Here is a 58360-nt window from a genome sequence, read left to right as displayed (position 1 = left end):
GATTCTAAAAGGAGAGGTTAATCAGATGGGTACTAAAGCATAGATGTTTACATACTGTTAACACTGCTTATCAATATTAGAGGTTTCTGTGTATCAATCAAATCAGATAGTGAGAAGTATGTTCTAAAGTTCTTGCTAACAGCCAAATTATCACTCTCAGGTTGATATAGCCCTACCAAGTCCTCAGACCCATTTAAATCATTCTATTCAAAGTTAACCAGCCATTGGCCTGATTAGGATAAATAAACCTCCTTGATGCCTATTTTGTAAGACAGTGAAGTTTGCAGATAATCAAGAATGGACTGTACAGTTCTGTTTGTGATTATTCTGTCCATGGAGGTGAACACAGGAGAGCAAGGACAGGCAATGTTTCTGTGCTGCAAGTAGAGAGATAAGAAAGCAAAGTTAACCTTATACTTACTGCTTAGGCATGGCCACTGCCTGGAAAAATGTGTTCCCTTCCTATGTTTGTCTGCATTAAGAAAGAGAAAGTCCCTGAGCCAATCTAATGGAATCCCCAGAGTTTGATAAGGCAACATGAGGCATGAATGACCCAATGGTCAAAGATCCCTGGGGAGGAAACTTTGGGGAGATGGATTAGTAGGTTTAGGCTCTAACTTATGATGAAAGGGGTGAAATGCCAAGGACTGAGTCCCAAGCAGGGACTGATATAGTGTATACTCTGATTGTTCTGTGATGCTATGAGACATGATCATGTTCCTCAGCTTCCTCTGAATGAACTGCATTTGGGTCTTAGCAGCAGGCAACCTTCACAGGCCATCAGAAGTCCTAACTGTTGAGACATCACCTGTTGTAGAAACAAGGAGGGCAACTCGAGGGAGGGGTATATGTGGCCGACGTCACATTTCCCTTTCTCACTGCACTTCTGATAAAAAGTCTTTTGCCTCATGACTTGACGTTATGTAGTGGAAACTTGCTTTTGTCTGCCCAAGCATCTTTCTAGATCTTCTAGGAAATGATTTCTCCCACAAATCTTGGAGAGACCATCCATAGCCTTTCCTGACCCTTCCTCCCTGTCATAATTGATGACTAGTCTAGAAGTGGGTTCCAACCCAACCTAAGCCAAGCATGGTATCTGCTTCTGTGGATTGGTGGGAGTGGTCACGTGACCTCAGCTGAACCCATCCATTCTTCTCTAGAGTTTCTTGAACTAGAATTGAAGAGAAGTTCAGTCTTTTTCTGGTGGTATAGATGGGAGAGATGTATAGGAGCTCCAAGTGGCAATGTTTCCTGCTATGGAATAAAATTGATTTACATGGAGCAGCAGATATTAATGCTAGAGGGATATCTCTGTTTTTTTAGTTTCTGCATCCCTGTTCTTTTTGCAGACCACAAAGCTTCCATTAAATTCCCTTTCTGTTCAATTTCTCTTATCCAAACCCAATGTGTCCTAATTAAATCAAATTGTTAATTTGACCATCCCCTGTGGGCAGGTTAGGAAGACAAGATTGCTGCTTCCTCCATTTTCAAAACTTTTGTTAACTCAGTCCTAGGTCATGTTCTGGATCTCTACACTTTCTCAGAGTGAGCGCATCTATTCCTATTCCAGTCTATTCTGTGCATTCTATGTAAGAAGACTGCATTTATTTTTGCAGCACGAGCCTTTCTTTTGAATTCCACATTAAGTGTATCTTCTACCTACTTGATAACTTACCTTGACTTTCCAACACGCATTCCAAAGTGAGCATGTTTGCAATCGATTGGTCCTAGTTTTCCCTGTATCAATAATTTTCACATTCTATCAAGCAAGAAGGTCTTGGAGATCTCTATACCCTTAACAGGGAGGGATTTAGCTCTCCTGCGGGGAGGCAGATGGGCTAACTTTATAGATGTCCTAATTAAATTTAAAGCTTAATTGAAGGTGAGTTTTGAGCACTTTTCTCTGGGGAAAGATAGGGATTGGGCCTGCGGGTGATGAGTCATTTGTACTCTAGTGAAGGTTGGGTCTGGGTGAGATGGAGGAGGTTAGCCCCTCCTGTGGTTGACCTCCTGGGGCTGGAATAGAGTGCTTTTGTGGCAAGTTTTTGAGGTAAAGCAGTCTCTGAAGGTTACATTCCAATTACAAGTCATCTTGTACAAATTGGCCTGAGCCCCAAGTTATAGAGTTCATAGCCATAAGTGTCCTCTTAGCTCAGAGCTCACTTCCCAAGATGCAGACTGGTCACAGGAGAGACCAGAGCTTTATGACCTCAGAAACCAATTCTGCTGTCCCCCTTCTTCCTGGTGACCAGTTCTCCCACTAAGAAATGAAATCATCTAAAAATTCATAGGGTGTCGACAAACTTCTCTCCCAGGATAAGAGGCTCTTGGGTCTATGCTTATATAACTGAATGTTCGATCCTTTAAGGATTCTTGGCACAACCAGAAGGTTCTACTTTACTTTAAGGGGCCCCCCAACCTTATCTATATATGCAATATGAACGCCTCTCTTACTGAGAAAGTTAGGAGTGGAAAAAACACTATTTTATTCTTTGGAGGGATGCTCCTTTAATAGGGTAATCTGGAAAGTATATGATCTCATTATCTAAATATAACTTTGATTGGAATGGGTTAGATTAGGAGTAAAGCACCCCTGAACAGCCACTTGTGGCTAAAGTTCAAGTTTAGTAATTGAACTTTGTTTTACCACCTTCTACTTGGACAGTGACCTGAAGATATTCTTATCACAAACTTCTAGGTTGTCCAAGGCCTCAGATGTGTCATAGGCAAGATGTACAAAGAATGGAGGAAGCTATGGTATAATGGAAAACTTAGCAGGGTTTTGTTCCCAGTTCCCCAGGAAGCAACCTCTGAATCTTTAAAATTTCCTGTGATAGTATATTTTATCTCCTTGGTGGGCCCAGTATTCCGCCTGCTAGTTATAGAGTGGGACTGGGCAAACCTGCAGCCCTAGGGTGGTTGGTTGGGGGTTGGGGCTTTGAGCCTTGTCATATCAGCTCACCTCCCTGACCTCTGGGAGGGGAGGGGCCTGCTGATTGAATTTAAATGTGCATTGATTCAGTCAGTTATGCCTATGTAACGAGACCCCAGACCCCGTATAAACTTGGTAAACTTGGTACGCTCAGAGCCCAGAGAGCTCTCACAATTGATAAGACATGCCTTAGGGCTGGGAGGGTGACTTTTTCTGACTCCATATGGAGAGGACATGGGATCCTGCTCTTGGTACCAGACCTTGCTCTATGTGTCTCTTCTTTGGGGTTCTTATTTGTATTCTTTTAGTATAAAAAGTTATAATCATAGATGTAATACTTTCAGTGAGTTCTGAGAGTTGTTCTACCCAATTATTGAACCCAAGTACCGGAAACCTCCATATTTGTAGCCAGTTGGTCAGAAGTGTGGGTAGCCCGGGCCCCCAAACTTGGAACTGGTGTCTGAAGGACCATCTTGTAGAAGACGGCCCAAAATCTGTGGGATCTGGCCTAATTCTGGGTTAAATCGGAATTGAATTGGATTAAGTTACTGATTATTTGTGGTTGGTATCAGAAAGCATTGTGGAAATTGGTAAAAGTTTTTGCAAAAACTGCACAGGCACATATTGCAAATTGAGAGGTTTTTTTTTTTTTTTTTTAATTGTTGTTGTTTGTACTATTTTCTTCAATATAGCTTGTAATTTGGGAGTAAATACCAGTGTGAGTCCGTGGGGATTTCACTCTGATTTAGGGCTCTCTCTCGAATCCTCAGTTCTAGGCATTCTACAATAAGTGGGTACGTCCCCAACTCCAATTTATTAGCAAACATGCTTGAAGATTCATAGAGTTGCTTAAAGTGTTAAGTCACTGGGTCCATAGATGCACATATTTCGACAATAGTGGCCTGTAAATGAACAAGACATCAGGAGAAACAAAGTAAAACAATAACCAAGCCAAAAACATCTTCCATTACTGTGTAAGAAGGCATTTTGGATTCTCTGGACTCTGAAATAAGTGCTGATTGTATAAGATATGCTCTGGGTTCATGTCACAATAAAAAAGTCATTGCTGCAAATTAATCTATCAACCACATTTGTTTCCAAAGGTAGTGGATGGATCTGAAATAGAATTTTATAGGAGAATTCAGGTTTCAAGGAAAGAAATTATAGAGATTTGTAGCACTAACTCCTTCAATATATATTCAATTCATTAACTCCATTCATTCATTTATTGAATTCAATTTATTCAATAAATATTATTAGTATGAGACACTTCAGATTTATAAGATCAATCAGGCATCTGATCAGACCTGGAGGGGCTCATAGACTAACGGAGAGAGAGATGCCCAAACTACTAAAAGATAGTTATAATATGTGCTCCAGAGACATAAGAGTACTGTGGGAGTTATACTGATGTCAAGGTATAGAAAAAAAAATCTCTGTATGGGGTAGTAATTTTCCTTTTTCTCTTTTTTTCTCAAATTGTACCTTTAGTTTCACCTCACCGTTTTGATATAGCCAGTAAGCAAGGGTGTGGATGACCCAGGGCATATTATGGGGCACTTTCTTAAAATCATCAGTGACTTCATTATTTGACACAGAAGACACCACTATTGTTATGCTTCATGTATAGATGGAAGTTTAGGAAATAAATGACTTATTTCTCCTTCTCCCCGTGAGTCGGTAGTCAATAAATCCTTCTCAAGGAAACTGCTCCTCCTCTTATCTTCTCACTAGGGACCCCCTCTAACCAAGCTAGACCTAAAAGCCACAACTTCTTACTTCCAACCTTTACTGTTTTTTTCAATCTCTCTTCCTCTTTTAGCTGCTAACCTACCCTTTTGGGAAAACTGAGACTCGAAGGGCTCATGGGCTCTGACCATATGATGGTTAGGGAACATGGCTCAGGATTGGTTGGGGCAGGTCTGGAGAGGGAAACTGGTGCTCTTGTTCCCCAAAGGGACCCTGTGCCTATGAAGAAAGCAAGGAAGAATCATAAGCAGTGACATGGTATGGTTAGGTTTATTTACTTATTTATTGCATGGGCAGGCACCAGGAACCAAAAGATTTATGGTTTTAAAAGAGCATTTTTGTAAATGCAATAGTGCAAAGGAAGAGTTTAAAGGATAAATAATGGTTTTAGGTGATGACAAAATGAATTCATAAAGCACAAATAAAAGGATGAGGGGAGTGACTGCAACAAGGGGTTGGTTGAGCCAGATTGGAGAAAGGGGAAAAGATGGTAAGGCAGAGGAATTTTCATCAGACAGCAAATATAGGGTAATACAAATGTTTAAGGTTTAGAGGGAATATCAGCTAGCGCACGTGAGAGAAAAACACTGGATTGATTTTGCTTCTTGATAAAATTAAGTCAGGAAAGAGACTTAGGCACATTAACATTTCCACAAACTCCAGTGTGGCTGTGGTAGGTTGAATTTTGAACCCAAACAAACACACTTTCTTTGTTGAGTCATCCCTGTGGGGGAACCCATTGTAAATAGCACCTTTTGAAAATGTTATTTTTCATTAAGCTGTGGCATTTCGAACCGGGGTGGACCTTAATCTGGGCAAGAGAAGACCAATCAGGAGAAGCTAGAAGTTGGCAGAAGCTGGAATTGCAGAGAAAGGAGAGGATATTTCCATGTGACAGGAAGTTGAGATGCAAAGCAAGGAACCTCAAGGATTGCTGGGAGCCTGCACCAGAATGCAACAGACTCCAGGAGAAAGGAAGCCTTACTGATCTCTTGATAGTGGACTTCTAGTCTCAAAACTGTGAACCAAAAGATGCTTATTGTTTAAGCCAACCTGCTGCATGGTATTTGTCATAGCAGCTTGGAAAACTAAGACAGTGGCCCATCTCTACATTCCAAGTGGAAATTTTGTATGGAGAGATATGACATGTGTTGTGCCTTCTAGGAAGCAGGCAGTGCTCTGGCCCAGAGCATAGTTTCCCGAACTATGATCTTTGGAATCTTAGAATTAGGAGAAAGAAATGAAAAAGATGGTCCATTGTGTTGGTTTGAAGCTGTATGTACCCCCACAAAACATGTTCTTAAACCTATTCCATTCTTGTGAGTGTGAGCCCATTGTAAGTAGGACCTTTTGATGAGGTTACTTTAGTTAAGGTGTAGCCCAGCTCAGTAAGATGGGTCTTAATTCTATTACTGGAGTCCTTTATAAGAGAATGAAATTCAGACAGAGAGTGAGCCATGGGAAGCAAGAAGCTGACCATCAAAAGAACCAGAAGAGAAGGGAGAGACCAGGAGATGCTGCCGTGTGCCTTGCCATCTGACAAGCTAAAGACCAAAAGCTGTCAGCTGCTGGTCCCAGAGTGCCAGAGTCTTGGGAGAGAAAGCACTGCCTTGAGGATGCCTGGATTTGGAATTTTTCCCTGTCTCAAAACATGAGTGAATAAATTTCCATATTTAAGAAAATACATTTCATGGTATTTTCTTGAGCAACGTAGGATTCTAAAACAACCAACAAAAAAGAGGGTGGTGGTTCTTTGGTCTAATAAATTCAAAAAATACTGTAATCACTCCCCGTATGAGCCTCTGAAAGCCTCTGAAAATTTCTGCATTATTTCTCAGCATTTCCCGAATGGACTGGATGATGGAATCCCTCTACCTATCACAGCTGCTAACATTTGCAGGGCCTGGTGTTCTACTTCAGTACACTGAAAGGGCTAGTCCAGTCAGCAACAGGACAAAGGCAGAAGTCGAGAGTATTTGGAAATTCTCATAGCAATCTGACATTGCTATCACATCCAAGCAGCAGTTTATTTTTCTAGTAATTCATTTTCAGTGCATCTAATAGAACCATTAGTCCATGACTGTGATGGTTAATTTTGTGTGTCAACTTGGCTGGGTTATGATATGCAGTTGTTTGGTCAAACACTGGCCTCCTTGTTCCTGTGAAGGTTTTTCATAGCTGGGGATTAGCACCTACATTAAGTTGACTTTGAGCAATAGGAGATTACCCTAGATAACCTGGTGGCTCTTATCCAGTCATTTTAAGAGCAAGGAACTCAGGGTTCCAGAAGAAAAGAATCCTGCCCCAGGACTCCAATATCATCATCTGCCCTCAGAATTTCCAGCATGCTGACTATCCCCTATGGATCCTTATTTGACAGCCCCATAATCTCGTGAGCCAACTTTTTAGACTAAATTTCTTCACATATACCCATGCATGTGTGCACACATACATGCCTTCTTTATTTTATTTTATTTTATTTTTTAATTTTTTAAATTTATTTTTTATTTGTGATACATAACCACATACAAACACAAACATTCTTATCTTTTATTTTTTACTATTCGTTGTTTTCTTTTTTTTCCTTTTTATTCACATACCTTCCTTTATGTTTCTCTGGAGAGTGCTGCCTGATAAAATGACTCACCGGAAAGAAAAACCTGGCCTTTTACCACAAATGGTTTAAGGAGCACTATTTAAAAGAGCAATGGCCTAGAGAGATTATTCTCCCAGATGTTTGGATTTCCTGAATTCGAAATACATATTTTTAAGGATTGGTGGGATCTATATATATAATGGCCAACTTTTTGTTTTACCATTAAATGACTTGCATCAGCTGTTCCCATCATTTCATTTTCAAACATGGTGTCTTAATATACAAACAGAGAAGGAAAGACTTTCTTTCAAATGAAGGACAGTCCTTTAAACTTAAGAAATATAGCTTTAGGAAAAACCTATTACATTGTTCCTTTTTCTTCTCATCTTGCCAAGGACCAAAGACTTTGTCACACAGTAGCATTGTCCATTGTCTTTTGAGCTTTGGAAGCCACCTACAGAAAAATAAGTTATTGGCCTTTGGCATAAGTCCAGGGAGAAAGGGGAAGAGAGGAGGGGCTCTCCATAAATTGTTGCTGTTGAGGTGACTGAGGAAAAAATCCCCAGCTGTGGTTCACAAACAGAATCATTTTAGTGCCTGGGTGTACGTTCAAGGATGATGCATGAGCTAAGAAGAAGAGAAGGTATGCCAAAGAATTTTGTAAACTATCCCACATGAAAGAAATATGTACGTAAGTAGGGAAGACTCACCAAATTTTAGCATTTATAGTGCTTTCCTAGGACTTCAAGGACTTTCCAGGCTTTATCTAGATATTACTGCAGAAAACAGATTTAGGGGGAAGGCTGGTCATAATGACAACTCCTAGATCTGAAGTTGGAACGGTTGTATTCCATTGCTGAGTCTACCTTTTGAGGGTAAATCACAGACTTGTCATTTGGTCTTTCAGTATCCCAATTTCCATGTTTATAAAATGAAGACAAGGATAATTTCCAAGGGTTCTTAGAAATTTAGAAAATTCTAAATCTGTAGGATGAAATAACTACTGCAAATTCACTGGAATGTATTCAGAGCTACTAATTCTTCACTCAGGCGCAATCATTATAGCCAAACCCTGTTATTCTAAATGCTCTCTCAGTCATTGTCTTTATTCTAATGATGATAATGTAGTTCCCATGGAAAACAGTGAGATAGGAAGGGTTACCATGGCAGTCCTTAGGAATATTTTCCTGGAAAATCCACTTCACGGCTCTAAGACTCATGTCTGAGATTCCTTGGGCCATGCATCCAGGAACCCTGCAGAATTAATGAGGAGAAAGGCAGAAGTAACAAGTTGAACCTTGTACAAATGTGGTTCCTCATGACCTGCAAATTTGCACGCTTGTCCCCTTTGCTCAGTTTGACTCCCTATGTGCTCTTTTATTCTTTACAAAAACAAGACCAGAACCACTCTCTGTTTCTCATCATTAATATTTTACTTAATGAGATATTAAAATTGAATACATTGGAGATTTGATATTTAATTTTAATGTGAATTAGAGTTTTAAAAATAAATATATTTAATATCTATTTAAAACACGGTAGCCACCTGAATTTCTTATAAGACAATACAGGAAAATTTTTACCAATGTCAAGGATTCTCAAAGGTTAGCATGCATCAGAATCACTTGGAGGGCTCAGGGGATACGTAGGTAGCTTCCATCTCCCAGCATGCCCCCACCCCTCAGGGTTTCTCATTCTGTAGGTCTGTTGGAACCTGAGCTGTGCATTTCTAGCAAGTTTCAAGGTGGTGCTGATGCTACTCCAGGGACCATATTTTGTGAACCATTGACCTATGGGAAACTATCGCTTGGCAGTGTTCTTGTGATACATGCCCCTGGTCCTCTCTTAATAAGTGATGGAGACGGTGGGTTACTACAGGAAGTTTCCACAATTCAGTGTATTTTGTAGAGGGTCATCCCATCATTTCCCTCACTGGAAACACTCCATCAAGACACAGAAAGAGGTGGGGAGATTTGGTCCCATGGAGTTTCCATTTAAGTATAAAGTTCCACTGCCACCTCACCATCTCTTTTTCCTCTCTTGGTATTTCCCCTGTGGTAACAGCTGTGAAGTCCCTCTCCTGTTCTTTAATAAATGACCTATTTATGGCATTTGGGCAATCTTCTCTGAAGACGGTCCTCTCTTACTGACTTGAAATTTTCATCTTTGTATTGAGAAAGAACATTAAATCTTTTTTGGTCTCATACATTGACAATTTCCCTTTTTGACATTTTGCCTTTTTTATTTCATTGTGGTAACATACACCACAACATGTTCCATTTTAACCACTTTCAGGTATGCAGTTCAATAGTATTAATTACATTCACAACGTTGTACTACCACAACTACCACCCTTTACCAAAACTTCTATCACCCCCAATAGAAACTGTATCCATTAAGCATCAATTTCCCATTCTCCAAAGCTCCACCTGACCCCTACCCCACCCCTGGTAACTTCTGGTCTACTTTCTGTCTCTATGAATTTGCATATTCTTGTTATTTCACATAAGTGGGAGTCATACAGTACTTGTACTTTTATATGTGGCATTGTTCATTCAACATGGTGTCTTTGAGGTTCATTTGTAGCATGTCTCAGAGGGTCATTCCTTTTTATGGCTGAGTAATTTTCCGTGGCATGTTTATATCAGACTTTCTTTATTCCTTCATCTGTTGATGGGCAGTTGGGTTGCTTCCCTCTTTTAGCTATTGTGAATAATGCTGCTTTGAACATTGGAGTACCTCACCTTGACTTTTATCTTGAACATTTCTTGTTCTATTTATTTATATATAATTTATGCTAATGGATATTTTCCCATTTTATTTCCTGATGCTAATTATAAGAAAATTACTGAATGTAAAAAATTTTAGTCTGTATTTGGCCAACTTCAGTAGCTTCTGGTTATTTCCAAATAACCATCTTTTTAGAAAGTTACATAAAGAAGAGAAAAATAAGTGATTATTGAGGGTCCAGGTAATTCACAGGCTGCCCAGCCCCCATGCACAATCCTAAGACAATAAGTCTGTCAGCCTTTGCCTCTGCTGAAAAGTAAGTTTTCAGTGGACTCTTCAAAGAAGCTGAAAATTCTGGTGTCTTGTGAGAGTTCATTAGTCTTAAAGACTAGAAGGAAGGCTAATCAGAGAACATTCCTATATTTAGTCCCAGCATTATACCACTATCTGTGAAATAGTTATGGGTATTTCTGAAAGATAGCTAGACTAGATTGCCCACAGGTTTAGGAAAATACAATTTGTGTTTTGTAGGTTCCTGTTACAGCTTATGGGCGACCTCACGAGAATGGAAGGCCCTCAATTGCACCAGCTGAGCTTCATAGACTACCAGAATGTTTCTGATTTCTAGACCATGGGTAACAAGAAAGAGGGGGCTTATAAGCATGGGATCCTGACCCCTTCCCCTGAGCAGGAACATCAGGGGCCCTTTAGCCATTTCCCTACCCAGTGAAGAACAGAAATTTGGGACACAACTTTAGGAAAGAAAAATTTCAGGAAAAAAAAAACTAGAAACATCTAATTTTATGACGCGAAGCTCTCAAAGGAAAGATGGCTCCAAAGGGATGGGAGGCTCTAAAAACAAGAATCAGACAACATGGTCATAAGTAACTCTGATGAAGAAAAATGAGAAGTATCTAATGAAACATATACCCAGAGGATACTTGATGATGTCTGTTCTAGAACAATTGATACAGAGGGACACACAAGTACAAATGAATTGCATGAAGTGATACGAGTGTTATGGAAGCATGTTTTAGTCCTGCATGAGCTAAGTTTTGCAAAAATTACAAAGAAAAACAGAAAGGGTTTCTTCAGGTATGTTAGGGACAAGGAGAGAAAAAAAGGAGTAGATTAACTTTAAAAAGCTTAATATTAGGGCACTTAAAAGTTTTGCTGAGGAGGGCAGGACAAGATGGTGGTGTAGAAAGGTGTGGGATTTAGTTCATCCTCTAGGGCAGCTACTAAATAGCCGGGAACAGTCAGGAAGAACTATTAGGTGGACTTCCTTGACCAAATGCACATCATGCGCCAGCTTGGAACAGAGGTGGAAGGGCCGAGGTCACAGGACAGAACTGTAAGTAAATGCTTCCACGCAGAGAAGGCTGTTGCATGCACACCTGCAGGCATGGCAGGCTGTCTTGGAGTCTCGTGGTTTTGATTTGCATTTCCCTGATAGCCAGTCAAGTTGAGCATCTTTTCAGGTGCCTTTTAAAAGCCATTTTTATTTCCTCTTCTGAGAAGTGTCTGTTTGTCTTTTGCCCATTTTTTAATTGGCTATTTGTCTTTTTGTCATTGAGTTGAAGAATCTCTTTATGTACTCTGGATACTAAATGCTTATCTGATATGTTGTTTCCAAATATTGTCTCCCATTGCATAGGCTGGCTTTTTACTTTCCTACTTGAATAGCCATTATCTAAAAAGCAGAAGATGACAAGTGCTGGAGAGGATGTGGAGAAAGGGGCACACTTATCCACTGTTGGTGGGAATGTAAAATGGTACATTTTTGGCAGTTTGGGGGTTCCTCAGGAAGCTAAGTAGAGAATTATCCAGCAATCCCACTACTAGGTATACATTCAGAGGAACTGATGACAAGAACAAAAATGGACATTTGCATACCAAAATTTATAGCAGCGTGATTTATGATTGCCAAGAGATGGAAACAGCCCAAATGTCCATCAATGGATAAGTGGCTAAACAAGCTGTGGTGTATACATACAATGGAATATTACGTAGCTATAAAACAGAATAAAGTCACAAAGCATGTAACAATGTAGATGAATCTTGAGGACATTGTGCTGAGTGAAATTAGCCAGAAACAAAAGAACAAATATAGTCTGTTCTCACTAATATGAACTAACATTAATGTGAACTTTGAGAGTTGAAGTTAAGAACACAGGTTATCAGGAAATAGAAATAGAGGTGGGGAAATTGGTGCTTAGGGAATACAGATTATGCAATAGGACTGATTGTAAAAATTCAGAAGTGTATAGCACAATACTACCTAATTGTAGTCCAATAATGTTAGTACACTGAATGAAGCTGGATGTAAGTATGGTTTAGGTAAAAGGGCTGGTGATGCTTCTGAAATCAAAAGGAAAGATAGAGGATAAAAATTGAAATGGTATAATTTAAGAATGCCTGGAGTGGGCAATGATGGTGATTAAATGTACAAATATAAAAACGTTTTTGCATGAAGGAGAAAAAATGTCAACATTGCAAGGTGTTGAAAATGGGTGGTATACAGGAAAAAGTACAATCAATGCAAACTAGGGTCTATAGTCAATAGTAACATTGTAATATGCTTCCACTGAATGTAACAAAGGGGATTATGCCAAAACTAAATGTCAGCAGGCAGGGGCCATGGGGGAAGGGTATGGATTCTTTGTGTAAGTAAAGGAAATATCTTCATATAGGTTATGATGGCAAGGGCGTGTCTATTTACTTAGGTTACATTGTAAGATGTGTGAGTAAAACTGTTTAAAAATGAACAGAGAAAAACAAGTACTAGAGAAAATGCAGAGAAAGAGATGTACCTATTCACTGTCAGTAGGGAAACCGAGAGGTGCAGCCCCTTGTAGGGCAGTGTGGTGGTTCCATAGGAGGCTAGGTATGGGTTTGCCAAATGATCCTGCAGCCTCGTTGCTCAGTATATACCTGATGAACTATGATGACACAAATAGACATTTGTACACTGGTGTTTATGATGGCAGTGTTTGCAATTGGCAATGAATGAAGGTGGCTTAAGGGTACAATGACTGAGGGATGGAAATGCAAACTGTGGTCCACAGAATGGACTACTGAGCAGCTGCAAGAAGAAATGAAGTTGTGAGGCATGTAACTAGGTGAAGGAACCTTAAGGAGAGTATGTTGAATGAAATGCCATATTCAAAAAGACAAATATTATCATGCCTTGCTCATGTGGTCTAACTATAATAAACAAACTCAGAAAATTGAAGTCAAGAGCCTGGGTTATCAGGTTGGGGTCTATTGTGGAGGGTTCTAGATCATAAACCTTACAGCAGTCACTTGCATTCAGGAGTTTTAACTGTTATTTCTAAATTCCAAGATACTGAGCTATTTGTGTATAATCTGGTCATTCCCTGAAACTTCAGGTATTTATATGATACCTGAGACTGCGTTAGAGCTCTGAAGCTATGAAACTTAGCTTTACCCCATATAACAACTGTTTAAAAAGTTGAAAAAGTGATCAGACTTCGACTAGAGATATAAAGGAAGATGATCTGGATAGGACTAAGGTAAATCTGAATACAAGGTAAAAGATGATATGGTCTATATTTTAAAACTACAACTTCTGTGTGAGACCAAAGGTAGAGATGTTTATTGGATGCAGAATTTATATTTTGGTTAGCATATTATCTAATTTATCTTGTATGGTCAGTTGAACACCATAATTACATGGAATCTTGAGTAGGGCATGAGACCTTGTTAGTTTGTACAGGTTAGTGTGAAGCCCTGACATATCCCAGAGTAATTTTGGCAGAAAATAAAAAAGTAGTTGCAAAATCCCCCTTGGGGGGGGTGGGGAGAAAGGTTGAAATATTAAACTTCCCCATTTGGGGAATTTCTGATATTCTTGCAAGCAATGGGGATAACCAATTCAATAAGCTAAGCCCTTAATCTTGGGGTTTGCCTCTATGAAACTTGTTCTTGTAAAAGGGAAGCTAAGCCCACTTATAATTATACCTAAGAGTCACCCCTAGAGAACCTCTTCTATTACTCAGGTGTGGCCTCTCTCTCTAAGCCAACTGGGCAGGTGAACTCATTCACTGTCCTCTCCCCTACGTGGGACATGAATCCTAGGAGTGTAACTCTCCCTGGCAACATGGGACAGGACTCCTAGGATGGGCTGGGACCTGGCTGGCATCCTGGGATTGAGAAAGCCTTTTTAATCAAAAAAAGGGGATGAGAGAAATGAGACTGAAGTCCAGTGGCTGATAGATTTCTGAGTAGAGTGGTTTTTCCTGGAGATTATTTTTATGCTTTATATAGATATCTCTTTTTAGTTTATGGTGTATTGGAGTGGCTAGAGGAAGGTACCTGAAACAAACTGTGTTTTAGTAGCCTTGATTCTTGAAGATGAATGTATAACTATGTAGCTTTTACAGTGTGACCATGTGATTGTGAAAACCCTCTGTCTGATGCTTCTTTTATCCAGAGTATGGACAGATGAATTAAAAAATTAAGGTAAAATAAATAATAGGGGGGTTAAAGGGTAAAAAATGGGTAGATTGAAATGCTAGTGGTCAATGCAAGGGAGAGGTAAGTGGCATGGGATGTATGAGTTGTTTTTTTTTTATTTCTTTTTTCTGGAGTGATGCAAATATTCTAACAATGATCATGGTGATTCACAGTGTTGTCCTAACCTCACCACCATTATAGAAATTTCCTATCACCCCAAACTGAACCCTATCCCCATTAAACAATAATTCCCCATTACCCCTCTCATCCTACTTGTGCCTGATACTCTTTATAAAAATGCATCTATTCTGGATACCTCATTAAATAGAATCTTACAATATGAATGAGAACTTCTGGATTCCCGATTCCATTCCATTGATTTATGCATCTACCTTTATCCCAATTTCATATTGTCTCAATTACTATAGCTTTCCAATATGTTTTGAATTCAGAAAGTGTGATTACTGTCCACTTACTATTTCCTGATAACCTATGCTCTTGAATTCCACTCTCAAAGTTTGCTCATTTCAGTTAGTCTATATTAGTGAGGCCATACAATATTTGTCCTTTTGTTTCTGGCTCATTGCACTCAACATAATGTCCTCAAGGTTCATTCACCTAATTGCATGCCTCATGACTTCATTTCTTCCTGCAGCTGCTCAATATTGAATCGTATATGTACATAACAGTTTGTGTTTCCATTCATCATTTCATGTACCCTTAGATCACTTCCATCCATTGCAAACTGTGAACAATGCCACTACAAACACCAAAGTGCAAATGTCTATTTGTGTCCCTGCTTTCAGTTCTTCCTAGTGCAGACAGTTCTATTCACACCGTACAATTCAAAGTATAAAATCAGTGGCTCCTGGTATAATCACATAGTTCTGCATTCAGCACCTTCCACAAAGAAAGAAGAAGGAAAAGGAGAAACTACAATAAAAACCCCATACTCTTGATTTCCTTTCGGATTTTCAAGGTTGTTATATGGAAATAGCATTGATTTTTTGTGTATTGATTCTGTACCCACCTGCCCACCCCACCCCATCCCACCCACCCTGTTTATTTTGCTGAATTCATTAGCTCAAGTAGCTTTCTTGTAGATTCTTTGGGATTTTCTCTATACATGCTCACGTCATTTGCAAATAGGGAACGTTTTACGTCTTCGGTTCCAATTTGAATGCTTTTTCTTGCCTAATTGCTCTGTATATACTTCCTGTACAGTGTTGAATAGCAGTGATGATAGCAGGCATCTGGCCTTATTCCTGCTCTTAGGTGCAAAACTTTTAGTCTTTACTATTGAGTACGATGCTAGCCATGGTTTTTTTCATTTATTCCCTATATCATGTTGAGAAAGTTCCTTTCTATTCATATTTTTCTTAGTGTTTTTATCAAGGAGGGGGGCTGAATTTTGTCAAATGCTTTTTCTGCATCAATTGAGGTGATCATGTGGTTTTTTTTTCTTTCATTCTACTAATGTGGTATATTACATTAATTGATTTTCTTTTGTTGACCTATGTATTAGTTTGTTAAATGCTGCCAGATCACAATGTACCAGAAATGGAATGGCTTTTAAAAAGGAAATTTATTAAATTGCAAGTTCACACTTCTAAGGCTATAAAAATGTCCAAAATAATGCACTCAGGGAAGGAGACCTTGGCTCAAGAAGGCCAAGATGGGTCTGGGACACCTCTGTCAGCTAGGAAGGCACGTGGCTGGCCTCCACTGGTCCCTTGCTCCTGGGCTTTCAGCCTCTGTTCCCTGTGGTTTCCTCTCTAAGCATCTGTGGGCCTTCACTTAGCTCCTCTCAAACACAACTCTGGATTCTGGCTTGTTTAGCATCTCCATGGGAAGGTATGTGATGACATCAGCTGAGCTTTGCCTGTGTCTAGGCATCTACTCTGTCAGCACTTCAAGCATCACCAAACATCCATGTCTCTGTCAGTTTTGAAGCAACTGTTCCCCAAGTGTCTACATTGGCTCCGAGCTTTCTCCAAAATGTTTCCTCTTTTAAAGGACTCCACTAAACTAATTAAGACCCAGTCTGAATGGGCAGAGTCACATCTCCATCTAACTAAAAGGCCACACCCAAAACAGGGCGCATTCCATCTCTGTGGAGATAATCTAATAAAAAGGGTTTCCACCCTACTATATTGAATCAGGATTAAAAGGCATGGCTTTTCTGGGGGTATCCAACACTTTCAAACCAGCACAAACTATCCTTGCATTCCTGAAATAAATCCCAGTTGATCTTGGTGCATAATCCTTTTGATATTCTGTTGGATTGAACTTGCTAGTGTTTGTTGAGATTTTTTTTTTTTTTGCATCAGTTTTCATGAAGGATATTGGTGTACAGTTTTCTTTTTCTGTATTATCTTTATCTGGCTTTGGTATTAGGGCAATGTTGATCTCATAGAATGAGTTGAGAAGTGTTCTACCATCTTCATTTTGGGGGGGAAGTTTGAGCAGTATAGGTGTTAATTCTACCTTGTTTGGTAAAAATTTTCCAGTGAAGCCATCTGGTCATCATCTTTTCTTTCGGGGGAGGTTTTTTAAATTTGCATATCAATTCCATTTGATGGAATTGATGTCCCAAATAGGCAAATATCAAGAGACAGAAAGTAGATTAATGATTGCCTAGGGCTTGACTGCTAAAAGGTACAGAGTTTCTTTTTGGGGTGATGAAAATGTTCTACAATTAGATAGTGGTGATGGTTTAAAAACTCTGTGAATGTACTCTTTAAATGGATGAATTGTAGGGCATGTAAATTATATCTTAATAAAATCATTAGAAAAAGAAAAAGCACAGCTAAAGCCTAGAGCTTTCCAATATCTATTTGGTTCCTTGTTTGAGGGGGATAAGTAACTGTTCAAAGGTTTGGGGTGGTCAAGACAGCCTTGTAGTGAATATGTATCATGTTTTCTGATCACCCACAATCTGAACCATCTTCCCATGCTTGGGAAACTCCCCATCATAAATCTAGATGGATGAGAGTCCACCTTGGGGGAGTTTTTTGATTATTGATTCAATATGCTTGTTATTGGTCTGTTGAGATGTCTTTCTTTTTTGAGCCAGTGTGTTTCTAGGAATTTGTCTATTTCATCTAGGTTATCTAGTCATATGGTTGTTAATACTATCCTCTTTAATCCTTTTGATTTCTGTGAGGTCAGTTGTAATGTCATCGCCTTCACTTCTGATTCTAGTAATTTGTACCCTCTTTTTTTCTTTGTCATTCTGGCTAAAGATTTGTCAATTTCATTAATCTTTTCAAAGAGCCAACTTTTGGTTTCGCAGATTCTATTATTTTATATTCTCTATTTCATTTATTTTTACTATATTATTCTTCCTTCTGCTTACTTTGGATTTTGTGGTCTCTTTTTCTCTATCTTCCAGGTGTGAGGTTAGGTCCTTGTTTTGAGATCCTTTTTTTTTAAATGCAAGCATATAGAGCTATAAATTTCCTTCTCAGCACTGCCTTTGCTGCTTCCTTTAAGTTTTGTGTGTTGTATTTTCATTTTCATTCACTTCAGGATATGTCCTAACTTCCCTAGTGATTTCTTTTTTGACCCAGTGTATGTTTAAGCATTCATTGTTCTATGTCTGGATATTTGTGAATTTTACAGTTCTTTTCTTATTGATCTCTAGCTCCATTCCATTGTGGTTATAAACAATATCTTGTGTGATTTTAATCTTTTTAAATGTATTGGGATTTATTTTCTGACAACATATAGAATGATTCATGTGTACTTGAGAAGACTATGTACTCTGCTGTAGTTGGATGAAGTTGTATATAGTTGTTCTATGTATGTCTATTAGGTCACATTGGTTTATAGTATTGTTCAGTCCTTACTTCCTTATTTTCTCCTGTCTAGATGCTCTGCCCATTGTTTAAAGTGGAGTATTTAAGTCCTCTACTATTAATATAGAACACGTATTTCTCTCTTCCAATGTGTTGGTTTACTTCATATGTTTTGGTGCTCTGTCTTGAAGTGCATGAATGTACAATAATTAAATCTTCTTGCTAAATAGACCCTTTAATCAATAATTTCTTTGTCCCTTTGACTAGTATTTTTTACTTAAGGTCCATTTTATATACTATTACTAGACCCACCCCCATTCTCTCTCTTTTTTAAAATAAAGTTTATTAGAGAAGTTGAAGATTTACAGAAAAATCATGTAGAAAATAGAGTTCCCATTTACCCCCTCCATTATTAACAACAGAAATTAGTGTACTAAGTTTGTTACAATTGATGCAAAGATATTATTATAATTGTACTACTAACTATAGTCCATAGTTTACTTGAGGTTCATGGTGCTGTACAGACCTATGCTTTTAAAATTTTTATTCTAATAACAAATATACAACGTAAAATTTAGCCTTTAACCAAGTTCAAATAAATATTTGGGCTGATAATTGTATTCACAAACCGCCACTATCTTTTTGAATACTCTTTGCTTGGAATATTTTTCCATTCTTTCACTTTCAGTCTGCTTGTACCTCTTAATTTAAGGTGATGCTCTTGTAAACAGAAAATGCGCACTCTTTTAAAAATCCATTCTGCTGATCTCTTCCTTTTGACTGGAGAGTTTTACCCATTTACATTTAAATTAACTACTGATAATATGGAACTTTCTTTCGCTATTTTACTCTTTGTTTTTTTGGTTGCATACCTTTTTTCAACAATTTTTTTATTGACAAACCTTCACATACATGCATTCTATACATTGTGTACAATCAATGGGTCACAATATCATCACATAGTTATGTATTTATCACCATGACCATTTTTCAGAACATTTGCATCACTCCAGAAAAAGAAATAAAAATAAAAAACTGGGCAGGCCACGGTGGCTCAGCAGGCAAGGACGCTTGCCTGCCATGCCAGAGGACCCGGGTTCGATTCCCGGTGCCTGCCCATGTAAAAACAGTAAAAAAATAAAAATAAAAAACTCATACACACCAAATCCCTTACCCCTCCCTCTCATTGACCACTGTTATTTCCATCTACCCAATTTATTTTACCCGTTATCCTCCTATTATTTATTTATTTTTATCCATATTTTTTTTTATTCATCTATCCATACAGTGGATAAAAGCAGCATCAGACACAAGGTTTTCACAATCACACACTCACATTCTAAAAGCTGTATAGTGATACAATTGTCTTCAAGAACCAAGGCTATTGGAACACAGCTCAGCAGCATCAGGTACTTCCCTGCAGCCACTCCAATACACCATAAACTAAAAAGGGATATTTCTATAATGCATAAGAACAATGTCCAGGATAACCTCTCAACTCTGTTTGAAATGTCTCAGCCACTGACATTTTGTTTTGTTTCATTTCTCTCTTCCCCTCTTTGGTTAAGAAGCCTTTCTCAATCTCTTGATTCTGGGTCCCTGATCACCCCGGGAAGTTCTGTCCTACATTGCCAGGGAGATTTACACCCCTAGGGGTCATGTCCTAAGTCAGGGGGGAGGGCAGTGAGTTTACCTGCAGAGTTGGCTTAGAGAGACAGGCCATATCTGAGTGACAAAAGAGTTCTCGGGGGGGGGGGGGTGACTCTTAAGTCTAATTGTAAGTAGGCTTAGCATATTTTTTGCAGGAATAAGTTTCATAGGGGTAAACCCCAAGAAAAAGGGCTTAGCCTATTAATTTAGTTGTTCCCATTGCTTGAGAGAATATCAGAAATTCTCCAAATGGGGAGGTTGAATATTTCCTCCTTTCTCCCCAGTCCCCCAAGAAGACTTTGCAAATACGTCTTTATTCACTGCCTGAATTACTATGGGATATATTGGGGCATCACACTAACCTGGACAAATGAACAAATCTCACACCCTATTCAAGATTCCATATACTTATGGTGTTCAACTAAACAACCATACAAGTTAAATTCGGTAATGCACTACCCAAAATATAAATTTTGCATCAAATATTTCTCCCTTTGGTCTCAAACAGAAGTTGAATATATATATTTTTTGTATGCTGTATGGGGGATTATATTTCATTATTTTTCCATGTAAGTATCCTGTTATTGCAGCACCATTTGTTAAAATTTTTGTTTGCTGGTTTTGTTTTTGTTTGTTTTGCGTGTTTCTTTTTTTGGGAAGTGCATGGACCAGGAATCGAACCTGGGTCACCCACATGGCAGGCAAGAATTCTCCCACTGAACTACCCTTGCAACCCCCAGAAGTTGAAGTTTTACAATATGGATGATATCATTCTTAACCCTGTATTCTACTCTACTCTAATTCGATCCAGATCAGCTTCCTTCATCTCTCTACTCAAAGTCTGATCCCTTTTTCAACTTTTTAAGCAATTCCTATATGGGGTACTGCTGACTTTCGTAGCTTCAGAGCTCTAACTCTGAGTCTCAGGCATCACAAAAAATACCTGAAATTTCTGGGAATTACCAGGTTATATACAAACAGCTCAGTATCTCAGAATTTAGAAATAACAGCTACAACTCCTGAATATATGTGACTGCTTTAAGAGCTTTCCATCTGGTACCCTTTACAATAGGCTCCAACCTGATAACTGAAGTTGCTCTCAACTAACTTCATTTCACTGAGTTGTTATACTATAGTTAGTCCATATGATTGAGACATGATAATATTTGTCTTTTTGTGCCTGACATTTCATTCAACATATAGTCCTTAAAGTTCATACACCTAGTTCCATGCCTCTGCATACCTTTTTTGTCCCTTAATTATTTCATCACTACCTATTTTATATTTCATTAATCTTTTGCAGTGTAACTTTTAGGATTCCATCTCATTTCCCTCTGTGCATATATTTTTAAAAATATTTTCTTTGCAATTACCATGGGGCTTAAATTTGAAATCCTAAATGCAAAACAATCTCATTTGGTTTGAGACAAACTTAGCTTCAATAGCATTCACAAGCTGTGTTCCTATATGGTACCATCCCCTAATTTTTATCTAATTCTTGTCACAAACTATATAGTTATTCATTATGAGTTCAAAACAACAGATTGTCATTACTTGTTATGTATTTGTATATGAGATCCTGTCAAAGGTAAAAGTATAGTTACAAACCAAAAATTAGATAGTAATGTCATTTATATTTGCCAATTACATAATCTTTACCAGATATCTTTATTTCTTCATATGGCTTTGGCTAATAGTCTAGTGTCCTTTTCTTTACAACCTTAAGAAATCTCTTTAGAATTTCTTGTAGGGCCAGTCTCATGGTGACAGAATTCCTTAGTTTATACTTATTGGGGAATGTCTTAATCTCTCTCTTATTGAAAGACAGTATTGCTAGATATAGAACTCTTCATCAGCAATTTTTTTCCTTTCACATTTTAAATGTGCCACCCCATTGCCATCATTCTTCCATGTTTTCCAATGAGAAATTGACATTTACTCTGAATGATGGTCCCTTGTGCATGACATGTTGTTTCTTTCTTGCAGTTTTCAGGATTCTCTCTTTATCTTTGGCATTCAACAGCTTGATTATAATATGTTTCAATGTGGATCTGTTTGGGTTTATCCAGTTTGGAATTTCTTAGATGTGTATATTCATTTATTACTTGAAAATTGGGAAGTTTTCTGTCATTACTTCTTAGATTTTATTCTCCCCGTTCCCCTTTCTCTGTTCTCTTGGGAGTCCACAAAGCATACATTGCCAGGCTTCGTGTCCCACAGGTTCTTCTTTCTTTCTGCTCCTCAAACTGAATGATTTATATTGTCTTATCTTCAAGATCCCAGACTCTTTCTTCTGTCACTCAAATCATAGGAATTTTTATTAGAACATGGTTTTGAGACTGGAAGAGTCCAAATCAAGGCATCATTAAAGCGATGCTTTCTTCCTGAAGACTGACATTCTGGATCTGGCTGCTAGTGACCCTTGGTCCTAGCTCCTCTGTCACATGGCAATGCACAGCGTCCCCTGGCCTCTCCTTTCTTCTTCTTTCTTCTGTTCACCTTCAGCTTCTTGCTTCCTGTGGCTTTCTCTTTTTCTGTCTGAACTTCATTCCACTTATAAAGAACTCCAGTAGTAGACTAAGAGCCTTCCTGATTTAGTCGGGTCACATCTTAACTGAATAACCTCATCAAAGGTTTTACTTACAATGGGTTCACATCTATAGGAATGGATTAAGTTTAAGAACATATTTTTCTGGGTTCATGACTCCAGACTGCCATACCCTTCTCCTAGGAAACCATGTTTCCTCATGGTACCAGGTGCTACTTTGTAGGTCCCCTAGTCAGCAGTTCTTTGCTCCAGGAAGCTGTGATGTAACTATTCTCTTGCAGCTTTCTGTAAGGTTGCTCCTGAGCCACCTCCGAGGCTCAGGGCAAGTTCCGGGATGGTGAACCTACAATGTATATCTTTGTTCAGTAGTTCAGGCTGCCACCAGAGAGATGGACGAGAAATACATAAACCCTGGTATGTGGACAAAAGTTACTCAACTCCTGGATCTGGGACTAGGGACCATACTGGGAACATGAATCAGCTATGCATCAAGGTGATGAAGAGATGAGGCAGGGGCTAGCAAGGGTGCCATAAGATCATACCATTTTTAAATAGTCTTCTTGATTCAGCACTCACCCTATTACTGCAACCCTTTAACTGTTTCCCAGAGCTGTGAGAAAGATGTTTCTGCCAGCTCTTGATTGTTGCTTAAATCTTCTGGAGCATCTCACTTTGCCATCATGATTTAGGCAGGCCATCAATTGTTTTTAAATTATTAGTTTCTATTAGTTTAGCATTCAGTTTGTTTTAGAGTCCTTGGTTAATTCTACAGGCTGAAGATATGTATGTTGCCTTAGCAGTACTTTAGGTCCATAATGTTTCAATATAAGACTTGTATGATCTATAGGTAAAACATAAATTTTCCCTGAAATTTAATTGTGCTATGTCACTTCATGGGGAATGTACGCTGTCTATGAATCTATTTAAATATCTTATATTATGCTTACTGAGTAAGAGTATGTTATTGCTATATTAATGAGTTATGTTCAGTTTTGTTATAAGAGCCACTACTAGGGTAAAATGAAACAGCTAGGGTGCAAAATTTAACAAGGCATTCACTCTCAGGGTCATGTAACTGTTAAGCCTGAGATGAAATGCCTTCTTAATTTTTATGCTGGAGATGCTTCACTTGCCTCACCCTAGTTTTGATCCTGTTGTGTACAACAGGATCAAATCCTTTTTATAAGCTCATATTCTCTTATACAGAAAATAACAAATGATTCATGATGTTGGAATCATGTTGGAATTTCAGAATCAACTTCACCAATTCTTATCTTCGAGTAATTTTTCTATAGGAAAATGGGGATTGAGAAGTGAAGGTGAGTGCTCGGGATCCTTAAAAGCAGAGAACCTTCCCCCAGCTGTGTTTTGAGGGAGATATAACTAGAGTAGAAGGGTCAGAAAGATGCCATATACTAACTCTGAAGATATAGGAAGGGGCCATGAACCAAGGATATTGGAGGACTTAGAAATTGGCATAGGCAAGGAAACGAATACTCAGCTAGAGCCTCCCTCTTGTCCCTTTCTACATCTGACATAAATGTATCTTTCTATATCTTTATTCAATATGAGGTATATTTTATAATAGAATTAGTTACTAATAGCACTGACAAAACAATAAAGAGAATTATCAGGAGGTCTTTGGAAGATGGAAAGCAGGTGGGATAGGATTCTGAGAATCCATCCAAGTTCAAAGTTTACTTAGGGGGGTGCTTGGAACAAATGTCAGAATAATTGATTAGAAAACTAAATGGTGAAAAATCTGACAAGTCAATCTTCTCTTTCCTCTTCCTCTTACGTTAAGCAGCAGGAAGCAGGGGCATGTTTCCTGGGTGGAGCTGGAAGTATAAAATCAATCAAGGGTGATCAAACCATGGTTCACAGACCAAATATGGCCTGTGGCCTTTTTTGTATGGCCCATAAGCTAGCAATCATTTTCACATTTTAAAAAAAGGAAGCGAAGAAGAATGTGTGATGAGACTGGATGTGGCCTGCAAAGTTTACAATATTTACTCTTTAATCCTTTACAGAAAAGTTTGCTAAGCCCTGGTATAGGGTGAGAGAGATAAGTTAGGCAGACCTAAATAACTAGCCTGGAGGAATGAGAGCAGAGAATTAAAGCACAGAGTGTCCATGGCCTGAAAGCATATCCTGCCCTTTCCCGATAATCATAGGCTATGATGAACATAGCTAGTGTCCACAGACAGGAGAGCAAGGACTCTTAAAAAATAATATGAAGACATACCAAAAAGTTTTTTTTTAATTGAGGAAAACTAAAACATGAAACAGAAGCACTGACATTTAAGAAAACAATAAATGAAACAAAGACAACAACAACAAAAAAGAACCATAAGGGCATCCAGTTTTAAGATGACAGTAAAATGTAATCTACCTTCTTGGATAATATTCAAAAGGTACAAAGAAAATGAGAGCAGGAAACATTAGCTTTGATGAAGCTAGAAGTAATTGAAACCCTAAGCCCACAAAAATACTTGGAAGGACTTCCAAAGCAGTGAAGATCAAACAGTGGTGCATGTGAGAAGAATCAGAGAGAGGATGCTCATTTCTACAAATCTCAAAAAAAGCCTTTAAAGTACATGCTTCCAAGTAAGGGGACACTCAGAGGTACACCCACCCACCCCCGTATACCAACAAGAACAGGGTGTGCAGATGGCAGTGAGAATGACCGTGGACCTTGTTTGGTTCCAGAGAAGCTAAGAAGATTGGGGTAAATGAGAAAACTCCCTGCTAAGCTGAATTTCTAACTACCTACCCAAAGCCTACTGCAAACACGTTTTTCTTAAAGATGAAATCTCAGAGAGCTGTTTTTGTCATAATAAGATTGCACACTGTCATTCATATGTTCAGAATTTTAAAGGAAATTATAGCCAGCTCAATAAGGCAAGAAAAAAAAGGTACTCGAATTGGAAAATAAAAAAAAAAGTCATTGTTTTCAGAGTGCGATTGTCTAAGTAGAAAATGAGCTAAGTCTAGATAGAAAATAAGCTAGAACAAATAGGTGTGATAGTAGGTTGTTTGATATAAGATAATTATATAAATAAACAGTGTTCATATGTACCAGCAAAGAACATTTGGAATAATAATGAAAACTATGTCACTAAGAATAGATCTAACAAAAGGTACAGAAGATCTTTAAAGGTTATCTTATATATTTTATAAGAGGACACAAAAGACTTAAGAAGTGGAATGTTATACTGTGTTCATGGACCAAAGGCTTTTCCATATTGATTTATAATTCAGTGTAGTTTCAATAAAAATCATAAGATACTAACTTTACAAGCTGATCCTAGTATTAATTTGGAAATGTAAGGACCAAAAACAGCCAAGAAAATTGTGATGATAACAACTAAAATTATGGTATTAGCATTAGAAAAATAGGTCAGAACTTGAAGACTAAATCAAGTATATATGGAACTTAGAATAGGAAAGATATAGTACTGGAAATCAGAACTATTTAATAAGTGGTCTTGGAAACACTGACTTTCCAAAAGGATAAAGATAATGTTAGATTCATTACTTACACTATGCCTTCCCCCTAATTTCTAAATATACTAAAGTGGTAATATGAAAACCAAAACAATAAAATTAGTAGAAAATAGGAGAGCATGTGTGTTCTCGTTGGCTCGCTGCCAGAATGCAATATACCAGAAACAGAATGGGTTTTAAAAAGGGGAATTTAATAAGTTGCTAGTTTACAGTTCTAAGGCCAAGAAAATGTCCCAATTAAAACAAGTGTATAGAAATGTCCAATCAAAGGCATCCGGGGAAAGATACCTTGGTTCAAGAAGGCCGATGAAGTTCAGGGTTTCTCTCTCAAGTGAGAAGGCACATGGTGAACACAGTCAGGGCTTCTCTCTGCTGGAAGGGCACATGGCGAACACGGCATCATCTGCTAGCTTTCTCTCCTGGCTTCCTGTTTCAGAAAGATTCCCAAGAGGTGTTTTCCTTCTTCATCTCCAAAGGTTGCTGGTTCGTGGACTCTCTGTTTCGTGGTGCTACAACATTCTCTACTCTCTCCGAACCTCTTTCATCCTCCAAGATGTTTCTTCTTTTATAGGACTCCAGTAAACTAATCAAGACCCACCCAAATGGGTGGAGACATGTCGTCACCTAATCCAGTTTAACAACCACTCTTGACTAAATCACATCTCCAGGGAGATGATCTGATTACAGTTTCAAACATACGTATTGAATAGGGATTCTTCTGCCTTTATGAAATGGGATTTAGGTTAAAACGTGGCTTTTCTAGGGGACATATATCCTTTCAGACCAGCACAATATGCTTGAAGTCTTAGGGTGGGGAAGGATTTCTTAAGGAAAGTGTAAAATGTATTGACCAAGAAATCCAGTATGGCTGGAACCAGGGAAGAGAGGTGAGAGTAACAAAGTGGGGAGGAAAGGAGAGTGGTCAGGCAGGTCATGTGGCAACCTCCAGGCTGAGTTAAAGTCTGAAAAACTGTAAGTGTTTTAAACATGAAAATATACTTATCAGATAAGTGTGCAAATATTACACTGACTGCAACATGAAGAATGGATTGCAGGGGACAAGAGGAGATATTGGAAGACTAGGAAACGATTGCAAGAGAGCTAATGATGACGGTGGCTTGGATTAGAGTGATTGCAGAGCAAATCGCCAGTAGATGATTACAAGAAATACGTAGGATATTGATTTGGCAAGACCTGATTTTTGAGTGGATCTGTGGGGTGAGTGAAGAATTGGAGTCATCTTGGGACATGTTGGTATTAAGATGACAATGTGAGAGTCAGGAAGAGATGTTAAGTAACCCATTAGAATATATGTTTGAAGCTTCAAAAATAAATTTGTGCTGCCAATTTCAAGTTGGGAGTCATTGTGTATAGCTGTATTTTAAAGCCATAAGGGCAGACAGCCTGCTGCCTTTTTCTTTCTTTGTGTATGTGTGTGTTTTTAACTTAATTTTTTTTTTTGGGGGGGGGGGTGCATGGTCTGGGAATCGAACCCGGGTTTCCCGCATGGAAGGCGAGTATTCTACCACTGAACGATGTTTTTGTTTTGTTTTAACTTTTTTTATTGTCTAGTATAACATATATACAAAGCAAAAAAAATTAAGAAGCAATAGTTTTCAAAGCACTCCTCAACTAGCTGTCACCAGACAGACCCCAGAGTTTGTCATGGGCCATCACACGATCCTCTCATATTTTTCCTTCTAGCTGCTCCAGAATATAGGAGGCTAGAGGGCTTAAATACTTTTTCATCATCACAATCGATTTTCTTTCCTTCTTTTGTGAAAAATAACATATATACAAAAAAGCTATAAATTTCCAAGTACAACACCACAATTGTAGAACATATTTCAGCGTTTGACATAGGTTATAATTTCACAACTCTAGGTTTTTACTTCTAGCTGCCCTAAAATACTGGAGACTAAAAGAGATATCAATTTAATGATTCAGCATTCATATTCATTTGTTAAATCCAGTCTTCTATGTATAACTCCACCATCATCTTTGATCTTTCCATACCTCTCTTTAGAGTTCCTTCGGCTATGACCATTCTAAATTTTTGATATTGGAAGGGTCTGTCACTAATATGGGGTAGGGAGATGGAACTGTCTGATGTTCTTGAGAGGCTGGGCTAGGTTTCAGGACTTATCTGGACCAGGGACCCATTTGGAGGTTGTAGATTTCTGGAAAATTACTGTAGTGCCTAGAACCCTTGTGGAATCTTATATATTACCCCAGGTGTCCTTTAGGATTGGCTAGAATAGTCTTGATTGGGGGTTGGCAGGTTATGATAGGCAGCAAGGTCTACCTGAAGCTTGCATAAGAACAACCTCCAGAGTAGCCTGTCGACTCTATTTGAACTCTCTCTGCCACTGATATTTTATTAATTATACTTCTCTTCCCCCCTTTTGGTCAGGATGTAATTGTTGATCCCATGGTGCCAGGTCTGGATTCATCCCTGGGAGTCATCTCCCATGTAGCCAGGGAGAGTTTCACTCCTGGATGTCATGTCCTACATAGGGGGGAGGACAATGATTTCACATGCACAGTTGGGCTTAGAGAGACTGAGGCCACATCTGAGCAACAACTGAGGTTCTCCAGAAGTAACTCTTAGCATGCCTATAGGTAATCTAAGCTTCTCTGCTACCTGTATAAACTTCACAAGAGTCAGCCTCATGATCAAGGACATGGCCTATTGATATGGATATCCCTAAAGTTTGACACAATATTAGGGGATTCTCTGATGGCAAGGTTTAATAGTTCCATATTCTTTCTCCCCTCCCTCAGGGGACTTTGCCAATACTTTTTGATTATCTGCTTAATATACTGTAGGATGTTTCCAAGCATAACAACAATGTATACAGGATTAAAGGAACTCCTTTTTCTGTGCTTCCCGTGTTTCAATTGTTCAAATGAGCTATTCAGATAGATTGAATTAATTATGCACTACAGAAAATTTCAGTTCCAGATCAAATAAATCTTCCATTCGTCTCAAAGAGTATATGTGGTTCTAAAATATAGACACTGTCTTCCTTACTCCTGTTTCTGAATTACTTTAACTGCAACCTGTTCGGCTTCATTCTTATCTCTAAATATCAGGCTACATATATAAAACAGACTCTCAAATTCCAGAAATAATAATCACCACTTAGGACTAAATGTGTCTGCTCTTAAAGCTTACAATCTAGACACCTGTTTTCTTACAAGCATTTTCTAAAGGCGACCATACCATTCTTTTTCTTTTGTTTCTGGCTTGTTTTGTCTCACCAAATGTCCCACATGTTCCTTCACATTGTTGCATGCCTCACGACATTGTCCTTTTTTGTAGCAGCACAGCCTTCATTCATCAGTGTGCATTATCTTTTGCCGGTCTAATTCTCTGCCACTGAAACATGTTTTAAACTTTTTGAAACTATTCAAACATACAGGACACTCACAAAAATAATACAAACTCCATACAGAGCACTCCAACATACCTCTATGCCCTCAGATACCCAGGTCCACCAGTTTTAATATTTTACCATATCTGCCATGCCAGCTTATCTATCCATCAGTCTGCTGATTCGTCTGTGTATCTAGTCCACCTTTCTGTGTGCCTCTCTATGTATCAATCCATTTTCTGAGCACTCAAATGTAGTTTGTATGCACCATACTTCTTTAACACTTAATACTGCCATGTACATTTCCCAAGAACAAGGACATTCCTTATATAATCACCATAAGTGCAGTTATCAAGTTCAAGAAATTTAATATAGATATAAAGCTTATAGTCTATATTCCAATTTTTCATATATCCTTTTGAGTTTTTCTCCTTCTTTATTAATCCTGTCCAAGATCACATATTGCATTTAATTGCCTGTTTCTTTAGTTGTGCTTTTTTTTCATTGTGAGAATATAGATGCAACATAAACTTTCCCGTGTCAACCACTCCCAGGCATACTATTCAGTGGGATTACTGATACATACAATATTATGGTTCCCTCCTTTCATTACAAAAACTTTTATGTAAAGGATCAAATAGTAAATATTGTAAACTTTGCATGCCACATCCAGTCTCATGACCTGAAAGCATGTCCTGCCCTTTCCTCATAATCACAGGCTATAATATAGGGAAAACCTATACCCATTATGCATTGACTTCCTATTCCCCTGGTTTCTATCCCTGGTAACTTTATTCTAATTTCTGTCTCTATGAGCTTGCATGTCCTTTGACATTTTCTTTGAAGTCACCATGGGGCTTAAAGTTAACATCCTAAATCTGTAATACTCTCATTTGCTTAAATACCAACTTAATTCCAATAATATACACAAACTATGTTTCTGTGCCTCTTTGTCCCTGCAACCTTTATGTAATTCTTGTCACAGACTTCATGTTTTATACATTATGAGTCCTGTAATTAAAATTACAGTAATTTTATACATTACTGATTTAGCCTTGTGTTTTATGTTTTTGCCTTTTAAATACTATAGGAAGTAAAAAGTGGAGTTACAAACCAAAAAAGGTAGTAGTACTGGTGTTCTAGTTTGCTAACTGCCATAATGCAATATACCAGAAATGGAATGGCTTTTAAAAAGGGGAATTCAATAAGTTGCTAGTTTACAGTTCTAAGGCCAAGAAAATGTCCCGATTAAAACAAGTCTATAGAAATGTCCAATCAAAGGGATCCATCCAGGCAAAGATACCTTGGTTCAAGAAGGCCGATGAATGAAGTTCAGGGTTTCTCTCTCAGGTGAGAAGACACATGGCGAACACAGTCAGGGCTTCTTTCTCAAGTGAGAAGGCACATGGCGTACATGGCATCATCTGCTAGCTTTTTCTCCTGGCTTCTGGTTTCATGAAGTTCTCCCAGAAGCATTTTCCTTCTTCATCTCCAAAGGTCGCTGGCTCATGGACTCTGCTTTGTGGTGCTGTAGCATTTTCTGCTCTTTCCAAATCTCCTTCATTCTCCAAAATGTTTCCTCTTTTATAGGACTCCAGAAACTTATCAAGACCCACCCCAATGGTTGGAGACATGTCGTCACCTAATCCAGCCTAACAACCACTCTTGATTAAATCACATCATCCAGGGAGATGATCTGATTACTGTTTCAAACATACAGTATTGAATAGGGATTATTCTGCCTTTATGAAACAGGATTTTGATTAAAACATGGCTCTTCTAGGGGACATACATCCTTTTAAACCAGCACAACTGGTATTTATATTTACCCATGTCGTTACCCTTACTGGAGATCTTTATTTCTTCATGCAGCTGTGGTCCATTGTCTAGTATTCTAGACAGTTTTCAACCTGCATCACTTGTAGTTTTTTTCACTGGTTTGGAGATGAAAGAATCTCTCATCTTTTATCTGGGAATGTCTTAATAGCTCCCTCACTTTTATTACTATTTTAATAAGTCATGCAGAATGTACAGAGTTCACATATGTACCCTCTCTCACACACAGTTTTCTCTATTAGCAGTTGGCATTAGGGTGGTAACTATATTACAATTGATGAAACAATATTATCACAATTATACTATTAAATATAGTTCATAGATTATATTGGGGTCACTGTGTTGTACAGTTCTATGGTTTCTAAAAATTTTTATTCTGGTAACATATATATAATCTAAAATCTCCCCTTTTAATCACATTCACATATATATTTCAGTGGTATTTGTTACATTCATAATGTTGTTCTACCATCACCATCATACATTACCAAAATTTTCCATCACCCCAAATTGAAACTCTTTATCAGTTAAGCATTAACTACCCCAGTACAGCCCTTGGTAACCTGTACTCTAGTTTCTGTCTCTGTGAATCTGCATATTCTAATTATTTCATATCATTGAAATCATACAACATTTGTTCCTTTTTGTCTGGCTTATTTTACCCAATATGATATTTTTTAAGGTTCATCTATCTTATTGCATGTATCAGAACTTCATTCCTTTTTTACAGCTGAATAACATTCCATGTGTGTATATCCCACATTTGGTTTATCCATTCATCAGTTGATGATGGACACTTGGGTTGCTACCATTTTTTGGCAATTGTGAATAATGCTGCTGTGAACATCAGAGGAAAACATTTGCTTGATTCCTGTTTTCAATTCTTTGGAGGCATGTGCATAGATGTGAGATTGACATAGGAAGACCTGAGAAATAGAAAGATCTGAGAAAACTTAACTATTAACCATAACTTCTCTGTCAGTTCAATATAAACTGGACCAAGCATTGAAGAAGAGCCTTAACATACAGCCAATCTACACTAAAATCTTAGACAAGAGGGAGAAATTGGAAGTCAAAGTAATCAAACTAAGAAAATGCCTAGACATCACAAAAAAAAACGTTATACTCTGAAACAGGAAGAGATAGCCCATTCAAAGAAACAAAACAAGAGAGGAAGCACAGGCATTAGAGGAGCTAGTGAAAAATCATTCAGTTAAATCTCCTAAATCAGTTCAATGAGCTAAAGGAAAACATCAATACAGAACTAAAGGGTATCAAAAAGATAACGCATGTACAAAAAAGATAAATTAGAAAGTTTGAGAAGGAACATAACAGAACCTATGGGGATGACGAATGCAATGACAGAGATTAAAAATACACTAGAGGCATTCATCAGCAGATTTGAACAGGCGGAAGAAAGAACTAACTAATTAGAAGACTCAGATCAGACTCATAGAGCCTGAAGAGCAGACAGAGAACAGAGTGGGGAAAAAAAGTGAGCAGTGCATAAGAGACCTGTGGGGCAATATGAAGTGTACCAATATATGCATTATGGTAGCCCCAGAAGGAGAGGAAAGATGAAAGGAGCAGAGAAAGACTATTTTAGGAAATAATGGTTGAAATTTTTCCAAATCTAGCAAAAGAAAAACACACACCCAAGAAATGCAAAGAAGTTCAAACAAAATAAATTCTAATAGATGCGAACCAAATGCCAAAGGCCAAAGATAAGGAAAGCTGAAAGCAGCAAGAGAAAAACAGTTCATCCCAGTAAAGGATCCTCAGTAAGACTAAGTGACAGTTTCCCAGCAGAAACCAAGGAGGAAAGAAGGCAGAGATATGACATCTTTAACGTATAAAAAGAAAAATATGAGAACTCTAGGATTTGTCCTGTAACTACTTGTTGAAGAGTACTTTGAAAACTATTGCTTTCTTCTTCCTTTGCTTTGTATGTATGTCATATTATACAATAAAAAAGCTAAAAAAAAAAATAAGGTCCTTGGTTATATACAGATATGGAAACAAGAAAGGGATCAATCAGTTATATCATAAAAGATCAACTGTGCACAAAAGGCTGCAGTAGAGAAAAAGTGAAACAAAGCAAAAAAAAATGAAACAAAAACAGACATGACAAAAAACAAAGGACAACACTGATAAAGTCTTGCTTTATCAATAATTATAGGGAATGTAAATGGATTAAACTCTCAAATAAAGATACAGATGGGCAGAATAGATGCAGCAAAACCAATACTGAGAGGACAATTTATAGCTCTAAAGCATAGATTAAAAAGAAGAAATACCTCAAGTCAGAGACTTAACCTTACCCCTGAAGGAGCTAGAAGAAGAAAAGCAAACTAATCTCAAAATTAGCAGAAGGAAGGAAATAAATACTAGAGCAGAGATAAATGAAGTAGGGAATAAAAAAACAAGATGATCCACAAAACCAAAAATTGATACCCTTTAGCTAGAGGATAAAGGAAAAAGGATGTGCCAAAACTAAGATCATAAATGAAAGGGGGGACATTACTATCAATATCACAAAATAAAAAAGGATTATAAGAGGATACAATGAACAATTCCATGTCAAGAAATTAGATAACCCAGATGAAATGGAAAAAAATCCCAAGAAACTCACAAACTACCTGCCTTAACTAAAGAAGAAAATTTCAATCACACAAAAATTATAGAGCAATAATTAACCCTCATATACACATTAAATAGTGCCAAAAATGATAAAAAAGAGAGCCAATCATGGCTCTCTTCCCCACCCGTTTACAGATTATTTTGAGGCAAAGGTATGCTATTGAATTATATCTTCCTAAATATTTCAGGTTATATCTTTAAAAGATGAGAAAACATATATTCAATGGAGTATAGGATCCAGTATAGGACCAGAGAAGATAATTTCCAAGAAAAGAACTTTACAGCAAACGGAGGAAAATAGCAGACTGGGGAAGGGGATGGGCAAGGAGCTTTTAAAGAGTTGAAACTCGAGTAGTAATAGTTATTTGATAAATTATTTCAAGTATTTTGAAAAAAATTAATGATACAATTTTATAAAAATAAGCAACTAAAAAGACAAACCCAATCCTGAGGCATGATTAACCTCAGGGGAGAAAATGTTGAGGAAAAAGAAGGTAGAATCATAGCAGAGTATTTATCAGCTATAAACATTAGCTTTGTGGTAAAAATAATGTAAATATTAACTATAGGTTTTAAAGCCTTGTATTAAGATAGGTGAAGGAGAGTTTTGTGGGTAGAGGATGAAAACCTAATACTCAACCACTGTGTAACCAGATATTTTAGTTTCCTAGGTTGCTTAAATAATGGAAATTTATTGACTTACTGTTTTGAGGCTAAAAAAAGTCCAAATAAAGGTAACTTTGAGGTAATGCTTTCACTCTGAAGATTGTGGCATTCTGGGACTGGCAGCTGGTTATCCTTGGCGAGGAATATGTTGCCTTCTCCTGGTCTCTCACTTCTCTTCCAGGTTTCGTTCATTTCAGCTGCTACTTTCCTGTCTCTCATGTCTGAATTCATGGTCAGAGCACTATACAACATAGAGTCCTTATAAAGGACTCCAGTAATAGGATTAAGATTCAGCCTGATTGAGGTGGGTCACACTTTAAGTGAAGTATCTTCAACAAAGTGTCCTACTTTCCATGGATTCACACCCACAGGAAGGGATTAAATTTAAGAACATGTTTTTCTGGGGTCCATAAGCTTCAAATCGTCATACTGTATATTAATATGTAATGCTCAAATATGATATTGTAACAAGTGGCAGTATATGCATATTATTTCCATGGAAGTAAATAACAGTAGAAACAGCTCAAGGTATGATAATAGCTGCCTTTGGTAATTGTGACTGCATGTGGGAAGAGGCATGGCACAGAATCACTGTTCTTCATTATAAACCTTTTAATAATTTTTTATTTTAAAACCATAATTATACATTGTCTTGATTGAAAACTAGAAATTAACAATCAAAAAATAGGAAAATAAACCACACCCACCTGGAATCTTGTTAAGTGTAATCCAGAAATGCTCATCTGGACCGTAGGTATCTTGGGACCACTGGAGTAAGTCAAAGGCTATTTTATTAAAAAGAGCAAAATCAACAAAATCCCTTGTAAGAGCAACATACATTGAACCAAAGTGGATTTTAAGCTTGTTTGGAGGTGGGTTCTTCTTCTTACCTCTCTTTAGGATGAAAGAGTTTGTTCTGGATCTATACTCTACATGGGCATATTTGATCCCTTCAGCAGATTTCAGGATGGACGCTAAGTAAGGGGTGATGTTTTTCCCATTCAGTGTTTTCAAATACTGGACTATCTCCTTATTCGTTTTTAGTGGGAAATCGTGACAACCTGTGTTAATGAGATATCTCCATGGCACATTTGAAGCTAGAAGGTCTCTCATGCAGATCAGCTCAGCCCGAAGTCTGGATATTCCCCCATGAGTAATGAACTCAGTCTTTGAGGATAGAAAAGTATTTGGGAAGCATTCCAATAATTGTCCCACAGCAAGTTTAAATTCATCTGTGGCCTTTTTATCTATGTGAATACAGTAGACATTTTGAGGCATATAAATAGCTTGGAAGAGTCTTTCAAACGAATCAAAATCTTGACTGACAGTCATTACATATGTCAAAGGGAATGCGGCTTCTTCTGTAGACAAAGGAGCTTTTACATAGTGACTTTGTATTGCATAATAAGGGCAAGAGTCTGTTCTAAAGGTTGTGGTTAATACACTTCGGAACATAGGCGCTGTCTTCCCTTCTAGGGCTGCTTTGCAGGCTTGCTGTAGGCTAAGTACTTGATCTTCACCATCTACATTCTCCCTTTGATCTCTGTTGAGCTGACACAGTTGTATGTTGTATAATGCTCTGACCACGTCATGACTTGAATACTAATGATACAGAGATAACATCTCCAAATCTTCGTGTTTGTTTTTAACTCCCTGGGGTGCTGGTAGAGGGATAAAATCCTTGAAGAGTTGGTTTTTTTGTTTGTTTGTTTTTTAAATCAGTTGTTAAAACATTTCACTTCTCTGGAAGACTAGATTCCACCATATTATCTGTTGTGTTCACTTTTCTGGATCCAGTTTTTCTATTTCTTCCCTGTATTTTGAATCCAATGCAGTGTCTGGTTGAGCATCATTTTGTGATACTTCTCACTCCTTGTTCCATGTATGTTCTGATTCTCTGTGGGTCAATGTGTTCTCATGCAGGCTGAGTTATAAAGCCACTTATTGTCACCCACCCTTACTTTCTATCTCAGCTAGTTCTTGGTAACTGGGGAGGTGGGGAAGAGGGTTAATTACTACTTCCTGTTTCTATTGTTGAATCAGCTAATTGGTCATAATTGTGTCCATTTACATACTTCTCCTTTTTGGCTAACTTATCCCTGAGTGTGCCTGTCTGGGTACATTCTAGCAATTTCCCCTTGTCACTCCCAGCCCTTTAAGCAGCAGCGTTCTTCCAGGTCTGTCCTCTCAAAAGAAGTTGCAGTACTCCATTAGGCAGGGCCAGGTCTAACAGATTTCTTTTTCTTTTTTACATGGGCAGCTCCAGGGCTCTTGAGCCACCGTGACCCACCCTAAGTCTTATGGATTTTTATCTAAAGCGCTCAGCCTAGTGCCTGGTACATTTGGGCACTCGGTAAATTCTTCTGAATGAGTAATTGAATGGGATGATTCATTCTCCTCATTTATTTAGCTTTGAAGGGTCCCTGATAACTTTGCATGGCAGAATCTCCCTGTAACCTGCTGTGGAGATTGGAGGAGGCAGAATCTTCACATAAGCTGTTGTAAATTTTGGAAAAACCAAAGCTTGGGTTTTAATATTATGACATATTATTTGTAAATATTAATAATTTGAAACTAAGGAAGATGCATATATCCTCATATATCCAGGATCACTGGAGAATATCCTACTCACTTGTAAATTTTCTAGACAGTCAAAGCATATTTCTTTGTGGACCGACTATTTTAAGTAATATTTTGAATGTAATTTTTTCTATAAAGTAGTGTATTCACTCTGCCTTCTTTTATAAGCCATAGTAGAAATAATTTAACTGCTTCTTGATCATTTCCAGAATCATCTAAGGAATATTTTATCCTGTTTTTCAGACGCTCTGCCCTCTAAGATGCTCTACTTATCCTTGTCATTTACAGTTGCTTTTATCTCCTGATCCTTGTGTGATATTGATGATGAAAGTGACATCAAGAAAAGTCATCAGGTTATTTCTAAGGGGCAGACGCTGTACCAAGTGCTTTATATATATTACAAAGTTTATCCTCACAACTACGTTATGCAGTATTATTGGCTCCCATTTTACAACGAGGAGACGAGCTTTGAGAGAACAAGTTACGTGTCCAAGTCTTGTAACTACTGACAGAGGCCGAAATCAAATCAGGGTCTTTTCTGATCCTACAGACATTGCTTTACCATTATCTACTGGGTATGAGAAACCATGCAACTAAGCATGTTCAAACTTTATTCAAGCTCTTTTTTTTTTTTTAAGTCTAATCATTTTTATTTAGCTGAGCTAATTTAGCTGCCTTATGCGTGACATAGGCATTTTGTGGGCTGGCCTGGTAATTAACCACAGCCTCTAATATTATCGTAACAGGAAACTGCTTTCCGATTTCCCCCAGATAAGCTCTGAGTAAACATTTGAGTATTTCACATGAAAATATAAAAAGGAGGCATATGTTTTTCTCTGCAGAATTGTGTTCACGCCCAATTTCTTGATTCTGGCATGTGCAGCCAAAAATGCTAAGTAGACTCTGAATTGATGAGGTGCTAATATATATATGGCTATTTGACTTTCTGAACAGGCTCAATACCTGGGCTATAAATATTAAAACTTCCCTCCAGACAATCATGGCACCCAAATGTGTTGTTTGGCTCTTCCTTACTTCTGTATAGCAGATTCCTAAATAGCACCTTGAGCAGATTCTATAGCTTACAAGTCACCTTTGATTAGTAAAGGGGTGACATTAGGTCCACCTCTGGTGCATTCCTGCCCTCACTCTTTTAGGAAACAGGTGAACGTCTCTTACTTACCTGGCTGTGGGTGTGGTCCTTTGGTCGTGGCTACTTTTCCTTCTTCCATCAGCTGGCTATGGATACCTGCTGCTAGCAAGTCACCACAGCTGTGCTCTCTTGTGTGCTCCTCCCCATCCCCACTCCCCCATGATGTGGGTTCTTAGGAGAGCCTCCTAGCTGGCCCACTGCCCAAGTTCTCTCACCTGGGTCATCTGGCCTTAGCTCAAACTCTTCCAGCCTCTCTCAGCAACTGATTGGGTAGCCTTTTGGCCAGACTGTACCCTCTTAAGTAAAATTAGGGCAAACTAATCACATCCAGTTTTCTTCCATTGTGTCCCCTGGAGCCAGGGGAATCTCACATGTCTTTGTTAAACTAAACAGTTGCTGTTTGTCTCTCTGCTTTGCCACCTCATTCTGCCTTTGCCAGCTCTCTCCAGTTCTTTTGCCCTGCTTACCCAGCTGAAGTGCAGAGCCAAAGGTCACTCCCTGGGCAAAGATCCAACCAGGGGAGATGATGCCAGCCTTCCCTTCATGCACAGCCTCTCATCTTTTCAAGTGACTCTCTTGGTCACCTCCCTTGGGTTTGGGGTGGGAGGTTGGGGACAGGGGCAGCCATAGCATTTCAACTGGGTGGACAATTCACATTTATGATAGCATTCATTCTCCCTCTTCAGTCTTAGATTTCTGTTGGGGTGAGGGAAGTGTTTAGAGCAGGGGTCAACAAACTATGGCCTGTAGCCAAATCAACTGCCTGCTTTGTGTAAATCAAGTTTTATTGGAATGCAGCCATGATCCTGTACTGTCTCTGGCTGCTTTTGCACTACAGTGGTAGAGGTTTATAGTCACCACAGAGACCCATATGTGCCAGTTTGAAGCTATTATGTACCCCAGAAAAGCCATGCTTTAATCCTGATCCAATCTTGTGGGGACAGCCATTTCTTTTGATCCTAATTCAGTATTGTAGGGTGGAAGCTTTTGATTTGATTATCTCCACAGGGATGTGGTGTGCCCAATTGTGGGTATAACCTTTTGATTAGATGGAGATGTGAGTCTGCCCATTCATGGTGGGTTTTGATTCTTTTAGTGCAGTCCTTTAAAAGAGGAACGTTTTGGAGAAAGCTCAGAGCAGATGCAGGCACTTGGAGAACAGTTGCTTCAGAGCTGACAGAATTGACACGAGACCCAGACATTTGGAGATGCAGGACCTAGCAAATGTTACCATATGCCTTTTCATGAGATTCTAAGCAAGTCTGAACCCAGAATTGTGTCCACAGGAGCTAAGTGAAAGTCTGCAGACACCATATGAGGAATCCTCATAGGAAACAGAAGCTGAAAGCCATGGAGCCCAGATGCAAGGGACCAGCAGATGCTAACCATGTGCCGTCCCGGCTGACAGAGGTGTTCCAGATGGCATCAGCCTTTCTTGAGTGAAGGTAACCTCTTGTGGGTATCCAAATTTGGAAATTTTTTCAGCAGTAGAACTGTAAACTTGTAACTTATTAAATTCCCTTTTTTAAGAGCCATTCCATTTCTGGTATATTGCTCTCTGGCAGCACTAGCAAACTAATACACCATATCACCTGTATTAGTTAGGGTTCTCTAGAGAAACAGAATCAACAGGGAACACTTGCAAATATAAAATTTATGAAAGTGTCTCACGTGACCGTAGGAATGCAGAGTCCAAAATCCACAGGGCAGGCTGCGAAGCTGATGACTCCAATGGATCACCAGCCAAAGCAGGAATGCAACCTGTCTCCTCTGAGTCCTCCTTAAAAGGCTTCCCATGATTGGATTTAGCATCACTAATTGCAGAAGACACTCCCCTTTGGCTGATTACAAATGGAATCAGCTGTGGATGTAGCTGACGTGATCATGACCTAATCCTATGAAATGTCCTCATTGCAACAGACAGGCCAGCGCTTGCCCAATCAGATGAACAGGTACCACAACTTGGCCAAGTTGACACCTGTCCCTGACCATGACATCACCCATAAAGCCTAAAATATTCACTACTTAGCTCTTAACAGAAAAAATTTGCTGAGCTTTGGTTAGAGTATATAGTTGATTGTAGTAAGGCTAGTTTTGTTATCTGTTGTAGTATTCTCTTGATGGACCATATGTCAAATTTTTAACTGTCTTTTTAAAATCCTTGTAGCCTTTCTGATTTTTTTTCTTATTTTATCAATTAATAAGAGTGTATGTTAAAATCTCCCACTGTGATTACAGATGTGGCTATTTTCCCTCATTCTATCAATTTTTACTTTATCTATTTTGAGGCTATGTTATTAGGCACATATAGATAAGAATGGTTTTATTTCCTTATGAAGTAATTTTCATTAATTGGCTCTCATTATTATTGGCAATTTGTTTTTTGTCTCAAAGACAGCTTTCTTTCTATGTTTTTATGGTACATCTTTTCCATCCTTTTAGTTTCAACTTTTCTGTGTCATTACGTTTTTGATGTATCTATTGTGAGTTTTTAAAAAAATCTTAGACAACATAACTGGAATATTTTGTCCATTTACAATTAATGCAGAATATTAATATTTTTAGATATAATTTATCATTTTACTCTATATTTTAAATTTTTCTATCTATCCATTTCTTGTTCCCTTTTCTTGTTTGCTTTATTTTATTGGACTTTTTTGTTTTTATTGTATTTATTCCACTTTTTTCCTTTTATTACTTTAGGATTTATTTGTTATTTCATTAATCTCTTAGTGATTCCCCTATAAAATACAAAGTGCATTCTTGAAATCTTAAAATTTAGCAATAATTGGTGCTTTTACCCTCCTCTCAAGCAATGTTATAGAAGATTTAGGATTAGAATATTCTCTCTTTACCTCTTCCCAATTTATATGTGATAGTTTCCTATATATTTTTACTCTCATAAGACATTATTGTTATTTTATAGAGCCTGTGCTCAGTTTACCAATTCCGCTGCTCTTTTTCTTTTCCATCTGTATATTCTAATGTCTTCTAACTGACCTCTGGCATACATTGTTAGTGATGTGATGCCAGCTGTCAGTCTAAATCTTATGCTTTTAAAAGCAATTCCAATGTTCCCATTCAGTTCCTATTTTAAGATTTTGTTTTTCATTTTCTGCAGCTTAGCTATGTTGTCCCTGATTGTGGCATTCAATTAGAATTCTGCCAAATTTCATTGATTCTAAGGCTCACTATTTTCCCTTCACATTTCTGAAGGCAGAATGTGTCTTACATCTAAAGCCATTTAAAATGGCTGCTGGCCAGTCAGCAATCACGATGTACTTTCTTGCCTATCTATGGACAGATGAAGTAATGGTTAATCTTGAGGTGATTTCAGGGCAACCCCAGCCTGCTGGTTTTGTACTTTGACTTTTTTGGATGTAGTGATGGTGGTATTGCATAGTCTGGGAATCAAACCTGGATCTCCTGCATGAAAGCTGAGCATTCTACCACTGAAACACCCGTGCACCTTGTACTCTTGACTTTTGACTCCTAGCACAGGGTTTGCAACCTATGGCTTGCAGGTTGGCCTGTTTTTGCAAATAAAGTTTTAGTGGAACGTAACTATACTCATTCATTTATATATTAACTATGGCTGCTTTTGTCCTATAATGGCAGAATTAAGTAGTTGTGATAGCGAATCTGACTATGTGGCATGCAGTCCTAAATTATTTATCTGACTTTTTAAGAAAAAACTTTTCCAACCTCTGCTCTAGCCTATGAGGTTGTCGGGAATGCTCATCAGTCTCTTAGCTGCTTTTCCCAGATCAGAAGTCTCTGGAATTTCAGGGTGTCTTGGCTTAGAAATTCCTCACTATCTTGCTAGTTCTTTGATGCCTTCAGAAGGACTTTTAGAAACCATTTCATCCAGCTTTCCTAGTTATTTTCAGAAGAAAGATTGGCATGAATCACCTAATCCATTATTACTGAAATTACAAGTCTGCTTCAGTACCTTTTAATAAATTCATTTTCTATTTAAGTCACTCAGAATCAGTGTATGTTGACTGCAGTGAAAAATCTTGTCTGATAAAATTTCTTTATCTACTGGGAGATATAAAAAAGATTCCACTACATGGGTCTTTGGAAATGATACCTAGCTATTTTTTTTTTTATGATGCTGGAAGAACAGGCAAAAAGGAAGATTGTGGTGTTGGCTACAGTGATAAGCACCAATTATAGAGGATAGATAGGCTTTCTACTCACCAGAAGAGCATAGCAGATTATGCTTGGAACTTGGCTTCTCATATTACTGTATATAATTGCATAAGATAATAGGAGCATAGCTCTGCCTTATCCTGCTGTACATGATGGTTAGAGATCCTTTGTAAGTAATAGCTTGGAATCTACTACCAGAAGAAGATTTCAGGGGTTTGGGTTAGCCTTTTGTTTTTTTGTTTTTGTTTTTAGTAACTTTTTGTTTGATACATTTTCGAACTTACAGGAAAATTGAAATAATAGTACAATGAATTCCCTTATCCCATTTACCCATATTCATCAATTATTTGCATTATGCCCCCATTTGCTTTACCATTCTGTGTTTGCGTATATTTTTTGAACCATTTGAAAGCTTGAGAAGTATGTTGGAGATAGCATGCTCTTTTACTCCTAAACACTTCAGAACTTCATATAAACAAAGAAATGTTCTTATATAACCAGAAAATTTAGCATTACACAATGGTATTACCTATTCCATAGTCTGTATATAATTGTTTTCCATTGTACAGTATTGTCCTTCATTGATTGTTTTTTATCCTACCCAATCTAGGATCTAATCCAGGATCATGCATCGCTTTTGATTATCATTTCTCTTTAGCTTACTTTAATCTAAAACAATTCCCAATCTTTCCTGACTTTGATATATCTGAGGAAGATAGGCCATTCGTTTTGTAAAATGTTGATAATTTTAGTTTCTTTGATGTTTCCTCACATTTATATTCAGTTTATGCAGTATTAGTTTCCTTGGCTGCTCCAGCAAATACCATGCAATGGGATAGCTTAAACAATGAGAACTTATTAGCTCATCATTTTAGGGCTAGAAGAAAAGTCCAGATCAAGGCATCATCAAGGCAATTTTTTCTGCCCAAAGACTGGAACTCTGGGGCAGGCTGCTGGGGACCTTTGTCCTCAGATTCTCTGTGATGTGGCAATGTGCATGGCATCCTCTACTCTCCCCTCCGCCTCTCTTCCAAGTTGTGTTGATATTCAGCTTCTGGCTGCTCTCCCTGTAGCTTTCTCTTTCTCTGCTGAATTTCATTGCATTTATAAAGGACCCCAGAAATAAGATTAAAACCCACCCTTATTGAGCTGGGTGACAACCTTAACTGAAGTAAACTCATCAGAAGTTCCTTCTTACAATGGGTTCACTCCCACAGGAATGGATTAAGCATAAGAGCACATTTTTGGGGGGGTATATACAGTTCCAAACCACCCCACTCCCACATCTGGATACCAAAAATAAATGTTCTTTCTACATGTATGTACATTTGTTCCTTCACAACATCCCAAAAACCTTAAATAATTGCAGTGATAATGCTAAGTACAAAGTCTCATCAAAATTGATTGATGGGTATGGTCTATCCTGGGGAACAATTCCCCTCTGTCTGTGAAACCTAAAGAACAAGTTATCTGTTTCCAGTATTCAATGGAGGGACATGCATAAACATTTCCATTCTATGAGGGAGAAATTGGAAGGGAACACGCGGATTATGGGTCCCAAACAATTCTGAAACCCAGCAGGGAAAACTACACTAGATTTCAAGATCTGAGAGTGTCCCAGATTCAGCCAGTGGAAGGCCCTTCAAAGTGATTTCTGTGTCTTTTTATATAGTCTCATCATCCTTTGGCCATTTCCATGCTTTCTTTTTTTTTTTTTTTTTTTTTTGCATGAGCAGGCACCGGGAATTGAACCCAGGCCTCTGGCATGGCAGGCGAGAACTCTACCTGCTGAGCCACCATGGCCCGCCCTCCATGCTTTCTTGTAGAACAAAATGTTCTAGGCTTATCATATGCTTTCCCTGACATAGCTCTAGTACCAGCTTTTTCCCCAATGAACACTTGAGTGGCTGAATTTTTAACAAAACCAAGGAACATGTTGGGAAAGGCCAGTCTAAATTCCATCTGCAGCATTTGTTATCACTTGCAGATAAGAAAACTGAATATTAAAAGCGTCTCCTTTGCAGGGAGTGCTAGGATAGTTCAGTGGTAGGATTCTCACCTGCCATGCGAGAGACCTGGGTTCGATTCCCAGCCCATGCACACCCTAAACAAACAAACAAGCAAAACAAGCAAACAAAAATTCAGCAAATTGTGTTGCAATATGGGATACTCGTATGGAAAAAAGAATGAAATGTGACCCTGCCATACAGCATACAAAAAAGAAAGTGTCTCCTTTGCAGAGACCTTCCCTGTCTGCCTCATTTAAAGGAGCTCCTCTGTTTCCATATTTATTATTCCCTGCCATGTCACCCTTTTTTAGTTTGCTCTCAGCATTGAGTCATTATCTACAAGTATCTCATTTGCTAGTATACTTCATAATTTTTCTCACTCTCCAACTAGAATATAAAGGGTCTGAGTGTCTTGTATATAGCTGTATACCCAGAACATGAAGCTGGCAAAGTTTGTATAAATGAATTATTAGAATTTTCCTACTTGAAACTTCAATAAAAGCACAACAATATTCTGTATCCACGTTTTATATATATTTGTGGAAAATTTTCAAATGAAATTTGCCCAAATTCCATCTATATCAGTTTGTAGGCTGCTGGAATGTGATATACCAGAAATGGCACAGGTTTTAAAAAGGGAATTTAATAAGTTACAAATTTACAGTTCTAAGCCTATAAAAATGTCCAAACTAAGGCATCCAGAAAAAGATACCTCAATTCAGTAAAGGATGATGAGTCTGGAACACCTCTGTTAGCTGGGGAGTCAGGTGGCTGGATCGGCTGGTCCCTTGCTTCTGGGCTCCATTACTTTCCTGTGAAGTTTCCTCACTTTGCTTCTCTGGGGCTGGTTTTCATCTCTTGGCATCCCCTTGGCTTTCTCCAGGTTCTGACTTGCTTAACATCTCATAGTGACATCTTCTGGGTTCCAAGCATCTCCAGACATCTGTGTCTCTGTTGTTCAAGTGTTGGCATCTGTGTCAACTGTGCTCTGAATTTGCTGTTGACTCTGTCATTTCAGAGGTGTCTCCAAAATGTTTCCCTTCTTAAAGACTCTAGTAAACTAATCAGTATCCACCTGAAATGGGTGGAGTCACGTCTCCATCTAATCAAAAGATCACACCCACAATTGGGTGTGTCACATCTCCATGGAGAGAATCTAATAAAAAGTTTCCAACCTGCAGTATTGAATTAGGATTTAAAAAGATGGCTGCCCTCATAAGATTGGATCAGGATTAAAACATGGCTTTTCTGGGGTATATAATATTTACAAACCAGCACACCATCATTCCTTAGAAAAATTTTTCATCACTACCATAGAAAGTTTCATCTATGGTAATCGCTATGTCAGTTTTTTTAAAAGTTTTTTTACACTTTCAAATATTTCTATATCTGTGTATATTTTATTGAAGTCTAGAAAACTATTCTGTTGCTTTCTGTAACTGTTACCCCCAAGAATCTCAAGCTTTTATGATGGTTAATCTTTAAACCACTCCTCCTCCATTGGGCCATATCTGATAAACAGCTGTACCATTCAGAATTCTAATTTGAATGCTTTCTAATGGGTTCTCCATAACAACACCTTGTAAATACTAATCATGGTGTATTATGCCTCCGCTGCTTAGACATGTGGAAGTGGCATCCCCAAAGGCATTAAGCACCTGAGTTGAAATATGTGGACATGGCAGTAATCTGTACTTTCCTTCCTAGCCATTCATGATCCATTAAATATTCTTATTAAAACCCTGAAAAAATGAATCTGAATCAGTGTTTTGCAACAAGTGATTTATAAAATTCAAGACATATTTTTTTAAATGCCTTATTCCTGCTTTCTTCACCACCACTTTTTTTAGTGGACCATTGTGGATCCATTTGTTTTGTTCGTTTGGTTGGTTTTTTGCATGAGCAGGCACCGGGAATCGAACCCGGGTTTCTGGCATGGCAGGTGAAAATTCTGCCACTGAGCCACCATCACACTGTCTTATGGATCTACTCTTTTATTCTTTTTAATTTATTAATTAAAAAATTAACAAACCAAATAAAACATTAATATATATAATCAGTAATTCACAATATCATCACTCTTTTATTCTTTTCTCTCTTGTTTCCATTTTCTAGTATAGAGAATGTATGGAATCTTTCTTTCCATGTTACAATTTTCATAATTTAGATTGTTTCCTTCCCTTCATTTGGTCTAGTGTTATGGATCTTCTTAATATTGGGACTTGGCTTATGCATCTTGCCTATAAAGCTACAAGTCAGCTGGCCCCAACTCTCAACACACAGCAGATAATTAAAAATGAAATAAAACTGGTTTTGATCATTGAACTTCGGTCGTGTAAGATGTTAATATCAAGAGAAACTTGGTGAAGGATCTTCAAGAATTCTTTTCCTGTTTTTGCAACTTTTTTCTGTCTACACTTATTTCAAAATGAAAAGTTTTTTTAAAAAACTCCCTAAAACCTTACAATTTTGCTTGGTTTACAGGTGATCACATGAAAAAGTTCAATAAGATGGTCACATAGAGGAGCCAATCAATTGCTTTCCTTTACACTATCTATCAATAGCAAAATATTAAATGTACTAAAAAAAAATCCTAGGTACAAAGAAATGCTATAAATTACATGGGAATAAAAATAGCATGATGTGTATAAAACCTACATAAGAAAAAACCTTATTAGTGGCTAAGGTGGTCTGAAGCTATATATAATCCCCCCCCCCCCCCAAAAAAAACAAGTTCTTAAACTTAATCCATTCCTGTGGGTATGACCCATTATAAGTAGGACCTTCTGATGAGGCTATTGAGTTAAGGTGTGACCCACCTCAATCAGGATGGGGAATGATCCTATTACTGGACAAAGGGAAAGCCACAGAAGCAAGAAGCTGGAATCAATGAAACCCAGAAGAGAAGAGAGAGATGAGCAGATGCCACCATGTGCCTTGCCATATGACAGAGGGGCCAAGGATAGCTGGTAGCTGGTCTTGGGGAAATAGTATCGCCTTGATGATGCCTTGATTTGGACATTTTCCTGGGCTCAAAACCAAGAGCAAATAAATTGCCGTTGTTTAAGCTGACTCATTTCATGGTATTTGTTTTGAGCAGCCTGGGAAACTAAAACAGTGGGTGAAATGAAAAAGGACCTCAGGAAAGAGACATATTAGAACCTAATGTTGTAAAGGTGCATTTACCTCCAAATTAATCGTTGCGGTTTCTGTGTAAGTTTCATCAAAATTCCAACAGGATTTTGATGTAACTTAAGCAGCTGTTTCTACCGTTTATCTAAAGGTAAATGAGCAAAAATATTCAAGAAAATATTGAAAAAGCAGAATTGTAGGAAAGTCTTTGGCCTGCTACATATCAGAAATCTACAGAAATTTATTTTATGGATATATATATAAATATTTATATATATGTATATAAACATAACATTTACCATTCGAATCATTTTTAAGGGTACAGTAATTTATTTTACAATGTTGTGCTACCATCACTACTTTTCATTGCTAAAACTTTTCATTACCCAAAACAGGAACTCTTTACCCTTTAATAAACCCCCAAAGCACCTCTCCTAGGCCTTGGTAACCTTTCATCTACTTTCTGTCACTATGAATTTGCATATTTTAGGTATTTCATATAAATGGAATCATATAATATGTGGCCTTTTTTCTGGCTTCTACATAGCATAATATGTTTTCAAGGTTCATTTTCATTGCTGTATATACCAAAGCTTCTTTCCTTTTTATGGCAGAATGATATTCCACTGTGTGCATATACCACAATTTGTTTATACATTCCTCTGTTAATGGACACTTGGGTCATTTTAACTTTTATCTATTATGAATAATGCTGTTATGAACACTGCGTACAAGTTTCTTTTGGAGTCTTTGCTTTTAGTTCTTTTAGATAGATGTTGTTTTAATTCACTAAAGCTGCCAAAATATACCCAAAAGTAGTCTGGCTTTGAACAATGGAGATTTATTAGTTTACAGGCTTACAGTTCTGAGGCTTTGAAACTGTCCAAATCAAGGCAACAACAGGCAATCTGGTTGTTTGCCTTGGCAAGGCAACACCATGGCAAGGCGTATGGTGGCGACTGCTAGTCCTTTTCTCCTGTCAGCTTCTAGCAGCTCCATCTATGGTTTTCTTTCTGAGCTTTTGTGTCTTTCTCTTTCAGCTTCTGTATCTTTATCTCTGAATTTCATCCTCTTATAAAGAATTCCAGTGAGGGGATGATTAAGATGGGTCACATCTCAGTTTAAGATGCTCCTCACCAAAAGATCCTGCTCACGATGGGTCCATACCCATAAGGACAGATTAGCTTTAAGAATGTGCTTCTCTGGGGTACAGATAGCTTCAAACTATCACAGATACCTAGGACTGGAATTGTTAAGTCATATGGCAATTCTGTGTTTAAATGTTTGAGGAACTGCCAAACTCTTTTTCCACAATGGCTGTACCATTTTACATTCCTACTGGCAATGCATGAGAGTTCTAATTTTTCCACATCCTCACTGTATTAGTTTGCTAAAGCTGCCAGATTGCAATATACCAGAAATGGGTTGGCTTTTGTAAAGAGAATTTATTAAGTTGCAAGTTTACAGTTCTAAGGTCATAAAAATGTCCAAACTAAAGAATCCAAAGAAAGACTAAAGAAAGGCTAATGGGTCCGTGTGCCAGTTTGAAAATATTATGCACCCCAGAAAAGCCATGTTTTAATCCTGACCCAATCTTGTGGACACAGGTGTTTCTTTTAATCCTAATTTAATACTGTAGGGCAGAAACTTTTGATTATATTCCCTTCACGGAGATGTGATGCACTCAATTGTGGGTGTGACCTTTTGATTAGATGAATATGTGACTCTGCCCGTTACAGCTGGGTCTTGTTGAGTTCTAGAGTCTTTAAAAGGGGACATATTTTGGAGAGACCTCAGAAATGACCGAGCCAACAGAAACTTCAGAGCAGAGTTGACCCAGATGCCAACACTTGGAGACAGAGACACAGATGTTTGGAGATATTTGGAGCCCAGCAGACATTGCCATGAGATGTTAAGCAAGCCAGAACCTGAAAAGAGCTAAAGAATGCCAAGAGGTAAAAGTCAACCTGGGAGAAGAAAAGTGAGGAACCCCCACAGGAACAGAGGCTGAAAGCAATGGAAGCCAGGAGCAAGGGACCAGCAGATGCCAGCCACACAACTTCCTAGCTGACAGAGATGTTCTAGACATATCAGCCCTTCTTGAATTAAGGTATCTTTCTTTGGATGCCTTAGTTTGGACATTTTTATAAGCTTATAACTGTAAACTTGTAACTTATTAAATTCCCTTCTTAAAGCCGTTCCATTTCTGGTATATTGCATCCCAGCAGCTTGCAAACTAAAATAGTCCAAAACATCTATGTAAGTTGGGAAGGCACTTGGCTGGCATTTTTGGTCCTTTGGCTTCTTGTTTCAAACAGCTTTCCCTGGTGCATTTTCTTTCTCTATCTACAAATGTCTGGGTTTCCTGTTGGCTCTGAAGCTTTTTCCAAAATGGTTCCCTCTTAATAGGACTCTAGTAAGTGATCCATCTCCTTGGAAACCACTTAATCAAAAGGTTGTACCCACGATTGGGTGGGTCAGATTTCCATGGAAACAACTTAATCAAAATGATCCCACCTAACAGTATTGAATTAAAGAACATGGCTTTTCTGGGGTTTACAACAGTTTCAAACTGGCACATTTACCAACATGTTATTTTCTGTTTTGTGTGTGTTTGCTTTTTTTGGATGTTTTATGGTGGAGAGTCGCATTTCATTCTTTTTCCAGGTGACTATCCTGTTATTGCAGTACCATTTGTTGATTTTTTTTTGGAGGTGGGTGGGGAATGCACTGGCTGGGAATCGAACCTGGGTCTTCCACATGGCAGGCAAGAATTCTACCACTGAATTACCCTTGCACCCCATGTGTGTTATTTTTTTTTTTTTTTTTTTTTTTAAAGGAAAGACAGAGAGAAGGAAGGAAGGAAGGAAGAAAGGGAAACATTTTTAAACATTTTCTTGTTTTATTGTATTCTGTTTCTCCGTTTTTGTTACATGGGCTGGGGCCGGGAATCGAACCGAGGTCCTCCGGCATAGCAGGCAAGCACTTTGCCCGCTGAGCCACCGCGGCCCGCCCCTGTTATTTTTTTAATAATGGTCATCCTAGTGGGTTTGATGTGGTTTTGATTTGTATTTCCCTAAGGGATAATGGTGTTTGAGTGTCTTTTTGTGCATTAATTGATCATTTGTGTATCTTCTTTGGAGAAACGTCTATTCAAATTCTTTGCCCATTTCTGAGTGTTTTTTGTTGTGGTGGTGGTGGTGGTTTGTGGGATACAGTAATTTTAAAACTGTATCATTGACATGAGAATAGCCCAAAAGATTAATGGAGCAGAATAGAGTCCAGAAAAAGACCCATGAATGTATGGAAATTTAGTTCATGATGATGTTGGCATTTCAAACCAGTGGGGAAAAGATGTATTGAAATAAGAGGCTCTCTATAGGAGGTGAAAAAAAAAAAAAAAGGTTGGATCCCTGCTTTAAACCATATAACAAAATAAGTTACAGATGATGTAAACACTAAAGAGTTAAACATAATGCGGAAAAAGTATGGACGTTTTAGGAGAAAATATAGGTAGTTTTTTAAAAAAATCTTTGTATGGAGGACGTATTAGAGGTTAAGTTCTCCAGAAATCAGGCTCATAAATGGAGATTAGCAAGAAAGAAGTTAATTCAGAAAACACCTTGGGGGTCAGGACTTATGTGGGGGAGAAGAGAAGGAATCAGGATTGGGTGAAGAAATTGGATTGTGATGTAATTATAATAAGGCCTTGGTTGACCCCTCAGGGAGCTCATGACCTGCAGTGGCTCTCAGGGCTTTTATAGCCCCATGTCATCTAGGCATTAGGTGCAGGCTGACCATGGGAGGGAAATAACCTTAAGGGAGGCCACTGCCTTAGACTGAGGGTAATTCCCAGAGAAGGCTGACAACTGAGACTGGCAGACACAGAACTCCTAATCAATCCTAAGGAGACTGGTTTGTACAAGCCAACTTAAGCAGCTTGGATCAATTTCTTCATATATGTTGAAGAAGCGCCTCTTCTGAAATTCTGGTGGGCATCTTTTCTTGTGGAAACTGTGAAAGGAAGATTAGTGAAATGACCTACAGCATCGCCATAGGTCTTAAGGCCCCAAATGATATCCAGTGTGTCCCTCCCCAATTTCCCATTTCAGATCCCCCTTTTCCTTTTCTGGCACTTTACTCCAGATAGCTTCCCTGTCAAGGTGCCCAGATTCTCATCCTCAGCAATCCAAGCCTCTGGTACTCATGCATTTCTCAGACTATGGCTGCTATACTTCTCTATTAATCCTCAAAACTGGATTAGGGGGAAGCAAGAGATGCTTAAGTGGATCACCTAGATACCACACATGCTTTTTCCATGTGTGACCAGAGTCAATGACCACTGCCAGGATGGTTTTACCTCTTATTGCCTGTTACTCTGTTGACAAGAGTTGCCCAGAGTGCCCAAGATTGGGGAGGAAGAGGCAAAATCAACATTAAGTTCACCGGGACTCTTGTTGTGTCCCCTGGGTAGAGGCCTTGTGCCTTTGAGAAACAGGACCTTTAAACCTGCAGAACTCAAAGAGGTGGGGACAGGAAGCACAGACACCCCAAGCGGGTTCCTGGGAGGGATGGTGTGTTAGTTAGATTCAGTTGTCAACTTGGCCAGGTGAGCATACCTAGTCTTGTGGCTGTGCACATAAGCCAATGGTGCGTGAACCTCATCTGTTGCCAATTACATCTGCAGTCAGCTAGGAGGCGTGTCTGCTGCAATGAGTGACGTTTGGCTGGTGCTTAAGTGGGAGATTGCAATGTAGCACTGCTAGCAGCTTGGCATTCCTCATCTCAGCACTTGCAGCTCAGCCCAGGCCCTTGGAGATGGAGAAAGAAATCACCCCGGGGAAAGTTGTTGGAACCCAGGGGCCTGGAGAGAAGACCAGCAGAGACCATCCTGTGCCTTCCACGTAAGAAAGAACCTCAGTGGAAAGTTAACTGCCTTTCCTCTGAAGAACCAACAAAATAAATCCCCTTTTATTAAAAGCCAATCCGTCTCTGGTGTGTTGCATTCCGGCAGCTAGCAAACTAGAACAGATTGTAAGTGGGGCCATTCCTAATTCCATCCTTACTTCCCAGACCCATGCAGACTACCTATTGGGAACATAGTATCCTATAGTGGTCATTAATTTAGAGTACATACTGCATCCCTGAGGATAGTACTCTAAACTTACAAGTTATCATCTTCAAAATGGATACTTCAACTGTGACTTCACCAGGTTGGCCCCTTGTTCTAGCAGGCTGGCTACTTCTGGGCGGTGCATTATGTGATTCAACCAGTAGATCCTCTGGTCATAGGCCGACTGCTGCACCTTCTTTGCTGTAAGGTGGGTTGCTTGGCCTGAGGCGTTCTTAGGTGGAATCAGGTGTTGGTGAATCATTCTGTAAAGCCCTCGGATAATGGTGTTGGCTGAGAATGAGAAAGGCAAACCCATAATGTGTTTATTCCTGTCAAAATGAATGGCTAGAAAGGGGTTCAATGTAGTAAGGTTGTTACCAACTTGCCAATAAATAGCTGGTTGATTTTGAGGGATGGTGCAGTATCAGGGCCCACTATTAGTCTTTGCTTCTGGCAGGTTGATCATTTGGCAGCAGCAGTGGATTAATCAGCTTGGGCCCATGCATAGCTTCCATGCTTGATATCCTGGATATCTCATGCATATATCCATTTTGCCAGCACTGGCGTGGTTTGTGAGGGAAGCTGGCTATATTTCAACTGCCTGAATCATTGCATCAACTTAATTTGTTTATGAGATTTACTGTTGTGGATGTCCTCTGGTAAGGATTAACATGTGATTGAAAGATCTTCACACTTTGTGTCCACTTCCATAAGTACAACCACAGTCTTTGCCTCAGACCTCCGTGTCCCTGATTTTCTGATCTCTTTCTTTCCAGGACCCTGACCAAACACATTGCCCATGAGTCTACACATATTCTAATCTTGGGCTACTTCTCTTTCCATGCAAGTTGAGTGAACAGGCAAACCGCTCGAAGCTCTGCCCATTGGGAAGATTTCACTTACTTGCTATCTTTCAGGGCCTTTATGAATGTAACCGTAGTTACGTTATCATCCATTTTCCACTTTTATCCATATATTGAGTTGAATCACTCATACACCAAGCTCAGCATCTTCCCTCTTCCAACAGCTGCCATAAGGAGCCCCCTCTATCCCTTACATGGTTGGAACTGAGGATGAGGTGCCAGTGCAACCATTTTAGGTAACAAGGGGGTCTGGTTCACCTGCCCTGCTGCTTACTTGTGTCCCCTGGTTCTGCTCATACCCATTGATGAATATGCCTCTTCTATTATATGATAGGTTGCTGCTTGTCCCACCCAACGTTATGACCTGGAGATCTGCCAGAATCGAGCTCATGGTGAGCAGTTCTGGCTATATGGTTACTTAGGGTCTCTTGGCAGATGCTCTCTCATTACTAGGGCTCAGTAGTACTACAGGAGCTCTTTTCGTGGAAGTGTATAATTCTGTACTAGAGATGGTATGATCTTGCTCCAGAAACGAAGGGGTCTATGTAATGATTCTAATAGAGCTTGCTATAAATTCCATCTTTTTCCTACCATTGATATCCCTACCCCTGGTTTGTAATGCCTGAGTGCCATGCAGGCAAGCATGCTCTGGAGCCTGCATTTACTGCAGAGCCTTTTCTTGGTATGAGCCTCACTCAAATTTGCAGCCTTTAATGTCATCTGATATATGGGTAAGATCAGGTGTGGAATATGCTATATCCAGAAATTGAAGACGCTTATCAGGCGTTGTGATTCCTTCTTCAGAGAGCAATTTTAATAATGTGCAATTTCGTTGGAATTTTTACATCATGCTACTGACCACTGAATCTTCCAAGAGTTAACCCACCACCTCTGGAGATCATGTATCTTGTGAAGTCTTCTAATATGCTAGCTACTTCTTCCTCATTTAGTCTAGTTAGAAAAATGTCATTGATACAGTAGACCAATATGATGTTCTGCTGGATGAACAAATAGTCCAGCTGTGTTTGAACTATATTGTGACGGATGTGAATGATAACACAGCCCTGGGGCCAATCTGTAAATGTATATTGTTGACTATTCCAAGTAAATGCAAACTGTTCTGTTAGAGATTGAAAAGTACATATTTGCCAGATTAATTGTTCAAGCTAAGAAGGCCCTCTGGCTTTTAAACTGTATGTTTTTATAATAAACTTTATTTTTAGAACCATTTTAGATTATAAAAAAATTATGAAGAGTAGAGAATTCCCATATGCAACTTAGTTTTTAAAATGTATTTATTTTTATTAGAGAAGTTGTAGGTTCATAGAAAAATTATGCAGCAAATACAGTGTGCCAATACACCCCCCATTATTAACATTTTGCATTAGTGTGGTGCCTTTGATACAATTGATGGAACAATAGTAGAATAATTGCTCTATTAACTATGATCCATAGAGTACATAGGGTTCACTGTTTGTATTATGCATTCCTATGGCTTTTAAACTGTTTTTATTCTAATAACTTATATGCAACCTAAAAATTTCCCTTATAACCACATTCAGATATATATAATTCAGTGGTGTCATTTATAGTCACGGTATTGTGCTATCCTCACCACTATCCATTACCAAAATACTTCCATTTACAAGCAAATTCTGTACTATTTAAGCATTAACTCCTTACTCCCTACCCCTAGACTAGCCCTGTTGACCTGTATTTTAGTTTCTGACTCTATGAATTCACTTATTCTATTTATTTCATATCAGTGAGAGCATATAATATTTGTTGTTTTGCATCTGACGTATTTCACTTAACATGATATCCATGTTGTTGCATGCATCAGAATTTCATTACTTTTCACAGTTAAATAATATTCCATTGTCTATATATACCACATTCTGTTCACCCATTAACCTGTTAATGGGTATATGGTTTGCTTCTACCTTTTAGCACTTGTAAATAATGCACTATGTAGATCAGTATGTAAACATCTGTTTGAGTCCCTGCTTTCAATTATTTGGGGTATAGACCTACATGTAGGATTGCCAGGCCATGTGGTTAATACTATACTTAACTTTCTGAGAAAGTACCAAACTGTTTTGCACAGTGGCTGCACCATTTTACATTCTTAACAATGAATATGTGTTCCTATTTATCCACATCCTCTTCAACACTTATTGTTTGTTTTTTCTTTAATAGTAGCCATTCTTTTAGGTATGAAATGGCATCTCATAGTGGTTTTGATTTACATTTCCTAAATGGATAATGACATTAAGCATCCTTTCATATGCTTCTTGGTCATTTATATATCTTCTTGGAAAAGTATTCAAGTTTTTGTCCATTTTTAAATTGGATTGCATGTCTGTTTTGTTGTGCAGGTGTTGAATTTCTTTATATATTCTGGATATTAAACTTAGACCAGATGTGTGGTTTCAAAATAATTTCTCCCATTCTGCAGGTTGTGTTTTTATTTTCATAATAAATTCCTAGCCATAAAAGTGTTTAACTTTGATGAAATCCCATTTTTCTTTTGGTGCTTATGTTCTTGGTATAAAGTCTTGGCAATGATAAAGGCAAATCATTGCCTAGCACAAGTTTCTGAAGATATATCCCTATGCTTTCTTCCAGGAATTTTATGATTTCAGTTCTTCCATTTAGGTCTTTGCCCTATTTGAGTTATATTTTGAATATGGTGTAAGACAGAGATCCACCTGCATTCTTTTGCATATGGATATCCATTTTTCCCAGCACCATTTGTTGAAGAGGCTGTTCTTTCCCCACTGAGTGGACTTGACACTTTTGTCAAAAATTAATTGGTCATATATGTAAGGGTCTATTTCTGAACTCTCAGTTTTATTCTATTGGTCCACCTGTCCATCTTTGTTCTGGTGTCATGCTGTTTTAATCACTATAGCTTTGAAATATACTTTAAAAATCTGGAAATGTGATTTTTCCAACTCTCTTGATCATTTCCAAGGAGGTCTGGGCTATTCAGAGCTCCTTACCCATATAAATTTGTTGATTGGCTTTTCCATTTCTGCAAAGAAGGCTGTTAGAATATTGACAGGAATTGCATTGAATTGGTGAATAAATTTTGGTAAAAATGACATCTTAACAATATTGAGTCTTCTAATCCATGATGCAGAAAATCCTTCCATTTATTCAGGTCTTCCTTGATTTCTTCTGTCAGTGTTTTGTAGTTTCCCACATACAAGTCTTTTACATCCTTGGTTAATTTTATTTCTAAATATTTGTTTTCTTTAGTGCTATTGTAAATGGAAATTTTTTCTTAATTTCCTCATCAGATTATTACTGGTACACAGAAACACTTCTGATTTTTGCATGTTGATCTTGTACCCAGCCACTTTGCTAAATTCATTTATTAGCTCTATAAACTTTACTGTAGATTTGTCAGGATTTTCTGTACATAGGAACATGTTATCAGCAAATAGAGGAAGTTTTGCTTCTTCCTTTACAACTTGGATGCCTTTAATATCTTTTTCTTGCCTAATTGCCCCAGATAGAATTTCCTGTATAATGTTGAGTAAGAGTAGTGATAGTGGGTCTTCTTGTCCTATTCCTGATCAGAAAGGGAAAGTTTTCCATTTTTCACCAAATGAGTATCATGTTAGCTCTGGGTTTTTCATATATATCTTTTATCATATTAAGGATGTTTCCTTCTATTCCTAGTGTTCTAATGTTTTATCAAGAAGAGGTGCAGGGTTTTCTCAAATGCCTTTTCTGTGTCAATTGAGATGATCATATGACTTATGTTATTCATTCTGTTAATGTAGTATTTGCATTAGTTGATTTTCTTATGTTGAATCACAATTGCATAAAAGAAATAAATCCCACTTGATCATTGTATATAATTCTTTTTTCAAATATAATTAAAATTTTTTGTATGTAATATTTTTTGAAAAATTTTTTATCTAAGAAAAGAAATAATACACATAGAATCTCCCAAAATGGATACCTTAGTTAGCTTAACCATAGACATATTTAAATAAAGTATCCATATAATCATTGTAAAGGTTGTGTTTGCAGAGTAAGTTTCATAAACCAATTTAAAATTAAGGTAACAAGGGGAAAAATCTACATATTCAGATAGCAAAGTTCTTAAATTCTAAGTATTAAACACTAACTTAAACACCATTTGATCAGCTGTCAAAACTGGGAATGTTCTCAAAATAGCAAGTAGAAAGTTCTTACAAATATCTGCATTGCTATAGTAATGACCTATGTTACTACATATTTTCTTGATTTCAGGAAAATATGAAGATACAAATATTTTTACCATTAACATATGGAAATCTTAACCACCTAAAATGGATATCCTAGTTAGCTTATCCATAGGCATGTTTTAAAAAAATCTACATAATCATCATAAAGTCTATTTCTACAATATGTTCCATAAACCAATTTAAAATTAAAGCAAGGAAGAAAAAATAATCTATAAATATAGGTATCAGAGTTAATTGAATTCTAAATATTAAACAGTATCTTTTTTAAAAAATCCACCATTCCATCTAATTCTCATAACATTCTTTTTTTTGGGAAAAATAATATATATACAGAAAAGCTATAAATTTCAAAGTACAGCACCACAGTTAGGTGTAGAACATATTGCAGACTTTTGACATGGGCTACAATTTCACAACTCTAGGTTTCCACTTCCAGCTGCTCTAAAATACTGGAGACTAAAAGAGATATCAGTTTAATGCTTCAGCATTCATATTCATTTGTTAAATACTATCTTCTATGTATAACTTCACCACCACCTTTGATCTTTCCATACCTCTCTTTAGGGTTGTGTGGGCTATGGTTATTCTAAATCGTCGCCAG

The 58360-nt window shown here is 38.0% G+C and overlaps 1 long non-coding RNA gene across 2 annotated transcripts; it reads right to left on the bottom strand.

Moving 5' to 3' along the window:
* Nucleotides 1–3577: 3577 nt before the first annotated feature.
* On the bottom strand, nucleotides 3578–36521 carry LOC143669347 (uncharacterized). Of its 2 annotated transcripts, XR_013168868.1 has the most exons (4): nucleotides 35401–36521; nucleotides 35218–35295; nucleotides 8440–8531; nucleotides 3578–3834 (listed from the first exon to the last, which is right to left on the bottom strand). It is a non-coding gene; the product is annotated as an uncharacterized LOC143669347 (long non-coding RNA). The 2 variants fall into 2 exon arrangements; XR_013168867.1 differs by lacking the exon at nucleotides 3578–3834 and having other exon boundaries at nucleotides 8368–8531.
* Nucleotides 36522–58360: the final 21839 nt, after the last annotated feature.

This window comes from Tamandua tetradactyla, chromosome 25 (assembly GCF_023851605.1).
Source record: "Tamandua tetradactyla isolate mTamTet1 chromosome 25, mTamTet1.pri, whole genome shotgun sequence".
Classification (NCBI taxonomy): Eukaryota; Metazoa; Chordata; class Mammalia; order Pilosa; family Myrmecophagidae; genus Tamandua; species Tamandua tetradactyla.
Note: the sequence above shows the minus strand (reverse complement) of the source record. Positions and strands in the feature narration are given on the sequence as shown.